The sequence below is a fragment of the Camellia sinensis genome, chromosome 11 (assembly GCF_055761805.1).
Source record: "Camellia sinensis isolate YWXY chromosome 11, ASM5576180v1, whole genome shotgun sequence".
In the NCBI taxonomy this organism is placed as follows: domain Eukaryota; kingdom Viridiplantae; phylum Streptophyta; class Magnoliopsida; order Ericales; family Theaceae; genus Camellia; species Camellia sinensis.
The window spans coordinates 95,686,729-95,758,817 of record NC_138971.1 but is presented as its reverse complement, the minus strand read 5'-3'; the positions used below and the strand labels follow the sequence as shown (position 1 = coordinate 95,758,817).

At 38.5% G+C, this 72,089-nt stretch overlaps 2 protein-coding genes and 1 long non-coding RNA gene across 3 annotated transcripts; 1 reads left to right on the top strand and 2 right to left on the bottom strand.

Moving 5' to 3' along the window:
- The first annotated feature begins 531 nt into the window (after positions 1-531).
- Positions 532-1,339, top strand: LOC145802487 (uncharacterized). The gene is made up of 2 exons (XM_082895212.1): positions 532-588; positions 695-1,339. Exons 1-2 carry the CDS (start codon positions 532-534, stop codon positions 1,337-1,339), a joined length of 702 nt encoding a protein of 233 aa, XP_082751338.1.
- An 8,757-nt stretch (positions 1,340-10,096) lies between these two features.
- Positions 10,097-11,772, bottom strand: LOC145803180 (uncharacterized). Its single transcript, XR_014345300.1, has 3 exons — positions 11,426-11,772; positions 10,298-10,538; positions 10,097-10,184 (listed from the first exon to the last, which is right to left on the bottom strand). It is a non-coding gene; the product is annotated as an uncharacterized LOC145803180 (long non-coding RNA).
- A 21,157-nt stretch (positions 11,773-32,929) lies between these two features.
- Positions 32,930-35,088, bottom strand: LOC145802486 (uncharacterized). Its single transcript, XM_082895211.1, has 4 exons — positions 34,094-35,088; positions 33,671-33,976; positions 33,484-33,571; positions 32,930-33,379 (listed from the first exon to the last, which is right to left on the bottom strand). The coding sequence occupies exons 1-4, from the start codon at positions 35,086-35,088 to the stop codon at positions 32,930-32,932; spliced, it is 1,839 nt and encodes a 612-aa protein (XP_082751337.1).
- Between the last annotated feature and the right edge of the window lie 37,001 nt (positions 35,089-72,089).

The following is a 72,089-nucleotide window of genomic DNA, read 5'->3' as shown; positions in this document are numbered from 1 at the left end:
AAAAAGCTATATGGTGGTATAGCTAGGTTGAAGCAACATTTGGCCCATATGAAAGGTCAAGTCGCCCCTTGTGCTAATGTCAGTGGTGAAGTTCGTACACTAATGATGGATCATTTGAATAATTATAAGGGCAAAAAGCTTGACAAAAGGAAGATGAATGAGGAATTGACAGAACAAATTAGAGCCAGTCAGTGTGATGATGATGAAAATGATGAGGAGGACTTAGAAATGGTTATGGCCTGACAAAATAGGGCTAGTGATATTGAGGTTGCACCTCCTCCTGGTTTTGCTCGGCGAAGTCATAGTGTTCATGAGGCTAGTACAGGTAGGAAATGGATTGATACATCCTCTCCAAAAGTTCAATTATTAGACATAGATGTGGATCTTCATAGGACCAAAGGCAACAAACAATCCAAACTCTCCTCTAGATTCCTGAAAGAAGCAAAGAAAAAATTAAGAAGAGCAGTTAGCCAGTTTGTATTGTTCAATCCAGTGCCTACTAATGTTGTTAATTATAAATGGCTAGAACCAATGTTGGATACTGCAAGAGAGGTTGGAAAAGGAACAAAGCTACCTACTTCTTATGAAGTAAGCCTCTAACTTAAAGTTTGAAAAAACTCTATCTATGTTTAAAAATAAATAAATTATTAAGATGCTTGTTAATAGTTTTTGTTTGTTATTTATTATTAAACAGGTAACTGAAGTGTATTTACCAATGGAGTATGAAGTTTTACAAAATTGGATAAAATCTCATAAATCTAGTTGGGCTGAGAGAGGTGTTACAATTATGTGTGATGGATGGTCTGGGCCCACAAGAAAGCACATTATTAATTTTCTTGTGTATAGCGATCGTGGAACAATTTTTCAGAAGTCTATGGATGTAACTGATGTACCTAGTAGGATAGCTGATTATTACTTGGTCCTCATGGACAAGGTAGTGGATGAAATTGGAGAAGAATATGTTGTGCAAATCTTAACTGATAACGAAGCTGTGATAAAGGCTGCTGGTTACAAACTCATGCAAAAAATGGAGAATCTGTATTGGACAGGATGTGGAGCTCATTGTGTTGATCTTATGTTAAAGGATATTGGGAAGAAAAAAAGTGTAACAAAAGTGTTGGATTGTGCAAAAGTAATCACACACTTTATTTACAACTCCAATTGGGTCGTTGATTTCATGAAGAGATTCACAGGAGATAGAGAGTTGTTACGTCCTGTCATCACACGCTTTGCCACCAATTTCATTACTTTGGAAAGAATTGTTAAACATAAGACTGCTTTTACAGGATATGTTTCATTCTCAAGAGTGGAAACACAACAAATGGTTCAAAAAGGATGATGCAAAAGAAGCGAAAAAAAAATATACAAAGTAAAGATTTTTGGACCAAGGCGGCAGATGTATTAAAAGTTCAAGAACCACTTCTAAAGGTGCTTAGACTTGCAGATGGGGATAAAAATCCCACAATGGGCTTTATATATGAAGCCATGGATAGAGCAAAGTTGGCCATCAAACAAAATTGTCACTATTATGTAGATTATTGGAAGATTATTGATAAGCGATGGGCTTTCCAACTACACACGAACTTACATGCTGCTGGTAAATAATTTTTAATTTATTTAAATTATCAATTATGTGTTCCTTGTCTCACTTTTATTATTATTTTATATTTCAATGTACGTTATTTTTTAAATCCCATATTCCAATATTGGGAGCACATTTCTAATCATCGAGAAGTGATGAGTGGAGTTAGAAATGTGATTTCAAGACTTCTACCATATTTAAACGAGCAAATACAAGCGATAAACCAAGTTAGTCATTATTTAATATTAGTTAAATTGATAACTTATTATTTGACTTGTGAATTGTGTTTGTAAAACTACTTATTGCCTTTTGTTCATTGCAGATCTCTTTATTTTGTAATAAAGAAGATTCTTTTGGTGCTGTGTTAGCACAAAGAGCAGTGAAAGCAACAAATCCTGGTAATTATTATATACTCAATCAACTATTAACTATTTTAATTACATATTATTGTTACATTGTCCACACTTCTATATCAAATTATAACATAATCACTAATAGTTGATTGATTTGTATTTAGCTGAATGGTGGATCCATTATGGTACATCGGCTCCGGCACTCCAAAAAGTGGCTGTGAGAGTATTGAGCCAAACCACGTCTTCTTCTAATTGTGAGCGCAATTGGAGTAGATTTAGCCTGATACATACAAAGACAAGGAAACGGTTGAAGTATAAAAAATTAAATAAACTTGTTTATGTGTATTACAATATGAGGCTAAAGATCAGACACGCAACACAAAAAAGCCAAGATGACAGAGAGGAATCTTTTAACCCCATCAATCTTGACTATATATTTGAAGAAGATGATCTATTAACTCCATGGCTGCAAGAGCGAGTGTAGACACCCCATTTTTGACCGAGCTTAAGACTCAGACGTCACCGATTGAGCGCTTGGTGATGTTGCATAATGTGCTCGTTCAGAAGTTTCAGAGTTGCGGCCGTGAGCCCTGCCTCCGGACTTCCGAACCCTCTTTTGTGCCTTGCCTCGGTTTGTGAACCAGGCTCGGTTTTCTCTGTTTCTTTTCCTGAGGGGAGGGAGAGGTCTTGTAGACCGTCTCTCAGTGGCCGTGGGCTACATTTGGTGGCCGTAGGCCATTTTGCCCATTTCGGAGCCCGGTTTCCGGTTTTTCGGGACCGTTGGCCGTATGCCTCGGTTCGGGACCGCCTAACCATCTCCGTTTGTTCTGATTTTTGGCATACTTCCTTTTTTCTCCCTTTTGAGGGACATTGTTGTCTGAGAAACCCACTTCGTGGCCGAACGCCACTTTCGGTGCTTGAAGACTCATTTTCGGGATCCCGAACTGAGTGTTTTGGTCCCCGAACATTCGTTTTGGATCGGTTTTTGTTCATTTTTGGCAGGTACCTCTGTTTTATCACCGGGAAGGTCACTGAAGGGTTGGAGGCCAGTAATTGTTGCAGCAACCAGTTATATATCCTCCGACGCCCTCCGACGCCCGTTTTTCACACTTCCGGGCTAATGTTGAACACCTTGGGGCCACTTTCTTGAACTTTGAACCACATATCTGTGATGTACACACTTGGAAGGATCCTAAAAGTTGGTGGCCGGCCAGTAATGTTGCCTGACCCTTTTGAACCCCTCCTTACGGGCTAATGTTGAACAACCTGGGCCCTTTTTCTTGAACTTTGAACCACATATCTGTGATGTACACACATGGGAGGACCTTAAAAAGTGGTGGCTGGCCACTATTTCAACTTGACCGTTTTGACCCCTAGCCGGCCGGCTAGGTGGGGTGGCCGGCTGGCCACCTGGAGCTCCAAAAAGGGGCCGGCCATGTTCCTCTCAATATCCACTTTACAGCTGTATAGCTGTTTCCCCCAGAAAATATCTCAATCCGGGGGATATTTTGTGGGGGAAAACTTGCCTAATTTTCCCCCACCTTTGCCCCTCCTTTACTCCCTCTTTTTTTTCCTTATAACCAGTAGGTGATATCACATTTAGGGGTTAGAAAAAATTGCTTCAAGCCTTGATACACTTATCTCACTCCATCTCTCTCATTTTCCTTGAAAACTCCTAAGCTACACCTCATTTTCTTCATCACCACCAAGCTCTACCACCACCACTCCATTCCAGCAGCAAGGGGAGGAATTCCAGCAGCTAAGAGGCAACAAATTTGGTCCAAGAAGCAACAAAAGTATTGATCTTCAAGGGTGAGTCCATTTTCCCTCTTTTCTAGTTCATTTTTGCACCATTCCTCTAGCCATCATGCTTACTGTTTTGAGCTCTGACCAAAACTGAAAAGGTCATTTTTTTGAGCTCATTTTCATGTCTCATTAAGGGCTCAACCCTGTTTGAGCCCTCCATCTTGCACTTGCTTCAATACCCTCTTTGTATGTCAATATTTTGCATGCTTTTTCTAACCTACGTGTGATCTATTTTGGAGTTTGTCATGAACTGTAAGTAGGCTTATTTTGAGCCCCTCTTCAACATTGAAGAAGGGCTCATCTTTGTTTGGGACCTCCATGTACCACTTGTCTTTGCATCCATCTTTGGTCCCCTATTCTTGTATGACTTGGCAGCCTATCTTGGTTCCATTTTTGGTCATTTTACAGAGCTAGAAAAGTTATTATTTTCTCCCATTCTTCATGTTTCATTAAGGGCCTTTCATGGTTTGAGGCATATTTTATACACTTCATGTTATATCTCTCTTTTAATCCCCATTTTTGCATGATTTGTTAGCCTATCTTGCTTCTGTTTTTGGACATTTTACAGAACTGGAAATAGTCTTATTCTGGCCCATTCTTCATGTTTCATTAAGGGTCTTTGGCTGTTTGATGAATTTTTTGTATACTTTGTGTTTTAATCTCTTTTGGCCCCTATCTTGCATGGCATTTTGAGCATGTTTATATACTGTTTTGGGTCCGGCCATAAACTGTAAATGTGCATATTTTTAGTCCCTCATCAGTGTTGTAGAAGAGTCTTTTTCTGTTTGGGCTTTGCATCTACTACTTCCTTCTTTGGCCACCTTTTGGCCCTTTTCTTGCATGGGAGTGCAGCCATACCTGTGTTTGTTTTTGGGGTTTTTATAGTTCTGGAAAACATCATATTTTGGGCCCCTCTTCAACTTTGTTGAAGGGCCCTAACCTGTTTGAGGACAGCAGCTGTGAGTTGCTTCTTAATCCCATGTTTAGGGCCATTTCTTGCATGCCAGTTTTGCACTGTTTTTGCTTGCTATTTGGCCATGTTTTGAACTGGAAAAATGCTTATCTTTGGATTTCCTTTCTTCTGTATTTTCATTGCATGTCCATATTGTGCATGTTTGGTATAGCTATAGGCCATTTCGGGTGCCAAAATTCATATTTCGGGACTATTCCGTGCATCGGGTGTACTTTCGCCTCGTTTCGGGGCTGTTTTCCCCCACATTTCAATGCTTAAATTCCATTAGCATGTTTGCATATCATTTTCCATGCCATTGCATTGCGTATGCCATCGCCTCGGTTTGCGTGCCCGTGTGCACGCATTTCGAGGCACTTCATTTTCATCCATCGGCCTCTTATGTGAGTGCGGCTAAGGCTCTCTCATGTTAGTATAAGTCCATGTTGCATTCTATATGCCATTTCCATGCCATTGCATTGCGTATGTTATCGCCTCGGTTTGCGTGCCCGTGTGCACGCATTTTGAGGCACTTCATTTTCATCCATCGGCCTCTTATGTGGGTGCGGCTGAGGCTCTCTCATGTTAGTATAAGTCCATGTTGCATTTTATATGCCATTTCCATGCCATTGCATTGCGTATGTCATCGCCTCGATTTGCGTGCCCGTGTGCACGCATTTCGAGGCACTTCATTTTCATCCATCGGCCTCTTATGTGAGTGTGGCTGAGGCTCTCTCATGTTAGTGTAAGCCCATATCGCATTTCATATCATTTGCATTGTGTATGTCATTTTCTCGGTTTGCATGCCCGTGTGCACGCATTTCGAGGCATCTCATTTTCGCAACATAGTGCATACTAGGTTGTATCTTAGATCGCATTCATGCATTTTCTCAGTTTGCGTGCCCGCATGCACGCATTTCGAGGCATCTCATTTCATAACATTGTGTATGTTAGAATTGTATCTTAGTTGCATTTCATGCATGTCATGCATATTGCATCATGTTCGGAATAGGAGTTAGCCCGGGCACGGGAAACGAGGTGCATTCCGTACTCCGAGTGACGGAATGTATCTCAATTCCCTAGTCACTGACACTCCGGATTATCCATGATGGAGTTAGGTTTTAGCTGTGTTTTCATGTGCATTCATCCTATATTGAATTGTGCATTTCGACTCCTCAGCCATCATGCCTCGGTATGCGTGATTGGTGGCACGAGGATCGAGGCATGCATATATCTATGAAAATACATTGCTATGCCCCTTTCCTGCTCTCTGTTCTAGCAAATGAAGAATCAGCAAACTTCCGGAGTTTGGCGCGCTTTCCAAGAACAATCACAAAACAGAGGCTAATTGGGGCATCCCGGTGGATTTCCGCGCAAGGCAGCCCAAGCATACATCATTCATCAGAAGCAAGGCAGTCCCTGGCTCGCATGCCAGTTTTACAGTTTTTCTTAGTTAATTCGTTAATTAATTAGGAATTTGTATATTATCTGGATTGTAATATTTGGACTGTAATATTCTTTTATTTGGGACTGTATATTTATTCGGACCCTCTGCGCGAGGGCATAACTGTAATAAGTGTGCGTGTGTGTGTTGTATGTCTTCCAACCCCACGTCTTTCTCCCTTTTATTTATCCGCTTATGATGGTTAGATTAGGGCATATTTCAATTAGCATACAGTATGACAGCATGTTTGCATTCATTCATCTGTATTGCATGCACCGGGCTCGGCGCATCATACTAACTGCATCGTATTTTCAATTCCAAATTGAATACATGATAGTTGTAGCATTTCATATGCCATCTTAGAATAGCCGAGTCTGCCATAGTTGCATTTTTTGCATGTGTTGCATTAGGCATTTCTGTATACATAGGATCATGCATGATTTCTAATGTAGTTTCTGTTTTTGGCTTGGAGTACTTGGTGAGTTTTATGCTTTAGCATCCTTGCATGCGTGTGAGTGACTGCCATGAATAGCATGCTTACCATGAGGCTATATGCTTATGTGATATAACTGCCTGAATGCCTGTGGGTGAAGGTTGGGTTATTTGAATTGGAATAATTCATCAAATGTTTGTTTTAAGCCCACTAGATAGTGGCAAAACCATCTTTTCTAAGCCCACCTGAGGGTGGCAAAATCTGCATTTTAAGCCTACTTGCGAGTAGCAAATCATCTTTTAAAAAAAGCAAACATGAGATGTTTTGTTCCAATTCAGGCGATCCAGTCTATACTTGTATGCTGTGCGCATCACATAGTAACCTAGGCTAATAACCAGAATAAGAACTCACAATGTTTTCAAAAAAGATATCATGGTTAGTAGAGGCCGATCTTTGATCGGGCGAGCGGGGGTGCTCACGAAGTGACCTTCCCCAATCGTACCCAAGTTCCCGAGCCGAGGCAACTTTGGTGATGACGGACGCGTGGCCTTTGGCACCGAGTCAGGGTTTCCTAAATTTTCCATTAAAAAACATTTAGGTGGCGACTCTGTATCTGGCAAAGCAGTCCATGTTTGGCACTTCTTTCAAAATCTGTTTTCTCAAAACGATTTGCCGGATTTGGACTCTTTGGTTCAGACTTAGAACCGTGAAAAATTTGAGAGTCCTGAGCTGTAGTGACCCCAAATGAACAGAACGGGAGCTCGTTCCTCCCGGGGCGTTCGGGGACGTCTACAGCGAGAACATGCAGTCTTGGATGATGAAGATAACTCAGGTTGGTTCTGGTTATTTAGGAACTTAATATTTTTTCCTATTTGGTTGTGGTTAACCACTTCAAGGAACCATTTTGATATGGATAAACATCATGTAAACAGCTCTAAAATAATTCATAGAATATTTATCTGGTTTAAAAGCTGAAAATTCCAAATCATAAAATTGTGATTAGTAACTAACTAGTTATAAAACATTGTGTTTCTACCAAAGTTTTATAGGCGAATGTGTAATGTGAGGCGTTGGGGCATATGCATTTCGAATTTTTATGTTAAAGTAAATAATTCAATTAAAGGTGTAAATACTTTTTTCTTCAAGGCGTCGAACATTTCATTGCAAAGAAGGAAACTACCCTCATTAAAAGTAAAATTGATGTGATTGATTTTCTCATTTGATCATTAATTGTGTTGTTTTTATCTTTTCTTGATTGGTCATTTGCTTAATTTTTCCTATAGAATATAATTGCAAAAGGGATTTCTTTTAATTTTCTACTCTTTTATGCTTAAACCATCTATTAGAGTAAGTTTAAAAAGAGCCTAAGATAAGCTCTTCATATGCATACTCTTCATATGTTTATGTGCAAAAGGCATACCAGGCGTCTCTAACGTTCATGCCTCAAATTGTTATGCGCAAGCCTTGGGGGAGTATAACCTAAAAATCCAAGCCTTGATGAGTTTTGCTTTAACTTCGCTTTGAGGTGAGCATCAAGGCAAGCCTCAGTAAAGTGTTTTAAAACTTTGGTTTCCACATTACTTCCAGATGAGCTTACTAGGCATATTCTGGAATATGGGTGATCTCAAATGATGCATATTATTTACTAATGACAATTTTAGTTAGTGACAATAGTAGAGAAGCTATTAATTCTAGGTTGGAATCATAGATAAACACTCTTAACAATTAAACGTATAAGATTAGGTTTGACTTGCACATTGTACTGCAACTATGGTAAACCCAGGACAAAAATCAAATGACTGAAAATTGATGGCCAAGAGATAGCCAAGAAGTGAACTGTTTGCTATCGTAGCTTCTATAAAGTAGAGATCCATTTGGACGTCCCTACAAAACCAAAGCATGATAAATAAATTTTAAGAAAATGTCCAGTGTGAGCATCTTGGTATTATAGAATACTGCCCAAGTAACAGGAAAAGTTATTCATTCTTTATATCGAGAATTTCACCATTGAAGATAATGATTTAATAATAACAATAATAAAGTGGCCATCTAAAAAAAAAAATGAGCATGGGCAAAATGAAGATGTTTAGATAAATTGGTGGTAGAGAGAATAAGAAAAATAATGCATGAGAGAATAATTAGCGACGATACCAATCTGTAACAAGATGAAATCAAAGTAGATGGTTTATTACATGCAAAAAAGACCAAATGAATGCTTCACTGCAGAGCAGTGATTTGATTAAGAAGGGTGGGCACACCTAAAGGACATGAAGAAGAGTAAGATCATGAGTTAAGGTCGTGAGAAGCGATATGGTCCCTTAGGACTTATTAGTGTAGGATACATCTCTAGTTTTATATGACATAGAAAATGTTCATATAACTGATTCTTCTTATTGGGATTAAGGCATTTTGTGATGAGGTGGATTAAGGTAATTATAAGGGAAAAAACTGTTGTACCCTTGTCTTTTAAAAATAGTTACATACTTCCATATGGTTTTGGACTAAAGTGTTACTTATATATTTTTTTCCTAAAATAAATGGAAAATGTGCCACATGCGCCTGTTTAGAAAGTGGGGGTAAAATAGTCAAAGTCAAAATTTAATGTCTAAAGACCAATTACCTCTTATTCTTATACCTTCAAACTCTAATCCTAACCCACCCACACCACCTCCACTCACTTCCTCTACCTGCCCCCACCCCTCTGTAACCTCTCTTGCCACCACCTCCCTCCTTCCTGACCTCCATTGCCACTCATGACCTCTAGCAAACAACTTTCCTATCACCCATGTCACTAGCAACTACTTTCTCCACCTCCCCAGCAGCCTCCAGCGACATCCCCCACAACTTTCTTCACTCCCAGCTGCCTCCTTACCCCATGCCACCTTTCATGTTACCCTTTTTGCTTGTACCATATACGTACATGGAACACACACGTACAGACAAAAGTGTTGTGCATTTAAAATTCTATTTAAGAAATCATTGGTTGAAGAAAATTTTGCTGAAGGGGCATGTATTGGGTTCTCCTATGTATAGATATGTTTGTAATCATATAGATGATGGTTTTTGTTGGTGGGCCTAAATCTTGTTGCATATGTATGTATGATATGAATATGGGTATATATATATATAGGGCCTTCTACATTACACACTGTTGAGGATACTAACTTCGCAGATACTAACTCTGCAGAGTTACTTACTCAACTCAACTCCAGTTCAGAACTTGCACCTGCACCTACTCAGTTTAGTCCTCAGCTCAATTAGTTCAAGAAGAAAAGTTCTATCAGTTCAAGATTACCATGCAGCTCAACTGCTTCACTAACTACACCTATGGTGGTTAGAGAATCTGTTAGACAATCTGTTACTAGTTATTAAGTTGTTAACACACATGTAAAACAATTAGATTAGTTAGTTAGGATATTAGATACACATCTATTGTATATGAGAAGTTGTATAAATAAGTGATCAAGGATCACTGATATTTTCAAGAAATGAGAAAGTGATATTTTCCAAATGGTATCAAAGCTAGCTATGTCACACCCCAAACCCGCCCCTAAAAGTTTGGGCATGACCACTTCAGAAACGGACACTTAACCTGTTATATATATAATATATGGGGCCTGAACGAAAGCATTAAATATCAAAATTTGACAATAGAAACAAACTCCATTGAGCTACTACTATCATGCCAGGATCACAAACTTTAAACAGACAAATAAAATCTAAAACATACATCTGAATATCGGATATATACGCACATATACACAAGCCCAGCTCTATAATTGGGCATACACCAAAACATTTCGGAAGAAAGTGTTATACACATTTCAACCTTAGGCCAACAACTAGAGTGCAAAACCAAAGTTCGTCAAAACTTCATGAAAATAAGAGCAGCTTCTCTTAGGCTTGGACATGGAAAGGTTGACCAAAGAGGACAAGCGTCATGGTTTAGGACTGACCACTTGGTTGGTTACCTATAGAAACAGACATAACATAGGGTGAGCCAAGCTCAGTGAATAGTATGATACATAAATGCACAATTTAAACATAATACATAACAATGCATAAATAAATGCGAAGATCATGTAGTTAATCTATTCCTGTTTTCATGTTATATGGCCTTAGGCCCCAGTCGTGAGTCATAATGGTTTTAAGCCCATGAACACATTAACATTAAGCTTTTAAACATAATGGCATATAGCCCTTGAACATATGGCATGGAGCCCTTAAACATGGTGGCATATAGCCCTTGTACATATGGCATGAAGCCCTTGTCAGAATGGCATAAAGCCCTTATCAGAATGGCATTACAGCCCTTGAACATATAAATATATGAACTCAAGAGGTGTCTCACACGGATTCCAGAGGTGACTCACATTGTAGCACTTAGTTCCGTGTAGCACTTTGTTTCATATTAGAATGGCATAAGCCCTTATCAGATTGGCATTACAGCCTTTATCAGAATGGCATTAAGCCCTTAAAACATATTGGCATTAAAGCCCTTGAACATGCATATATGAACCCAAGAGGTGTCTCACACGGACTCTAGAGGTAACTCACATCATAGCACTTAGTTCCATGTAGCACTTTGTTTCATTTCATAACAACTTATACAGATGGCCATGAGCCTCAGAACTTTCACAAAATGGCTTTCAGCCTCATAATTTTCACATATGTATGGACTCAAGAGGTGTCTCACATGGACTCTAGCGGTGGCTCACAATGTAGCACTTTGTTCCATACCAATAATTAGCAGGTCTTACAGACCAAACCATACATAAATGTCATACTATAAACGGAAATAAATTCATACATATGCATTATACTTGAATCATTAACAGAAATCAGAATTCATACTTACTTATACTTAGCCTTTTAATAGCGCTGGCAAATCAATAAAAAGCATTCTTGTTAGTTCTATAAAGAAATTCCTCAACATTGTGAACTTATAATACACTTGAACTTGTACATATGTAAGCATGTAACGTAGCTTGTAACATACTTACGCTTGTATCGTACTTAAACTTGTAACATACTTAAGCTTGTAACGCACTTAAACTTGTAACATACTTGAACTTATAACATGCGTATACTTGTAACATACTTGAATTTATAACATACATGGACTTATAACATACTTGGACTTGTAACATACATGAACTTATAACATACTTAAACTTGAAAACTTGTAACACATTTAAACTTGTACATACTTGTCCTTGTAACCTTACTTAAACTTGTACATATTTGAACTTGTCACACATATATAAACTTGTAACATTCTTGACTTAGAGCATACGTAAACTTATAATAGACTTAAACTTAGAACATACGTAAACTTATGACAGACTTAAACTTAGAACATACGTAAACTTGTAACTTAATTATTTGAACCACGGTATTATTATCCCTGGGTAAGGGCCTTGTGCTAAAGATGATGTGAATACTTCTACATATATGAATAATCATTAAGTTAATAGAAAACAGAGCTTTTCTTGTTATATCATGTCATTCTCATGCACTTAACAAAATAGAATGATTCATATTCTTATGTGGGTTGCATACTAATGGTAAACCTTTACATTCCTATCATAGATTCTAAACGTTCTTGGGTCCCTTCATAACATAATCTTAATTCACACAACATCATTCTTCAAGGATGAACATAAGTTCCACTTATTCTTTAAGAAATAACATACTATGCTGATAAATAACAAAGGCTAATATTCGTCATTAACGGAATATAAGGATTCCAAAATCATACCGACGTACGCAAATCTTTCAGCGTTCATATAAGCTCACATTGCTTTCCAATTGTCATAATGTTTGAATAATACTTACAAAGAACAGAGCATTAGTGACAATAATTGTCAATAGTATATAAAGTGTACATTCTTGTACTACTACTCACAGTGCTACAACGGAGTGCTTGCCCCTCCTGGAGTGTGCCCTGTACATACACATAACTTAGTCATTAGTTCTTTTGCTTTCTTAATTCCTTTCCTGCTTTAGTTTACTTCGAATGAATTTACGGGCATCTTAGGGACATCAAACACAATTTCTAAAAATACCAGAGGGTTAAGCACGTAAAATCGAGCAAACAAATTTTTGCAGCATGGGCCGCACGTGCGGCTGTGAGCCCCGCACGTGCGGCAGGCCTTCCGCACGTGCGGCAGTGATCCCCGCACGTGCGGCGATTCCAGCAGAAAGCAGTCCGAAAATGCAGAAAAACCCAATTTTTGATACATTTTTCATGGCTCAAAATAGGTTCTTTTAATTGATGAAACATGGTTCAAAATCATGTAAATAGGAGCTATAACATAGATCAATCTTCATACAATTTGGACTTTTGATCTTAACTCACAAACACAACTTAACTTCATAACATTCCTATCTTCTCACACATAGCTATATATACACACATGATCATTTAGCTACATAATCAAACTTCAAAAACATGATTCTAATTAATCATTCACCACATATTTGTTCCATAACATAAACCCTAACTTGTATAACATAAAGAACTTTCTACTTAGTTATCAAAGAGAGGAACCATTAAGAATGAATTACACATACCCTCCATTAAAATCTTTATAACCCCTTTAATTTCTCAATCTTCTTCCTTGGAAGCTTCTTCTTCTTTCTCCCCAACTCTCCTCTCCTAACCCTCTTTGGAGATATTTTTGTGTTTTTGGGTCCAAGTCAATGGCTAGAGCATGCATATATATATATATATATTATGTTATAATAATTGAATAGGACAAAAATCAATCGTTTAAGCATCCCAAATTGAAATTTCACAGAAACATTTAATATTACTTAAAAATTATGTTGATCACATATATAACATCAATTTCAGATAATTAAGTCCCTAAGGCTTCCAATTTCTGCTTTAAACATTCTACATGGAACAGATACTTTTCTTGCTCAGCAGATAGACATCCTTAAATAGGGGATTTACTTACTTAACCGTAATTCCACATGGAATTTCACAATAAGCATATAAATATACAGAATAAGGGAACTGAGAGTATACCAGAATCATAGATAAGGGTCGGGTTATTACAAGCTAAGCTCTAACGAGCAAGATAACAATGGCTAGTCCTTCATCTCTTTCATCTTCCATTCCATCAAATCTAACTCTTCTTATTTCGAATCTGTCTTTTTTTGTTACTGTAAAGTTAGATTCAACAAACTTCATCATCTGGATGAGTCAAATCTCCAACATGCTTCATGCTACCAATCTTTTGGGATATGTTGATGGTACAATCCCTTGTCCTTCGTCTAAAGTTATTGATACCTCTGGTGTTGAATTTGCAAATCCAGAGTTTCTTCAATGGAGTTTAATCGATGCACATCTCTTAAGTTGTCTTACTGCAACATTATCTCCTTTCATTTATTCCATTGTTCTTCAGTTCCATCACTGTGCTGAGGTATGGTCTGCACTCAATAAGAAGTTCACTTCACTTTCCCGATCTCATGTACATCAACTCAAGAATAAATTGAACTCTGTTGTTAAGAGATCTAACTCCATAGCGGTCTATCTCTCAAAGATTCAAGAGATTGTTAATCAATTGGCTCTTGCATCAGTAGTTATTGATGATAAGGATCTTGTTTTGCTAACTTTGAATGGTCTGCCAGATGAGTTTGATGCATTTAAAACTACAATTAGAGCTAGATCTGGTACTATTTCTATGGAAGAATTGTCTTCTCTCCTGTGTTCTGAAGCGATTCATATGAATGCAAAGACTAGAAAGTTGTCAGAACCAACAGTTGCTTTTTCCTCAGTCATGCAAAATTTTTCACCCCAATCTTCTACTCCATTTCAAACCAGAGGTCATAATTTTGGCTATTTTAGAGGTCGTAATTCTTTTTAGAATAACAGAGAAAGCCGATTTTATAAAGGCAATGGCAGATCTAGTAATAGTACTGGTCCTGGCAAATCCACCACTTCTCCTAGAGGCAAAAGAAGATTTTCTTCTCATTCTCAGTCTAATCTGATTTGTCAGATTTGTGGACGTTTTGGTCACTTGGCTCTTGATTGTTGGCATAAAATGGATTCTTACTATCAGTCCCAGTCTTCTCCTCAGAATCAGGATTCACATCCTATGTCTAATTCCACATCTAGAGCTTTTGTTGCCTCATCTAATGATACATCTTCATCTGTTGTTCCAGGTCCATGGTATTTGGACTCTGCTGCCACTAACCATATCACTAATGACTTGTCTAATCTCACATGCTATCAACCATATCAAGGACCAAATCAGGTTACTATTGGAGATGGAAGTTCAGTGCCTATTACTCATACTGGTAATGGCATTTTACCTACTCTCAACTATTCTTTCTCCCTCAACAATATTGTACGTTCACCTTCAATCTCCTCTAATTTGGTTTCATTCCAAAAACTAGCTCAGGATAATCATTGTGTTATCATTTTTGATGATTCTAACTTTGTGATTCAGGACAAAGTTACCAAGAAGGTTCTTCACAAGGGAACTAACATTCATGGTCTTTACCAACTTCATCTATCTACTTCATTTCCATCTGAGTTTCATGCTTACCTAACTAAGGCTAATCCGGAATTTTCTTCTTTGTGGCATAATCGGTTAGGCCATCATTCATCCTTAAAGTTTCATCATCTCAAGCCACATTTGAAGCTAAAATCTCTTCATTATGATAGTTTAGATTGTATAGATTGTTGTGTTGCTAAAAGCCATAGGTTTCCCTTTCATTTGTCAAATAGCACTGTCGATAAGCCCCTTTCACTCATTCATAGTGATGTATGGGGCCCTTTCCATTCTTCCTCTACTTTCAAATGTTATGTTCTTTTTGTTGATGAATTCAATAAGTTTACTTGGTTATATCCATTGACTTCCAAAAGTGAAGTGTATGATAAATTCTTAGAGTTTAAAGCCTATGCTGAGAAACAATTTGAGACTGTTTTGAAAATTCTTTGAACTGATGGTCGTACTGAGTATTGTAATGCTAATAAATAAGTCCGGATATTTCTCTCGGACTTCCAATTCACGCTCCCACGTTGCTTCCTCAACCCCATGATGTTTCCACAGTACTTTGACCAAGGGAATTGTCTTGCCCCGCAAGACTTGGTCCCGTCTGTCCAAGACTCTTACCGATCTCTCTTCATACGAGGCATCCTCATCTACCTCTAAGTAGGTCCAATCCAACACATGTGATGGATTCAGCTCATATTTCCGAAGTATACTAATATGAAACAGGTCACGTACTCCAAAAAGTTGCGAGGCAACGCTAAACGATATGTAACCTCCCCAATCCGCTCAAGGATCTCAAAAGGACCAATATAGCAAGGGGATAACTTCTCACTCTTTCCAAATCTCATCAAATCCGTCTAGGTGATATTTTTAAAAAGACATGATCACCCACCTCGAATGACAATGGTCTCCTCCTAAGGTCGGCATAACTCTTTTAGCGACTCTGGGCTGTAACCAACCTCTTACGGATAAGTGTTACCTTTTCCGTCGTTTCCCAAACCAACTCTAGACCTAACAAAGGTGCATTACCCACCTCGGCCCAACACATTGGAGATCTACACGGTTAGCCATACATGGCCTCAAACGGTGCCATGCCAATACTCGACTGGAAACTATTATTGTAGGAAAACTCCATTAAGGGTAGGTGTCTTTCCCACGACCCTTTAAAGTCAAGGACACAGCCTCGAAGCATATCCTTAAGGATCTGAATGGTACACTCGGACTGCTCGTCAATTTGAGGATGGTAAGCCGTGCTAAAAGTCAATCTAGTGCCCAAGGCACTCTGGAAACTCTGCCACAACCTAGCTGTGAAACGCGGGTCTCTATCTGAGACAATCGTCACTAGGACCTCGTGCAACCTCACTATGCCCCGAATGTACAAGTCAACTAGATAATCTACTGAATCTCTTACGTGCATAGGAATAAAATGCGTTGACTTGGTCAATCAATCAACTACCACCCAAATGGCATCGCTACCCCGTTGGGTCCTCGGACGACGCACAACAAAAGCCATCTGGACATGCTCCCATTTCCATTCGGCTATAGACAAGGGTTGCAACAAACCAGCTGGCCTTTGATGTTTGGCCTTCACTTGCTGACAAGTAAGGCACTTCGATACAAACGCTGCCATATCCTTCTTCAGACCCCTCCACCAAAACTGGCGACTCAGATCATGATAAAACTTTGTGCCTCCTGGATGCACTGTAAGGCGTGAATGGTGAAACTCTTGGAGTAATTCCTCTCGGCAAGACTCCGGAACAAACAAGCAGTCACAGTATCTCAGGTCGGGATACACAATCAAACCCTTCTCTACCTGCCCACTGGAAATTTTTCCCCAGATGGATTCTATCTCAAGGTCACATTTCTGTGCTTCTAACACTTGATTCATAAGTGTAGGTTGTGCAGCTACAGAAAATAAGGTCGCAGACTCAACAGACTCGCTCAAATGCAAGTCAAACTCGCCAAGACCACCCAACATCTCCCATTCCCGGATAGCTATACAAGCTACACTGCTGATGGACTTCCTCCTTAAGGCATCGGCCACAACATTGGCCTTACTCGGATGATAGGGCAACTCGAAATCGTAATCCTCTATAAACTCCATCCACCTTCTCTACCTCAAATTCAAGTCCTTCTGTGTAAACAGATACTTCAGACTCTTATGATCAGAAAACACCTCAAACCTCTCACCATACAGATAGTGCCTCCAAATCTTCAAGGAAAAGATCACAGCTGCTAACTCTAAATCATGAGTAGGGTAGTTTCTCTCATGTGTTTTCAACTGCCATGAGCCATAGGTTACTACTTTCATCTCTTGCATCAACACACAACCCAAACCTTCTCGTGAGGCATCACAATACACAGAATAGCCCAAACCCCTCTCCGGAATAATCAAGACTGGAGTAGTTTCTTGGAACGAATTTTCACAAGTCTCACGCCATACAAATGTTTTGTGTCAATCTAGTCAAAGGCAAAGCTAGTCTGGAGAAATCTTTCACAAATCGATGGTAATACCCGACCAATCCTAGAAAACTACGAATCTCAAAGGCATTCTTAGGCTGTGCCCAATCTTGCACTGCCTCAATTTTGGATGAATCTACAGTCACCTCTTCCCCGAAAACCACATGGCCTAAAAACTTAACTTCTCTTAGCCAGAACTCGCACTTCCTGAATTTGGCATACAACTTATGGGCTCTAAGCAACTCAAGCACCACTCGCAAGTGTTCCTCATGCTCCTCCTCAGAGGGTGAGTAAATCAAAATGCCATCCACAAAGACGACTACAAAACAGTCCAAGAACTCTCGAAAGATTCGGTTCATCAAGTCCATAAACACAGCTGGGGCATTGGTTAACCCAAAAGGCATCATCAGAAACTCATAATGGCCATACCACATACGGAATGCCGTCTTCGGGATATCCTCCTCCCTAACTCTCAACTGATGGTAGCCCGATCTCAAATCTATCTTAGAGAAACAACGGGATCCCTTCAACTGATCAAACAGATCATCTATATAAGGCATAGGGTACTTGTTCTTAACCGTAACCCGGTTCAATTTTCGATAATCAATACAAAGTCTTAAGGCCCTATCTTTTTTTTTAACAAAGAGGGCCGGTGCTCCCCAAGGCGAAGTACTAGGGCAAATAAAACCCTTATCTAGTAATTCCTGGAGCTGAACCTTTAACTCACTCAACTCAGCTGGGGCAAAAAGATACGGTGCCATAGAAATCGAGGTCGTGCCAGGCACTAAATCAATAGAGAACTCAATCTCTCGGTGAGGTGGCAAACTAACAAGGTCCTCGGGAAAGACATATGAGTACTCATAAACCACTCTTGGCAACTCAATGTGGACCTCATCACACTCACTAGTCATAAAGCTAGCAAGAAGAGAACTAAGTTCATTCCGCCCACGTGAATCAAATACCGGCGATAAGACTCTATCCACCCGGTCCCCCAAGAAATAAAAGCAATCACTACTCAAGCTACATACAGTAACCCTCTGACGGTAGCAATCTATAACAGCCTGGTATGACAATAACCAGTCCATACCCAAAATAACATCAATACCAGACATATCCATCAATACAAAAGAAAAAGGGAAGCCGGCGATCGATGACCTCTATATCATAACCCCGACACCCCTGTTTCAAAATCATCTCACCCCCAACAGGTGATACAACACATATAGGAGATGCTAACTATACCAACTCCAACCCCAAAAAAGATACAAATGCAAACAAAATAAATGAATGGGATGCACCCGTATCAATCAACATATTAGCAACCGAGTTGCAAAACAAAAAGGTACCTCTCACAACAGATAGAGCCGGTACAAGATTTGGGGCGATAACAACATACACATGCCCCATTGGCCTCTGATCAACTTGCTCACCTCTCGGAGCATAAGAATGCTGCAATGACTGATTTGAAGAAGCTTCCTGATTGGCCCTCGATGCCTGTATTGACTAAGCTGGTTGGTGACTCTATGTCTGTCTCGAACCAGACGCACTAGATATGCCACCTAACCGTGGGCAAAACCTGTTCAAGTGCCCCACCTGCCCACACTGATAACAAGTGAGCGGCTGGCCTCTACATTGACTCTAGCCTTGAGAACAGGCCGAAGATGATGCTGCTCGCTGCCTTTCCTCCCTTCTATGGGAAAACTGGAGTCTTGTGGCCCAACTGACCACATTTGTAACAAGTGATGTCTCCTTGACCATCTCTCCCAGAACCCGAACTTGGCACTGGAAAGGTAGATCTCGAATGCGCTCCTTGGGATTGCTGAGGGTTAGAACCCCTCTCCCTCTTACTGTCCCCCTGACCATCCTGACTCCTCCTAGAGCCCCTCATCCTCTCCTCCTCTACATACATAATAGTCTCAAGATGGGCTGCAGCCTCCACAAGGTGCCCATAATCCCTAATCATGGACCCAACAACTTTGAACATGAGTTCGGTCCTCAATTTCTTCTCGAACTCCAGACAATGGCGTTCCTCAGTCGACACTAACTCTGGTGCAAACCTAGACAAGCTAGTAAAAGTGGCCTCAAACTCAGCCACTAGTGTGTTTAACTGTTTGAGCTGAAAAAACTGATCCCTCAGCTTCTCTCTCATTGTAGCAGGCAAGAACTTGTCCTGGAAAGCTTCAACAAAGGCCTCCTAAGTCCCTCCAATGCGCCCCCGCGCATATTTCCACCACTGACCCGTGTCTCCCTTAAGTTGGAAGGACGCCAAGGTCACCCTCAAACCCCTGTCTTCGATGTTGAGCATCTCAAACGTCTTCGTTATCTGTTCCAAGCACTCATCAACCTTCAGTGGCTCCTTAGGGTCACCCAAAAACTCATCCGAATTCGACTGGAAAAACTCCCTCTTTAGAAAAGAAGGCCTTGCTTCAGCTACATGGGCTTGGACTTGATTCTCAGCCCTGAGAATGTCCATAGATTCTCTTAATGCTCCGGCCATTTCACGAGCTAAGGCACCCATGGCTTGTTAACCTACTGGCTCGACCACATTGGCCTGACCCACTCCTTCCTCCTACACCGGAATCTCATCCGGTATAGGCATCCCATGCCTCCTAGGCCTACCACGCCTACCATCACAACCTCGTCCTGACATCCTAATAAAAGTAACAAAGGGATTAGCACATTTACAAATGTGCCGAAACTATCTCACTCACATCCTAATACGATGGACAGCAATAATTTACTCCACATAAGCACATAATCACATAAACCTATATGAATTTGATATTCGGATAATGACCGTCTCGTGGCGTTGCTAGAGTTCTAGTTAGAAACGGCAGTGATCAAGTGCCTTTCCAACAGGACTCCTAGAGACCAATGGACCCGATCAACATCCCAGAAATTAAACTACATACCCAAATAGTCACATAAACATGTTATCATATAAGCACATAACATCATACTTAAGTCTCTAACAAGCGAGACAAACCCATTGTAGTACTAACCACTTCCCACGTATCCAAAGTATTCAAACCCGGTATACTCTGATACCAAGTTGTAACGCCCTGAAAAAAAGATATAAATCAATCATTCATAAAATCCATAAGCATAAAAGAAATATTATATTTTCATTCATCAGAGTCTTCTTTACAAAATGTATTACATGCATTACACTTTCATAAATGTTTATCTTGAAATTTTAGCATGTAGCTCTAACTGATAACAAGTAAAATAAATGCCCTACGGGCTTACAGCTTTCCAAGTTATCACTTGGTTACAACAAAAGAAGAGTCCTAACTCTTTTATATATATAGCCCTCGGCGTGAATTTACATTAAACACAAAACAAAATATGCAAAATGAAGCATTTAGCCCCTAAACCCCCCAAGCTATGTCCTTGGAGGCGGCATGTCACCTGTACCTGAAAATGGTTTCCCAAGTAGGGTAAGCCAAAACCCAGTAGAGATATGCGAAACAATATATGAGAATTAACTAAAATATGAGCATCAGATAAATGTGCAATATCCTTAACCAACGCATATCCTTTTCAAGGTCATTCAATATAGATAGCCAATATCTAAATTCATTTCCGTTCTTTCATTTCGGGTAAACCAATTAACCAAATTCATTATTATCAAGCAACCAATATGAGACTACAACTTAATGGTTCACAATTCAATACATTCATCAATCCAACACTTCTATTTCTTGCCATTTTACGGAACCATGTCCGAGGGAACCGACACCCATAAATATATAAGATTTCGAGACTTTCACCATGAACACTCCGACCAACTTAATTATCAACGGAGTTCATCCCCTATCTCCTTTCAAACAATGGAGCACATCCCTTATCTTCTCTCAAACAATGATACATATGCAATATATTTAAACACGTTGTCATATACAATGACTAATCAAAACACATATTCAATGATTTAATCAAACCGTTATATTCAATGACATAGTTCAATTGATTGGTTTCAATCCTCCTAATTTTCATGTAGTTTCTACAACAATCATAGCTCTCCTCCACCGATAGCCCAAAACAGATATTTCTAAACAGATAAATAAATCTATTAAGAGATAATTTATCAAATTCCCATGGGTGAATCATTTATCAAATCCAACTACACCCTTTATTTACACATCCTCCCAATTTCATGTTTCCCATACCAATTTCATTATTCAAACAAAATAATTATTTAATTCAAATTAGGGAAATCTTTCCCCTTTCACAAATGTTACAACCAAGACCAAATTTCACCAATTATACCCAACCAATATCATGTTCAAGACCTCTTATACACATATGGTATAAAATATGGAAAACCCCTCTTTCAAATAACAAAATCCTAACCTTAACTTCACCCAAATCTTCCCAAATCCCACCATTTATACAAAATGATAAATATCTAGGTTAAAACTCATATTAAAGAGTAGAATATCCCCACCTCAAATGTAGAGCTCGAAGAGGAAGAAGTAAAATCTCGAAAATGCCCAAAATCAAGCTTTACTTGGATGGAATGGAAGCCCACAAGATGCTACACCTTTTTCTCAAAGGAAGTAGAGTACAAACCCATAGATTCAAAGGAGTTTGTAGAGAGAAGTTGGGTTTGTAGAGAGAGAGACAGCCGATCTAGGGTTTTGAGTGAAAAGAAGTGCAAAAAGTGATGAAAGGCATCGCTGTTGCGAACTGATATATGCGACCTTTGCTCGAGCTCAGGAGTCGTCGCTCGAGCGACCAGACACACAAAATACCTCGCTCGAGCGCAAGAAGTGTCGCTCGAGCGTAGAATGCGAAGCTTCAGGTCTGGCATGGATGCAGACGCACGCTCGAGCGGAAGAAGTCTCGCTCGAGCGAAGAAACAATTTCACAAGGAGCGCTCGAGCGCAAGAAGCCTCGCTCGAGCGACGCACTTTCACCTTCCTAGAAAAGTTGCGTCTGGGAGAAAAATCTAAAGACCCTCATTTCTCACTCGTGCGCAAGAAATCTCGCTCGAGCGAAGAAGCAAACTATACAAGGCTCGGTCGAGCACAAGAAGCCTCGCTCGAGCGAAGAGGCTAAAATCTGGGCAACAACCAAACTCGCTCAACAAGTCCCAAAACTGAAATTCAAAGAATTAAAGGGAGAAAACATAACATAGACAACAACATACAATCACGGAACCTGAGTCCGTAACATAATAAAGGTCGGTGTAAAACCGGTATCGCTATAGACACTTTTTGCAACAAAAATATTTGGTCTCTAAAAAATAATTTTGTCCTTAAATTTTGATCTCTAAAACCTTAATTTTTTGTAGTCTGTTTCCTAAATATTTTGTCATTCCCTCCTCTCTCTTCTATTACCTCTGACAATTCCCTCTAATCATCGTGGACGAGAACCACCTTGCGCTTCAACCATCACCTCTCCATTTTCGACTATCCCTATTTATTTTTAAAATAAAATTTAAAAATAAGTTATTAAAGAATGTTGTACTTTGTACCTTTAAACTATCAATTCATATCAATATGAATATTTTCTTAAGAATTCACTATATAAATGGATCAAAATTTGACACGAGTCTTACACATGACATCTAAAATATTGTGAAATATTTAAAATAATATTATTCTTCTCTTCTCTTTCTCCTTCTCTTTCTCCTTCAAACAAAAGGGGGAAAAGAAAATAAAGTTTAGTATTGAATAATATGTGAGATGTTATATGCAAGTTACATTAAATTTTCATCCATTTATGTAGTGAATCCTTTTTGAAGGTTCATATTAATATAAATTAATATTGGGAGGAGGAAAAATACAATATTTTTTAGTCAAGGGAGTAAATTGAAACTGAATAATTCAGGGAGGCAATATAATTACCCTTAATTTTATTCTAAACTTTTAAAAATATAAATTTGAAATGATATGTTGTAAATTTTTGTCATGGTAAACATTTTTGTTTTTGTTTATGTCAATTGGTGAAAGAAAATCAAATAAGAGACACATATAAAAAAGACTTTAAACAAATATAAGGTACATGTAAATGGACAAAATCGAATCTCTAACTTCATGTGCATGAATTTCTTGGCTAACAAATTTTATAATCATTCAACACATAGTAAAACAAAATCAAGTTTGGAAGTTAGTAAGGAAGCAAAATTTATTTTTTGAAAATTGAATGAATTAGAAATAAAATTCTTGTTCATTTTTGGATGAATTGGGTGGATCTAAACTAACAACTCGTAGTGTTTAATTTAATTTAATTTTTTTATTTTTCTAAAGTGTCAAAGCGGCACCAAGGTGGGAAAAAAAATGAAAAAAAATGAAAAAAGAACGAGAGAGATGACAGTGTTAGGTGTTCAAAACATTTTACAAGTGTGACAAATACAATCCAAAACAGATTCTATTATTAATGGGTCATGTTGCTATATACATTTTAAGGACAACTCTATGGTGTGTCCCTTTTTGGGCGGAAAAAATATCATAAGCACCCTATTATAAATTAACCTAATTTGATTATAAAATTTTATAATATCAATTATAAAATATTTAACATTATCAAAAATTATCGTGACAAAAAATAGCCACTAAAAGAAATAACACCTTTGCCGACCAAAAAATTGGTCGCTAAAAGCCTATTTTTAGTCGGGAAAAGTTATACGCAACCAATTTCTTTGGTCGCTACTTTGGTCGCCAATTGAGGGTCGGCAAAAGTAATTCGCGACCAAAATTTTGGTTGGTCGGGAAAAGTTGAATTTGCCGACTAAACTTTTGGTCACTAAATATTTTATTATTGCGACTATTCCACTTTGTCGCTAAAACACTTTGGTCGCAAAAAGTGATATTTTCCCGACCAAATATCTTAGTCTGCAATTGTCACATTTCACGACAAAAAGTTTGGTCGCCAATTCTCACATTCAACGACCAAAATGTTTGGTCGCCAATTGTGACATTCCATGACCAAAAAATTTTGGTCGCCAATTGTGACATTCTACGACCTCTTAGCTTGGTCGCCAATTGTCACATTCCACGACCAAAATAATTAGTCGCCAATTGTCACATTCCACGACCAAACATGTTTGTTGCCAAAAAAAATGTTTGCGCAACTAAAACTTTAGTCGGCAATAGACCTATTCGGGACCAAATCCTTTGGTTGTCAAAATTAATCATGTTAACGACTAATTATTTAGTCGCCAAATGTGCTTGGTGATACACCGACTACTTTATTTAGTCGGCAAAAGTATAACTTATCTTTCCCGACTAATTAATTGGTCGCCAAAACTAGAAAAACAAAACCAAAACCAAAATTTGGTCGCCAACATCTAACAAAATGAACCTGTAATTTATAATAATCCATCCAATTTGTTCAATATAATCAGTAATTTGAAAAAATCATTCAAACTAACCAATAAATTGAATCATGAATATTCAATAAAATACATATATCAACAATTTCTGAACCTGTTTAATTAAAGTCAGCAACTATTATAAGTTTTCATCCACAAGTAATTCCAAACTACATATTCATCTAGTATAAAAATTTAAAACATAACAAGTACTTATTATTATGTTTAAATTTTTATCCATGTGCATCAACCCAAAAATATAACTAGTAGTCTACCAAATATTGTCCATACACACCCATCCAAAAATATAACTACTAGTGTATCCAAAAATATAACTACTAGTCTACTAGTGTATCCAAAAATATAACTACTAGTCTACCCTAATATTTTCCATATACATCTATACAAAAATATATAATCCTTCCAAAAATACAAAAAGTGCCAATTTGTCCTTTACAATTTAGCTTTGAGCATGAGTCCATCCATATGTACCAAATAAAAAGAGAAATAATGTCAGGTAAAATTGGGCAAATAATGAAAAATGTCCATGAAAAGTTAAGGTCACATTAGCAAATTACATGACTATCATTATCAAATTGTAAATAAAACAATAGCATTTTTTTGTCTATAGCATTACCACTTTGGTATTTCATTGTTTAGTTTTTTGAACGGACTTAAATGTAATTCAAAGAAGAACAAGTCAAAAATAATTAAATAAAACAACAGTTCACAACAATATGCAATGGACTTCTCAACTAGCAAATATAAACTATACATATTGGCATACGAGAGTGTCTAACCATACTGAAGGGGAAAATTGAAGCGGAATTCAAACCGCCGGGGTTTGCATTTTTTATCACATTGTTTAGAGGCAGTTACATATAGCTAATTAATACTTAATAGAAACTAGAGATCAGGTTCCCCTCCTAATTCTAAAAATTTGGGGCCAACACTAAACAGTGTCTTTTCATTAATAATTTTTTAATTTTGTTTGGGTAAGTAATTCATTTTCGTTAACTTAAACAATATGATAAAATGTTTGTTGTGGATCAGCGAGTGGAACCTCAATTAAAAAGTCATTGCATCAGTTTATGTTCTTTTGGAATTTTGTCTTACAAAGTATTACAGAATTTGATAGCCCACTGTTTGGGTATGTTGCTGCACTTGCCTAAGCTACCACATTGTCCTTATTCATTTACTGGGTTACCTAAAAGCATATTGTATTTGAGATTTATGTATCTCCTTTAACTAGCCCACCAAAATTGTACAAAGATCATTGTAAACCCTACACTACCCCACGTGTTATATTTTAGTTTTGTAATGGTATGGAACAAAGACTGAAAATTATTCCAACGAGTAAAAAAAAAATTTCACCTTTGCTTTGAAATTATATAAAAAGGTATGGAAAGATAAGTGGTGTTCAATTTTTGACCCCAAATGGACTGTTTTTGCCTTTTTTCATCACATTTTTTGGTCTAAATATCTAACCGTGTGTCCAATCGACGCGCCTCTGGCTCTCAGAAGTATGTTTAATCTAGGCCAAAGTGACCGTTATGAGATCGGGGTTTTTTCGAGACTGTTTCAATTTTTTGACCTGAAACGGCCCGTTTTTTCCTATTTTGTCACATTTATAGGTGTAAATATCTAACCAGGCATCCTATCGATGCGCCACTTACTCTCACAAGTTTGTTTAATCTACGCCGAGCTGACCATTATAATCTCAGGGTTATTTCGAGGCTATTTTAAATTTTGGATCCCAAACGCCCCGGTTTTGCCTATTTTGTCACACTTTTATGTCCTACATAACTAATTGTGCGTCCTATCGAAGCGCCACTTGCTTTCACAAGTTTGTTTGATCTAGGCCATGGTAACCGCTACAATCTCGGGTTGTTTCCAAGCTGTTCCAATTTTTTGCCCCAACCGGCTCGTTTTTTCCTTTTGTTATCACATTTTGGTTTCTATGGAACAGTAAAAAATTCTGGTTTAACTATTCATCATTGGAACAATGGAACAATACAATGTTTGAAGTTTCTTTTCTAGTCAACATAAACTAAACTATAAATGCCATATTTTAAATTTTGGTCACAATTAGTTTAAAGACAGCCTTTTCTCTATGATATTCTCATCAAATGTTTATTTGCCTTTACTTTGAACATAAATATAATCAAATATGGTTTAACACACTTACCCATTACCATGACCATCTATTGTGGGGAATTTGGTGGATTGCGGTTTTCCAAAACTTGCGCCAACATGCTCTAAAGTCCAAAAAGCTACCGCTGCATCTCCTCACGTTGTCTTATATTTTCTGCCTCTTTCAATTGTTGCTCCTCTTCTTTTTTTTTGCTGCTCTTCACGGTTGCTCTACTGCTCCGCACGCAGTATCTCCAACTCGGATGTAAGCCTTTTCAATTGCTGGTCACGTGCTTGTAATGCAGCAGAGAACCCAAAATCACAAGAAGAAGGCTTTGGTCCAACCCCAAATCCTCTCAAGTATCCTTTCTTCTTACCAAGAACCACTCTTGATATATCCTCTTGCCTTATCGACATTCTAGACTCGATAGACTCATCCCACACCATTGTCATTTGCTCCTATAATTGTAAAATATAAATATTGTTAGTATAAGACAAACACAATAGTTGCATGTATAAGTGTCTAAATGATTGGAATACTTGCATGTAATTCACCGCATATAGGATCAATCCACTGTTTTGTCTTCTTGTTTTGATGTGTGTCCTTGTAGAAATTACAGATATCTGGCAACAATCCACCATTTTCCTTCACCTGTGATATGCCAAACACCAAAAAGAACACTCCTACATTAATATGGTAACATATTAAATAAGTGTGGATAAAGTTAATAAAATCAACGAAATACATCTCACCGCAATACTCATCGCTGCCGAAAAAGATCGCGACCCACTAGTGTGATTGTAGGGTAGCTTGCTCCTATTATATTTGCAGGTGTCATAGCGACGCTACAAAAATCCACATTGTAAGGGTTTGTTACATATATAGTTAAACAATGATAATAGTACTAAGTCATTTTTTTGCTGGTGGTTAGATACAAATATCCACATTGTAAGGGTTTGTCGGATATATAGTTAGACAATGATAATAGTACTAAGTCATTTTTTTGCTGCTTGTTAGATACAAAAATCCACATTGTAAAGGTTTGTTACATATATAGTTAAACAAAGATAATAGTACTAAGAAGCCTTGTAAAGGTGGTCAAATACTTTGCATTTATAGGTAGATAATTTGATCCTTCATTCTATATGATTTCACAGAGCTTGTTAATAATACATTATTATTATTATATAACTAAATCATAACATACCTTGTTTGTAGGATCTAACCATACTTGGTCAATCAAATACTTCCAATCATTTAATTTGACTCCTTTGTATGGAGGAGCATAGGGATTAGTTCCCGCATCCACAAGCTTCTCCCATTTCTTCTTCATTCTGCACTTCAAATCTTTATGTAACATGCTACACTTCTTTTCCACAACTTGCTGGGATAGTGCATTGTCCTCATAATTATCCCCTATTTCAAATTTATCCTATAATCAATGCAAACCAAATAAGAAACTTGCAATTATGTAATGTGAAAGCTGAAAATATGTAGTTACAGTGATATTTAATTACAACGAGGTTTACAAGTAGAGGACTACCATTAATATAGTACGGGCATTAATGAAAAAGAAAGAACATCACTTCATAAACCTTATTTGCAAAATTTATCAACTTCTGGGCAATAAAATTACTCAAATAGTTTCCATGTTTTAAAAAATTCATTATGCAGCTTCCCAGGGATTGCAAACAAAAAAACCAGCAAAACAAGTCCTCTCAAGGACTGTAAACACCCACATCCACTACACAACACATTCCTAAGGATCAACCAATAGCAAAAATCACCCCTTGCACTATTAAAATATCCACAACAGCAAAACAAGACCGAACCAACACAATTCAGCAAGAAACCCCTCTGTTGCAGTCCACCAAAACAATACAGCAGCAAGCATTTCAAAAATCCCCTGTGACACACAGCAGCAGGCAACAGAACAGCAATATGCAACATTGCTAACTGTATACAACAATAGGCCACAACAACACCAAATCATATAACAGTAGGCCATAAGATCAGAACTGGGATCCTCATGAAGAACCAAAACAGAGTGAGCTAATTCAGAGCAGCAGCCCTGAGTTTGATAACCTCACACAACTCCACCAGATCTGGTTGTATGCCATTAAAGATGCAGCCATACCTCTGTTTCCAAATAAACCATAACACAGCCACAGGAATAGTTTTTCGGCTTACCCTTATCTGTTTTTTCAATTATAGCACCAACCCACCAATCGATTAGACTACCAACAGAACTAGGTAATACCCATTTCAAACCCCACAAATGAATGATTGTTGATCAGCAAAAAAGAAAGGAGAACCACACCAAATCACAGCAGCAGGCAGAGCACAGCAGAAGGGAACCCAGCAAACAGACAATATCAAATCCTAGCCCATCAGTTCATAAAGCATAACTTCGCTTTTCACCATTAGCAGACCAACAGCAGGAGCAGCATCAACAACAAAATCTCCCATTCATGCAGCAGCAACACCCTTTACCAACTAAATCAACTCTGCAGCAGCCCCAAATTTGATTAGAAACATCATTCCAAAATTACCCCTGCGCAGTATCGCAAGATGCAGGCCTGAAATTGTCCACATGATTGGATTGGATTTCAACTGAGTATTTCAAATCGTGAACTAAATCATGAACTGAGTATTTCAAAATTATCCCTAAGCAGCATCATTCCAAAATTAAAGACTAAATCATCAACTGACTATTTCAACTCTTTCAAATTGGATTTTGCTGACATGGTCTTTCTAATTGCCCACGTGATTTTGCCCACATGGTCATGAACTGATTTTGCCCACTTTGGGTGGGGCTATATCACTCCAAATGGTCTTTGTAATTGTAATTTCAGGCCCTTTGGATGATTTCACCCAATTCCAAACTGATGCCACAGTAAAAGAGCCAGAGGAGTGTGCCAGCCAGGAACAAGAATCACCAACCTCTACATTCAGATTAGGTTATATCTGCTGCAAATCCTTCAGCACTTCCTCCTCTTCCCAAGCAAACAGATCCTTTCTAAAAGCTAACTTCCAATCCCTACCCATTACCCACTATTGTTTTGATGTTATTCCAAAAGAATTCACTCAAAGCAGGATTAGATGAATGGATTGACAATACATCCTGCCACAAAGAAGACAACAAACCTGTATCCACTCATGTGGTAATCCATCTGCCTCATTTCATAACCATTGAAAACCCACTAAACCCTTGGTCATAATTTTTAAATTCCTGGAAAGTGGCTTGCTATAGTTTTTTTAGGACATGCTCTTACACACTGTTTCTGGTTCATCTAGGAACATGTATCTTTGTTCCTTTGACTGTCCAGACGGGGAAACATGGATTGGGATTAGCTAGCAGCATGGTTCTTTTCTTCATTATATTGGTGAAGTACTCAAGAATGTGCAGATGGTTACTAATGTAATGGAAACTCTTGTCAAGAGGGTCATTAATGGTAGAATATGAAACTACTTTATTTGAAAGATTGGATTACATTGGGATAGGAAGAGATAAAAAAAGAAGGCACTCCATAAAGAGAGCATGCCTTCAAAGTTGAAGGAAATGGAACAGTTTTCAATAGTTCACAGTGCATTCAATATTGTAAACACTTTGCATGCGCTATATGTAATTACACTTGTTGAAGCTTTCATAACCAACAAAGATAACATGTCACCATTCTATATGCACATGAAAAGGGCACTTTTTCCATTGTCCTGTAAAAGGCAAATATTTGAGTCTTGTAAAATATATATTTTTAATATGATTTATATAATGAAATAATAAGAAATGTGTCAATTTTAAGTTGCCATAAAATCAACTGTACAAGACCGAACCCCCTTGCTACATTATTGTTGATGAATTTAAAATTGTAAATTATAAATTTCTACCATTTATGAACATAAAAATAGGTATACTATGTGAACCACATATAAGGGTTGACCCCTTCAAACCCTAATAGCTCTCAAAAGCAAGCACTACCCTTTCTTCCTCTCTTTACCCATGCCTAAAAGGCTAGAGAAGTGCATATATTTATATTCTGCAAGTCAAGTCCTGCCAATTGGGCCCTATGGACTCTATGGTTAGGAGTGGTCCAATCAAATATTGCTTCACTTCCAAAACCTTCATACAAACTGTCCATCGGACACATAGAAACAGGTTCACAAGATGGCTAGAAAGAAGTTCACAAGATGGCAACGGAAAAAGGCCAAAAATAATAATCTTTGGTCAGAAATTATTGCCTTTTTTGAATGAAATGGACACAGTAAGGATCAATATTCACCACTACCAATCCAACTAAGTTGTACCTGTGTCTATGTAAAGACATAATCTTGGATAGGATGCAGGCCCATGCTCCATATTTGTACTATGGAAACATGACCGAATTCACTAAATAATGCCTCATAGTCATACGCAATTACACCCGGTTAGCTTATGACATTTTTGTATTTAGGTTAATGAGTCCACATTTTTTACTTAACAAACCCCTAATCATGTGGTAATCCATTTGCTAATTTCCCAAGAAAGGCAAAGAACATACATATTTTTTTTTGTCCTCTCTTTTATTTACTTTCCATTATCCTAAAGTTGTAAAACACTTGTTGAAACTTTCATAACCAACAAAGAAAACAAATTCCCATCCTACCTGCACATGAAAAGTGCACTTCTTCCATAATCCACAAAAAGTATGAAAGAAATTAAATCATAACCGGACAGCTTGTACAACAGCCCCTTTTGTCACAGGATCAACAACAGTCCAACTTTTAACGCCTTGAATGGGGCATATCCTCCTAAGCTGAATGTCAATCTCATTAGCTCCTAGGGTCGCTAGCACACCTTCAAATGCATTGAATGTCTCAGTGATTGGAATGTGGAGCTTGTTTCCATTATTGTTGGCAACTCTTTTTGTTGTTGCTTTTCCAACTGTTGCTCCCCGTACTTGCCTTGATGAAGATAAACCTACATATTTGATAATATTATTTGTGTATTTACAAATGTAAAAATATAAACAATAGATAAATTGAAGGTAGATGAAACATATTTAATTACCTACGCCACTTGTTTGACTTTGAGGAGATGCTGCATGCGTTTTAGACGGAGATGCTTCACAAGTCTTAGATCCATGTGGTGCATTAGTTTGAGACGGAGATGGGGCAATAGTCTCAACTAACAACACATTAATTTGAGACGGAGATGGTCCAATAGTCTCAAATCCATCTGCTGCAAAACCTTAAGGAGAAGGTGTACATGTATCGATTGAGGGTGAGTAGGGTTCAATTAATGCCCTCTTCGGTGGTGGTAAATGGCGCATCTTCTTTACAGGAGCCATTTTGTTACATTTTAACATAATCAAAGGCAAAGTGCACAATGAGCACATGGATAAACACAATTTTTTAATGTGAAAATGTATATATACGTCAACAGTAATAATTAACAAGTATAATAACTAAGAAATGAACATCCATGAAAATATTAATTTCATACATTTAAATTAATCCATCTATGTAAATTTGCAAGTGATATTGACGACATATAGAACAAAAAGTGTTGTAATATCTCCTCAAACAGTATGTATTAAATAAATACATCAAGGTTCTATGTCATGATTTATATAGTTAAACAATGTCAAATTCGTCTTCTTCTTGCCCATCATCGTCCTCAATGAAGTCATCTTCGTCGGTATCACAAATGAAAGCATCAGCAACACCCTCGACTTGTGTTTGACTATGAGATTGTAAAACCGTTGTATTTGGAATAATTTCACCTTCAATATCATCTCTACACAAAACCCCTTGATCGCCACCGCCTTCAACTTGCATACCGTTTCCGTCCACAATTGGAACAACCTCAGTGGTTTCATTTTGTTGGAACTCACTATTTAGAGCATCATCAGGTAAACCATCCATCTTTGGCACATTCCATATTCCTTGATGGTGGAATCATTCTACAACTTTCCAATTCCCACCTAATTTGGTATCATTAATGTAGAATACTTGTTCTACTTGAGCTGGGAATACAAAGGGGTCATGTTCATACCATCGACTTTTTACATCGACACTTGTGACATGTGTATTGGTGAGACAAGTATTCTTGCTACCGGTGTTATACCATTCACATTGGTACAAAACAACTCGATGTCTAAACAAATATGTCATTTCCCACACTTTCCTCAAGTAACCGTAGAAATGCATTGAATGACCCTCATGCTCCCCTTCTACAACTAACCCACTATTTTGAGTTTTACGACGGTTATCATGGTCGATGGTATGAAATCGAACACCATTAGAAATGCATCCCGAATATGTGTTGACTATTGCACTAGGACTGTTGGCCAACGACCACAATTCATCCGTTGCTTCTAGCGACCCTTGATTCCGCAACTGATTTATCTACATAAGCAATGATTTATCTGTTGCTCAGTGATTTATGTTACTTTATTCAAGTTGGTTATAGCATAATGTGCTCAAATGTTGGATAGATAAGTAAGTCTTACACGTTCTTTGAACCACTTAGGAAATTCATCCCATTGCCTCTCTGTGGTGTCACATGTACTTCCATTTTGCAAAATGTTATTGTGTTCCCTAATTAATAAGAAGAGTAGATAAGTAAGACATATGATCACGAATAATCGGACAAAACATAAATAGCGAATTTAACTTTTTTGAGGCCTAAAAACATACTCTAGATATTGTTCCACGTCAATGCTATTGTATAAGACAAACAACTGAGCTATCTCTCGTTCGTGGAGAGGCACATCCGGTGCCCTACTAATTAGACCAAATGGGCGAACTTTTTGAGAGAAGATGGCTAACCCCAAGCCGTGATCACCATCGTCATCATTCCTTTCTTCTCGATTAAACACTATTTCAAATCCATTAAGATACATCGAGCAGAAAGTTGTACACTCTTTGGAAATGTATGCCTTCACAATTGATCCTTCAGGATGAGCTTTATTGGTAACAAATCTGTTTAGCATTCCAAGTAGCCTACAAGAGAAATTTTTTTTACTATGTCCATAATACATTGACAATATATAGACTACCATTAAAGGTTGATTACAGTGATATGGTAAGAGCATAGATAATTAGCGTTCAATTGGGTACATCCATCGATATTGCACTGGCCCTCCAAGTATAGCCTCGCATGGAAAATGAACAACCAAGTGACCCATGACATCAAAGAAAGTTGGAGGAAAAATCTTCTCAAGCTTGCAAAGTACAAGTATGATTTGATCCTCTAGCTTCTGTAAATCTGTCACCTTCAACGTCTTTGAACACAGTTGTCGGAAGAAATTTCCTAACTCAAACAGAGTCGTTCCAATTTCATTGTTAAGATACCCGCGCATCCCAATCGGAAGTAGTCGGTGTACAAGCACATGACAATCATGACTTTTGAGGCTTGAGATTTTGTCACTGTCAGTATTCACGCAATTGGAGATGTTTGCTGCATAACCATCGGGATACTTGATTGATTTCAAAAAAGCACCAAAGCCTTGTCTTTCTTTCGTTGTGTACACAGCTGGAGGCTTCACAAATGACCCATCACCACGCCTCTGTAGGTGTAACTCCTTCCGAATTTTTAAATTTGCTAAATCAATCTGAGTTTTTTTTGTGTCCTTCTTCTTCCCACCCACATTTAATAATGTCCCCATCAAATTGTCACAAATGTTCTTCTCTATGTGCATGACATCAAGGTTGTGTCGAAGCTTAAGCGTCTTCCAGTAAGGCAATTCAAACATAATGCTTCTCTTTGCCCAATTCAACACTGGATTTTCGTCCCTTTGTCTTTTTCTGTTATTTGGATGTTTTCCAAACGGCTTGTATGTCCCAGTCTCAATTTTCTCTAATATTTGCTCCCCTGATAACTCCAACGGTCTGCACCTAACCTCACTTTGTTCGTTAAACAACTTGCTCCTTCGCCATCTGTGGTTCTCGAGCAAGTAACGACGAGCACCCATATACCCTATCTTACTTGTTAAGCTTTGTGATGATGCATCCTCATTACAAGTGGGACAAGCCAAATAACCTTTAGTAGTCCACCCGGACATGTTACCATATGCAGGGAAGTCGTTGATGGTCCACATCAGTGCAACAAGCATTCTAAATGACTGTTCATTTTTCGCATCATAAGTTCACACCGCATCCCCCCATAACTCCTTCAAGTCCTTAATTAATGGCCGTAAGTAAACATCGATATCTCTTCCAGGTGTCGATCGGCCAGGAATAAGCAATGACATCATGGAGTAAGGCTCTTTCATACACTTCCATGGTGGGAGGTTGTAAGGCATTCGGATAATGGGCCACATACTGTATGATGTGCTCATATTTCAAAATGGATTGAAACCATCGGTGGCAAGCCCTAGCCTTACATTTCATGGATCCATGGCGAACATAGGATGTTGCCGATCAAAGTCTTTCCATGCCTCAGCATCAGTCGGATGCCTCAAGATTCCATCATCCACACGTTTCTCCTTGTGCCATCTCATATCTGTAGCAGTTTTCTACGGAAAGTACCTCAATATCATGTGAGGGATCTTCTTATCTTTTCCATTGTCCAACTTGTATCTAGGCTCTTCACACTTGGGGCAATTATCAAGATTTGCATGCTTCTTCCAAAATAGTGCACAATCATACCTACAAGCATGAATGGGAACGTAACCCAAACCCAAGTCACGTAAGAATCTTTTCGTAACATATATGGTTCATGGAACAGTCTCATCACACTCGGGTAGAGTGTCTTTGAAAACTTTCATAACCATATCAAATGAGTTATTGCTCCACTTGTTGTACACCTTAATGTGAAGCATCTTAATAACAAATGACAACATAGTGAACCTTGTGTATTCCGGGTATAGTTTACGTTGAGCATCTTCAAATAACTTACCAAAGTTTCACCCATCCACACTCTCAAAAGTAGCAGGTAATTTGTCCCCTTCATCATCCATTGCAAAACCCCTACAAACCTCTTCCAACATAGTAGGCAAATCATCCCCGTCATCCTGATCTTCCCCTACAATTTCACTATATATGTCATGGTGACCTTCATTCGGTATGAGAGGTTCAGCCATGGGAACAAGTTCCCCATGGTGCACCAAAGTCTTATAAGAAAGAGATATCCCTCTTCGAATCAAATGAATCCTAACAATGTGGATCGTATGTTTTTTGTCATTCAAGCAATCGATACATGGACACCGAAGCTTATCCCCCAAGCCTACATTTCTCATCGCAAATTCAATAAATGAATTCACCCCTTCTTGATACTCCCTACTACTTAATCTATTTTTTATTGTCATCCAACCCTTGTCTATTTGGGCCATCTGAAAGGTTAAAGACAACAATTACAGTAATTAATCTACAAAATATTACAGAAAGTGTTAGAAACTACAAAATGAAATTTTCTAACAGTAACGGGAAGGAGAGACTCAAGAAAATGAAAATAAAATAAACTAAATTAAGCAACCTACAAGCATGCAATGCTTGCTACATTAATAATTGTTCAAATAGGGTTCTACAATTCCACACCAAAGAAACAATTTATGTTACACTTATGAAACAAAGCAATCAAAAGAACAATGCTAACATGGATACCGTAACATATATTTTTTCTTGGGTGATCGGCAAAAGAAAAATTTATTGATGAATACATACAAAGTATGATAAGATACATCAATAAAGAGGAGCTTGGAGCTAGCACATGCTCTAAGCTTCAGTTGGTGAGAAACCAACAGACAAAGCGAAGCAACAAAACCAACTAACAAAACAGGCAATAGCTTAAAAGCAGCCCAACAAAAGCAGCCCAACAAAAGCAGCCAACTACACTAAATGGAAGACTAATTCCAAGACTATTAGCAGACAAACAGATCAGCAAGACTCTTAGCAGACTAGCAGACTATTAGCAGGACTAACAGCTTCAACCCTCAAACCCTCTTTTTAGTAGACTAGCAGTCGCAGCAATCAATACCTTTTTTTTTTCTTTTCTTTTTTGGATCAACATAGCAGAGCAACACTATAGCAGGGGAAACAAATCAGCAGAACAAAATAGTGGAAGATTGGACTGCCACTATAGTGGAAGAGTCTGGCAAGAAAAATGGAGGTGAAGTAGAAGAAGGGAAAGAGGAGGAGGAAGGAGCTGGGGACATTTTAGAACAAACTAGTAAGTGTTTCTTTGGAACATTGCATTTTCTTTGTTATGCCTCTGGAAAATGAGTCTATGACGATACCAATCTCTTTTTACACAAGTGTTTGTGCTTTATTTGCTTGCACAACCTCTTCTTTTCCTGGTGTGCCCAAATGGACCATTTGCCTTGCTTTCCTCAAAATAACTAATATGCCCTTGTGATTTTTAACATATTTAAGTCACTATGATAGTTAATCTAGTGGACTAGCTTAGTTGACTATTTTTATATACTTCTAATTACAAGATTAGGGAGGCAATTTATGCCAAAGACAAAGATTGATTATTTTTTCTCTATTATTTATAAATTATGATTGTTCAATTTAATATAATTATCTTCATAAATATAAATAATCACTTGCCAATTGAAAAAAAAAATCACCATCAAAGTTGCTACCCTATATGGAAAAATGCACAAACTAGTGTAAAAGGAGAGATTGTGAAATGATCAACTTCTCATGATAGAAAATTTTGTAAAATAATCAACTGCTACATGACAACTGAATGAATAAAAAGTGTTGAAAAGAATTCAGATCTCTGATTTCCATAAGACACTAAGTAAAAATTTGGAATTTTAGAACTTGCTAACATCCTTACAGATAAACACTATATATTTGAACTAAAAGAAAAATAAACAAACTAGATGATCCAAAAGATAAAGGAGCTACTCTACAATATTTGATTTATTGCTCAATAATTTATTCCACAAGTCCATCCTTTCACACATGTATTTGACCCAACTTCACATTAAAAGTACATAAACATTTTCGTTAAAACAAAACTCCTAATAAAAACAATAATAAAAAGAAGAGACCAATACCTGGCCACAAGCATCCATAAACATGTGTGACACATATACTTTGTAAAAGAAAATATTAAAATATGGCGAACAAAAAGTTCTATTATTTAAAATTAGTTCAATTAAAAAACTATTAACATAGGTTAATTGCTTGTGGTTTTAGACAAGTTCATTTGGGGAGGGCTTATGGTATTCCTTGCCTCTTAATGGAGAAAAGGCCTTTATAACAAGAGAGGGGTGTTTAGTCATTTTAGGGCTTTTCATTGGATTCTTCTCATTTTCTTCTTCTTCTTGTCTTTAACTTGGCCACTAAGGTTTCTTTCCTTTGAATCAAAAAATAAAAAACTAAGGTTTCTTTCCACATACCTCTGCTATTGTGCACTTTACAGACAAGCAACCAAATCTCTGTTTGGTTTGGTGCCCTAAACTCTAAAGTAATTAATCAACTCTACAGAAGTCAACACCTTTGAGTCTTGAAAACTTATTGAACAAATTTATGTCGTGGTTCAATTAAATATTTATTTGTTTAAATAGTAAGATTTATTAATTTTTTTTGTTGGTGTTTCATAAGATAACATAAAAGCATCCATTGATAAATGAATAAAATAACACCTAATAAATTTTTCCATCTAATTTGTTGAATAAACAAATGGGAATCCTATGTACAAATCATCTCTTTCTCTTTATACTAGATCAACTTTCCACTACGCAATCATGTTAAAAATATTTATCATGCGGTACGATATAGACTTTGAGACAAGAGAATAGGACAAGATTGTGTAAAACTCTTATGTTGGCAATAGTGTGGTAAGTGTGGAGGATTTAAAGTTAGAGTGGTCTTGTGGGTTATAAGCAATTGTAAAACTAGTCTTTGGGTAGCATCAAGTGTTGGCTTAAGCTAGAGTTGGTTTCTCACCAACATTATGCTTTGTCCCCCCCCCCCCCCCCTTTTTTTTTCCTTTCCATCCTTATTGATGTAAACTCATATGTAATGTATGATTTCTTCATCAATACAGATTTTCTTTGCTGATCAAAAAAAAAAAAAAAAAATTAGGAGAGATGCTCCCCTAGCATATAAACTCAGATTAAAATTTCTAATACTTTATTTTTTTTTCTTAACCCCACATAAATCCCACTTAGGCAAGGTCTATAACATAATTAGGGCTTTTAGTCTAGTGCTTGTATAGTACTACTTGGTAATGTTAAGTTTGCAGGTTCAATTCTTATAGAAAAGAATTTGATATATCTTTTGTTTACCTTACGTAAATAGCATAGAGATGAACAATAATTGCATACCTAAGAGGATATTGTCACGGTGTTAACTTTTTTTTTAAATTTTTTTTTATTATATTTTAATTGGTTTAGGATATTGTAATTGGTTTAGTGATTGATAGATATCTTCATATTTATTATGGTATTTGAGAGGCAACATAAATGGCTATTTGTGATTAATGGAAGACGTGCTACCTTGTATATAACCCGTAATTTTTCTGTGTATATAGATTCACTCTCTTTTTTCATTTATTTTTATTTTTATTTTGAAGTCTCTTCTTAAAAATTCAACTCCAACTTGTAAAGGATGGTATACAGGGTAAGTCCTTGTAGAGCTTGTGGCTCATTTAAGGGTACTTAAAAAATGGAATAAATCCAATTAACCAACTAACTAGTTTGGAAATCAAATTACAAATAACTTACAAAAGCACCCAAAACATTTTTATTCTCATTAAGTATATTTCCCAATATAAAAAGGGATACTTAAAGAAAGAGGAGAAATAAAACACTACAAGAACATCACAGATTGGGGGACTTCACAAACAATAGAACGAAATCTTATTATCGACATATCCCAGCAGCAAACATCAACACAAACATTGACAGTGAGAGGGAGACACAGGCAGAGACTGAGTGAGTGAGAGTGATAAAGAGGATTTATACCTGAAATTGTTTTTAGGGAGAGTTGAAGATGCTCTGAAAAATCGTGATGGTGAGGGCCCTGGTGGGTGAGACATTGTAGAACAAGACGAGTATGAGAAATCAAAAAGAAAAAGTGAGACATACACTACAAGAAAATACATTTTTGCCGACCATTTTTGGCTACCAAAAACAATTTAGTTGCCAAAAGTTACGGAATTGGCTACCAAAAATAATATTAGTTGGCAAAAGTCAACTTTTTAGCTACTAATTTTTTTTAGTAGGGGAATATTGATTATTGGCGACTAAAAAAAATTTAGTACCTAAAAATATTACAATTGGCGACTACAAAAATTTTTAGTAGCTAAACATATCACAATTGGCGACTAAAAGAAATTTTAGTAGCCGTAGAGGTACCTTTAGCTACTAAATTGTTTGGTAGCCGAATGAAAATAAAAAATTTAATTTTTAATCTTTGGCGACCAAAATTTTGGTAGCCAAAAATATATTTTCAGCGACAAAATTTATTTTCGTCGTTGTAGACCTACTTTTGGCTAGTAAATTGTTTGGTAGCTGAATGAAAATAAAAAAATTAATTTTTAATCTTTGGCGACTAAAATTTTGGTCGCCAAAAATATATTTTCAGCGACAAAATTCCTTTTAGTCGCTGTAGATCAACTTTTGGCTACTAAATCGTTTGGTAGCCGAATGAAAACAAATAATTAAATTTTTAATCTTTGGAGACTAAAATTTTGGTCGCCAAAAATATATTTTCAGCGACAAAATTACTTTTAGTCGCTGTAGACCTACTTTTGGCTACTAAATTGTTTGGTAGCCGAATGAAAATAAAAAATTTAATTTTTAATCTTTGGCGACCAAAATTTTGGTCGCCAAAAATATATTTTCAGTGACAAAATTCCTTTTAGTCGCTGTAGACCTACTTTTGGCTACTAAATCGTTTGGTAGCCGAATGAAAACAAATAATTAAATTTTGTACCAAACCAAACCCTAAAATAATCAGCACCTCTCCCCCCCTCTCTCTCTATTTTCAGCATTGCTCCTCTCCCCTTCCTCTCTCACTGCCGCTCTTCCTCGCCTTCGCCAGAAATTGGAGCACCTCCTCCTCCTCCACCATCGCCATCATCATCGTGAGTACCGCCGCTATTTTCACGCCGCCTCCTCCTCCGCCGATCTTCATAGATCCACCGCCACTGCCACGAGATCCAGAGGCTTCATCACTGAGATGAACTTTGCTCCATTGATGCTCCGTCTCGTGTATGCTTCTCTCTCTCTCTATATATATATATCTATATATATAGGAATTGGGTTAAAATTTTATATTAAACTTGTTTGGCTGTAAAATTGAAACAACTTGAAATCTACAATTTTTATTTTCTTGATGAAATTGGTCTTTCTCTTTAAAACATAGAAGGAACCTAATCTAAAATTGGGATATTTAAAATCCGTTCTCATAAAAACCTAGTTGATTCTAAGCTCGTTTATCAAATTTCTAGTTCAATATTCAGAAACTCACAGATACAATTATGTGGACAGAAAAACTAGTTGAGGAGCACAGGGAGTTCGATGCTGTGATTGCTTTAGAGGTACGATCATGTTAATTGTAACTTCTGTTAGGTAATGCTAGCTACATTTCTACAATTTGTGTTCCTCAAGTCATGAATTTTGTATGCATACTTGCATATAAAGGATTTTGTGCTTTTTGTGAGTTAAATGATCGGTTCCTCAAGATTGTAACCAGTAACTTTTTTGTGTTCCTGAAGTCATGATTTTTTTATTTTTATTTTTTATTTTTGCATTTTTACTCATTTGGATATCTTTACTATGGTTTGCATTTAGTCAGGTAATTGAGCATGTTGCGGATCCTTCTGAATTCTGCAAATCCTTGGCTGCGTTAACTGTTTCTGATGGAGCCACTCTGATCTCAACAATTAATCGTTCAATGAGATCCTATGCAACTGCCATCATTGTAGCAGAGTACATCCTTCACTGAGTATAATTATCTAATTGATTTATCACTTGTTTACCTATTTTTTTATGTCCACTTAATAATGCTTGGTATTAGCTATTGGAATACTCTCCTTGGTGTTAAACATGGTATTCATTCTTTTTATTGTCTTCTTTAGAGAGGATGCAGGGTCTCAGTGTCTTTGTCTAAATTATCTTAAATTTATGATTCTTCAAATGCATTTCCATGAAGTTCATAAATAAATAATAATATTAAAAGTCTCACTATTTATATATATAGAAATAAGAAAAATTATATTTAGTGTGCTAATGATTTAAATGGTTATCAATTTTTTTAACTATTTGAAATGTGGTCGGATATTTGCAGATATCGGGTATCTGCGATGGCAGGGATGACGTTGAAAAATTCCAACCATAACGGGGCTGAGACGGGAATGGGGGTGGAGCTTGTCGGCAAGGGCGGAGAATGACAAATCCGTCCCAAATCTGTCCCATAATCATCCCTAGCTCCAAGTATTTTATACATTTTATTTTTAATATATATTTTTGTAATAACTTGTGTCTTGGTCAGATTTTTTTAACAATTTATCAATTACTTGAAACATCCTCAAAACTCTCTCTCAAAACCTTCTGCATCAAATTCAGATAGGAAACGAAGCCCTCTTGGTTATGAGGATTGTCTAGAAGAGATCACGGTGACCCCTCAAGTATATAATGAGTTTGATATTAGCATGTTGTAAGATGGTGTATTTATTTATTTATTTATTTATTGTGCTCCTAATTAATAAGAAACTTTGTAAGAAATTAGCTCTTGGCAAGAAAGAAAGTTCGTTCCCAATTGAGATACAACTTCTCAAAATACAAATCTCAATCTCAAAGGGACTAAAGAATACAATTCAAATTTATTATACTTCTTTCTAATTACACAATATTTATTATACTTTAACACATATAAGTTGTATTTGACATCAATCTCTAATATTTATATCTATATAATATGGCACAAATTTTTTTAAAATTATATATGGAGTGGGCTTGTAACCACAAATAGTTTGAAGTGGCTAGTTAATTTACTTTTCATTTGTGAAAGAATGCGGACAGAATGGTTGAACTAGCTGAAAATGGATCATTTTGGGTTGCCTCACAAACGATGGAGAGAGAAAGAAGAGGGTGGGAAGGAGGAGTGCAATATTATTTTATTTTCAATATAGGTAATAAAAGGACACCTTTTCATGGGATACAATTTGGAAAACTCCTTTAGTGTGTCAATTGGCACACTGACGTTCTAATGGGGTCTATAAAATCGCTACTCTTGTATGGTTTGGGGTTTATGCTTGAACCTGTTTACTAAAGTTCAATTGGCACCCTAACGTTCTAATGGAAAGGTAGACTAAAGTTCAAAGGATGTTGAACCTGTTTACTATTTTTATGCATAGACATAGGCTTTGTTAATTTCATTATCCTCTGCTGCAATCTAGGATTTCAGAACAAAGGAGAAAGAACTCCAACCAAAGGAGGCTGAATTGATCTGTTTTACTTTGTTACTATTTTTTGTGAAAAGGTTTGGTCATTGCCTTGTCTTTCAAATGCAAGTTCAGATTGAGAGCCGGCCACAGAAAAAGCATCCGCTAAGGGTTGTTGATGATTCCAACAAAGGCAGTGCAAGGTGAGTATTATTCTCTTTTAAAACAGATTTTGCAACATTGGAGTTTCATGGACACTTGTACAAACATTCATGTATTTGATTGGTTGCAAAAATGATGAATGCAATGTGATAGATTGTTGGTTTACTTTAAAATTTTTGGAATGTTAAACAATGAAGAACCGAAGAAGAAACAATTGATTAGTGATTACTTGCTATAAGGAAAAATGTAAAACCAGTCATGGCATCATTGGTTAATATTATGGGATTAGAATCTGACAAATTTTCCAAAACGTCCAACTTGCAGTTTGAAACTTGACCAAAAATCTGATCGAAAGTCCCAAGAAGGACAAAGAAGGCCACATCTTTTTAGGGTAAATGCTATAAGAAGCAAAACAGATCAATTGCAGAATGTTTCATAGTGGCGTAAAATTGTTTGTGTCATTCTCTTGAACTTCCTTCATTTGTTGCTAAAAGAATGTTGGGAAAATGAAGGATGAATCTTGAATTTAAATCTTTTCATTGTTTGGGGACCTGAGAAAGTATAAACCCTGCAAACCCTAGTGAAACTTTACTTGTATTTAACTTGGTTAGTTATTTCTTGGAAGCCAAATATGTTGTCATGTGAGTTTCATAAAATATTTGATGTTTTGATAAGAGAATCATATAGACGATGCTTTGGAGGCCTGCCAACCCTCTCAGAAAAATATTTGTATAAATAGAAGGTAAGCTAGATGCTTGGTGTTGATAGTTTCATTTCCTGTTATGAATAGAATCTAATGTGGCTGATTTCAATCCAATCACTTTAAACTAAAAAAAATCATCAGGTTGGTTTGTAAAGTCCGAATTGCCAATGGCATATTATTTTAGATTGGAGTTCTATATATAAAAGTTCCGTCTGTTCAGAGTTTTTCATTAACTTAGAATTTGTGTTTACAAAGTCTATGCTATGAAATTTGTACAAATAACTTGTTTCTAATGACAGGTATTTTGATTATCTCTTTTACATCGACTTTGAAGCTTCTATGGCAGAACCCCATGCTCAATATGCTCTGGGACATCTACAGGTCAGAAATAAGCTTAAAAAATTTAATTATTGGGAAGCAGGGTGAATGAATGCTTTCAAGAATTATGACTTCAATTTCTCTCCTCTCCTCTCACTTTTCCTTTCTTCTGTACTTTCTCTTGAGCTTTGTTGTCCCTTGTCCCAATATTGCAGGATGTTTACATGTACTTCTGTGGCAGTGGCAAAGCAGCAGAGATGAAGCGTGAGGCTGCAAGACGGACAATGATGGCTACGCTGCCATGATTCACAAAGATTCTTTGGTTTGATAATGCTGTGAAAAAATGAAACCATTCACTATTTTTTTGTACTTGTGCCTAGTCTAGTATTTATTTTGTTCATATAGTTTTCTTAAAATATGTATGTAAAAGACAGATTCTGACAAACAAGTTTAAGTTAGAACATGTCAGTTTTGACGTTGGATTAGACTTGGTTCGTATGGAATTTGTATTATATATAGAATTGGACGTTTATTTTTAATGTTTTGGATGGTTGGAACTAGAATGTGTGCACGTTGTTGAATGCTTGAATGGTTGATAATATATTTAGTGTTGATGGGTAATATTGGGTTATATGGGTTATATTGAATCCTGTATTATGTACGTACAGGTTGTATTAAACATGGATGTAGGTTGTTTAGATTTTTTTTGGAAAAAAAAAAACAGAAAATATTTGGCCACCAAATATTTTGGTAGCCAAATATGTAGTTGGTATTTTTTGGCAACCAATAATTTAGTAGCAAAAACAATTGGCGACTAAAACATTTGGTAGCAAAAAGTAATTAATAGCTAGTTAAAATTTCCATTTACAACTTTTAGTGACTAAAACATTAGTGGCCGAAATGTCACGATTGTTGACTAACTACGGATTTGTAGCCAAATGTTAAGTTTCGGTGACTAATTCTTTCGTAGCAAAAAGTCACACCTTCCCCGACCACACGAATGCTAGTAGCCAAAAGTCACATTCGGCGACTAATGGTTTTAGTGGCCGAAAGCTAACATTTGCCGACTAAAATAAATTTAGTAGGCAAATGTCACACTTTCGGCGACCAAACAAATTTTAGTCGCCAATACTATCGCCGACAGGGTATAGGCGACGAACTTGGCGACAAAACTTCTTAGTCGCAAAATTGTTTCACCGACCAAATTTTGGACTTTTGGCGACCAATATTTTGGTCGCCAAAAGTGACATTTCTTGTAGTGATGGAGATATAATCAGAGAGAAACTATTATAAGTTGAAAAAAAATACCTAGATGAATCACAAATGGCGAAGATGAATCAAAAATGGTAAAGACGGACGGCGGCTGTAGACACCCCATTTTTGACCAATCTTAAGACCCAGACGTCACCGATTGAGCGCTTGGTGATGTTGCATATCGTGCTCGTTCAGAGGCTTCAGAGTCTCGGCTGCGAGCCTTGCCTCCGGACTTCTGGACTCTTTCATGCTTTGCCTCGGTTTGTGAACCAGGCTCTGTTTTCTCTGTTTTCTCTTCCCGAAGGGAGGGAGAGGTCTCGTAGATCATCTCTCAGTGGCCGTAGGCTACGTTTCGTGGTCGTAGGCCATTGTGCTCGTTTGGAGTCCCGTTTCCGGTTTTTCAGAGCCGTTGGTCGTGGGCCTCGGTTCGGGACTGCTTAACCACCTCCGTTTGCTCCGGTTTTTGGCATGCATCTTATTTGCTCCCTTTTGAGGGACACTGTGATTCGAGAGACCAACTTCGTGGTTGAACACCACTTCCGATGCCTAACAGTCAGTTTTTGGGGCCTCGGGCTGCGCGTTTCGGCCCCCGAACCTCCATTTTGCATCGGTTTGAGTTCATTTTTGGCAGGGACCTCTGTTTCATCGTTAGGAAGGTCGTAGAAGGGTGGGAGGCCAGAAATTTTTTTGACGACCATGTTTTATTCCTCCATCGCCCTCTGTCGCCCGTTTTTTCCACCTGAAAACCAATGTTGACCACCCTAAGGCCACTTTTTCTTGCCCCAGACAACATATTTGTGTTGTACACACCTGGAAAGCCACCAATATCATATGGCTGGCCAGTAATTGTGTGTGACCCTTTTGAACCCCTCCTAAAAGTGGCCTTTTCTCTCTCCTGGTTCATTCTCTCCAGTTTTTTACCACATAGTTGTGTTGTGCACACATGAGAAGCCCTCTTTTGGCATGGCCGGCCATTAATCTTCATTGACCCTTTTGACACTTGGCCGACCGACCATGGGGAAGGCCGACCGGCCACCTAAACCCTAGGAAACCGTCCGTCCATGATCCTCTCTCCAGGTACTTTACAAAAACGCCCTCTATTTCCCCCCAGATTTTATATTCGGGGGGGCCAACTTTTGGGAGGAAATTTGAATTCCATTCCCCCCCCCCTTTTTTTCCCCGTCTTTTGCCTATATATCCAGGTCCTCCAGCTCCCATTTGAGAGGTTAGAAAGTTTGGTTTAAGCCTCCTACATTGTATCTCTCTCTCTCTACACTCCAACCCTCAAAACCTCTCAAATCCTACATCCATTCTACTCCATCTCCAAGCCAACCAATCCACACTTCATTCCAGCAGCTTCAAGGCCATTTCCAGAGGTCAAGGGCTCCCAAACTTGGTCCAGGAGTTGTTGAAGCATTGGTCTTCAAGGGTAAGTCTTCTATCCCTCTCTTTGGCCCTATTTTTGCTCAATATATTAGCTCCTCTTGCTTGTATATTTGGGCTCCGACCCTAACTGAAAATAGCATTATTTTGAGCTCCTTTTCATGTTTGTTTAAGGGTCTCTCCCTGTTTGAGGCTTCCTTTTTACACTTGCTTCTTTACCTCTCTTGTATGCCTCTTTCTTGCATAGTATTTTAGGCCTATTTGTAAACTGTTTTGAGCTTGGTTATAAACTGTAAAGTGGCTTATTTTGAGCCCTTATTCAACATTGTTGAAGGTCTCTTCACTGTTTGAGGCTTCCTTTTGTCACTTGCCTCTTTATCCCTCTTTTGGACTTATTTTTGCATGTTTTGTTATCCCCTTGTGCTTGTATTTTTGGGCTCTGGTCCGAACTGTAAATAGCCTTATTTTGACCCCCTATTCATGTTTTATCAAGGGACTTTTGATTTTTGAAGCTCCTTTTTTGCTCTTTGTGTTTAAACCTCTTTTTAGGCCTTATTTTGCATAGTATTTTAAGCTTGCATGTGCACTGTTTTGGGTTTGGTCACTAACTGCAAAACACCATGTTTTGGGCCCCTCTTAAACTTTGTTGAAGGGACCTCCTCTTTTTGAGGCCAGCAACCATCACTTGCTGCTTTGTCTCCCTTTTGGTCCATTTCTTGCACAATAGTTTAGCCATACTTGTGTTTGTTTTTGTGGCTAGTTTTAAACTGTAAAGTGCTTGATTTTGAGCCCCTCTTCAACTTTGTTGAAGGTCTCTTGGCCATTTAGGGCTAGAAGATGCCACTTGCTTCATTATCTCTCTTTTGGGGCCATTTTTGCATGTTAACTTAGCCCTATTTGTGTTCACTTTTTGGCCTTTCTTAAAACTGTAAATATGCTTGTTTTGGGACTTTCTTGATTCTTTCTTCACACTTCATGTTCAAATAATGCATTCTTTGCATAGCCATAGGTCATTCCATGTACCTAATTTCATGTTTCGGGTGCCATGTTTCCATGTTCTGGGGCTGTTTTCCATCATATTTTGCTACTGAAATTTGCATGCTAGTATGCCATATTCCATGCCTTTCCATGTCTTGTTAGAGTGGCATTTGGTGCCTTGGGTTCGGTGCTCGGTTTGCGTGCATGTGTGCACGCATTTCGAGTGTCTCATTTTTCATCTCATGACTACTGATGTAAGTGTGGCTGAGGTCCACTCATGTTGGTGTAAGTCCATTATGTATTGCGTATGCCATTTCATTTCATAGCATTGTGTATGCTAGGTTGTATGTTAGAGCATTGCGTATGCCTTGTTACATCGTGCATTGTGTATGCCATCTCATAGCATTGTGCATGCTAGGTTGTATATTAGTTGCATTCATGCATGTCATGCATATTGCATTGTGCTTGGGATAGGAGTTAGCCCGAGCACAGGAAATGAGGGACGTTTCGTACTTCGAGTGACGGAACGTGTCTCAATTCCCAGTCACCGACACTCCGGATTATCCATGATGGAGTTTAGGTTTTGTTATGTTTATATGTGCATTCATTTCATATTGAGTCGTGCAATTCGACTCCTCGGCCATCATGCATCGATATGCGTGATTGGTGGCATGAGGATCGAGGACTACACTCCTTGAAGGGTAGTCATGCATACATATGTGAAAATACTTTGCCATGCCCCTTTCGTGCTCTCTGTTACAGCAAATCAAGAGTCAGCAGCCTTCCGGAGCTTGGCACACATCCCAAGAACAATTGCAAACATAGGCTAATTGGGACATCGCAATGGATTTCCGCGCAAGGCAACCCGAACATGCATCATTCATCATTCGGATCAGAGTTGAGGCAGTCCTTGGCTTGTATGCCAATTTATTATTTTCCTAGTTAAATTTGTAAATTAATTAGGGTTTTGTACTTATTCAGATTGTATTATTCATTTGGGACTATATATTATTTATTTGGACCCTCTGCGCGAGGGCAATGTTGTAATAAGTGTGCGTGTGTGTGGTGTATGTCTTCCAACCCCACGTCTTTCTCCCTTTTATTTACCTGCTTATGATGGTTAGATTAGGGCATGTTTCAATTAGTATACAGTATGATAGCATGTTTGCATTCATTCATCTGTTTTGCATGCACCGGGCTCGGCGCATCATACTAACTGCATTGTATTTTCAATTCCAAGTTGAATACATGCTAGCTGTAGCATTTCATATGCCATGTTTAGAATAGCCGAGCCTGCTATAGTTGCATTTTCGCATGTGTTGCATTAGGCACTTCTGTGTAGTTAGGATCATGCATGGATTTCTAATTAGCTTCTGTTTTTGCTTGGAGTACTCAGTAAGTTTTATGCTTTAGCATCCTTGCATGCGTGTGAGTGACTGCCATGAATAGCATGCTTACCATGAGGCTATATGCTTATGTGATATAACTGCCTGAATGCCTGTGGGTGAAGGTTGGGTTATTCGAATTGGAACAATTCATCAAATGTGTGTTTTAAGCCCACTAGATAGTGGCAAAATCATGTTTTTCTAAGCCCACCCGAGGGTGGCAAATCCACGTCTTAGCCTACTTGCGGGTAGCACCATCAAACCACTTTAAAAAATAAACATGAAATGTTTTGTTCCAATTCAGACGATCCAGTCTATACTTGTATGTTGTGCGCATCACATAGTAAACTTAGGCTAAAAAAAATCGGAATAAGAACACACAATGTTTTCAAAACTTGATATCATGGTTAGTAGAGGCCGATCTTTGATCGGGCGAGCGTGGGTGTTCACGAAGTGACCTTCCCCAATCGTACCCAAGTTCCCGAGCCGAGGCAACTTTGGTGATGACGGACACGTGGCCTTAGGCAACAAGTCAGGGTTTCCTAAATTTCCCAAAATAAAATATTTAGGTGGCGACTCTGTATATGGCAAAGCAGTCCATGTTTGGCACTTCTTTCAAAATCTGTTTTCTCAAAACGATTTGTCGGATTTGGACTCTTTGGCTCAGATTACGAACCGTGACAATTTGAGAGTCCAAACTGTAGTGAACCCCAATATCGAACGGAACGGGGGACTCACCCTCCCGGGGCGTTCGAGGACGTCTACAGTTTCTGGCGACTCTGCTGGGGAGTTAGAGAACTTGACTCAAACTCATGATATCTGTTTTTGACTACACTTGTGTGTTTCTTTGCATTGCATTTGAATTGGTGCGCCTAGGACACCGTGTTTGCCATCTGCTATTCCTGAACGGTTTGCCAGAGGCTTGTCTTGTCAAGGCATGACCATAAGGTTGACCGGTTATGGACTCTGCCAGTATGGGAACACAAACCCCGGTTTTACCGGGGCACCCTTTTTGACCATTCGACGTAGTGCATATTCGGATCCATAGTGACCATTCCAAACTAGGACAGGTTATTTACCCATTTATAGGTTGTTTGAAACCGCTGCGTGCGTAGTGAAACCCTAGCTCCTGACAAAATAGGATAGGGAAACCCTACCCCAACATAGGGGTGTTTTGGCTCTCACTTGTCTGCTATGTGCTTTTAGAGTGCGTCTCTATAGGAATGCATGTATCAGTCTACAAGTTTGGACATCAGGCCTGCGGGCACCAGTTTAGTAGTTTGGGCATCAGGCCTGCGGGCACTAGTTCAGTACTTTGGGATTCAGTTCACTTGAGGGTATCAGTTTACGGGCAGAATTTTGGGCAGAATTCTGTAGGAGGCACAGTCATTCAGCTGTGCTCATATGGGTTATCGTGAAATCGAGCTGAGATGCTACATGTTTTCTCTTTTACTAGGTAGTCTGGGAACCATAGCTTCAGAGGGCTCCAATATCCCCCAGGTACACCGAACTTGTGTTAATAGACTTTGTCGGGTCAGAGATTCAATTCAAAGGCAATCAGTGTTCCTTTACCAGAGGCAGGGTGAAAAGGTCGGTCCGGCACAGACCACCAGTACAGCAGCTACCAACTCAGTGTTCTTTGAATAGCCAGGTTGAGATTTCTGAGCCTACTGCAGACACAGGTATACCAGTTGCTCAGTTAGATTAGGACAATATGTCGGGTCTGGAAGAGATGGTGCGCCAACTCCAGGATAGTATGAAAGCCATGCAGCAAGATGCTGTCCGTCAAGCGGAATTCACCAAGCAACAGGCCGTGGTCATAGCCCAACAGGCAGAGACAATTGCCAGGTTAGAGCAGCAAACTCGAGTATCTACTTCACACCAGGCTCCTCCCCCACCAAGAGTTCCCATACTCGGGGAGGCAACCCACGTCCAGGATGATGCGGACATTCCAGGCGGGCCAGCTCCGCCCCCGGTGCTACCCCAGCTGTCTAAAACACCCACCAACCTACCAGACTCCCCCTTTGAGTTCAAGACAGACCCCACAGCATTGAAAGTGAGCAAGCTTGAGAAATTGTTCAAAAAGTCTCAGGGGGCCCGCTCTATTCCTGATATAGAGGATGGTTATACCGACTCAGTGGTGACTTTGCCAGAGCGGTTTAAAATGTCGCATATCGATCGATTTGATGGCTCTGAAGACCCAATGGTGCACCTCCAACTGTTTTCTGATATCTTGAGGCCAATGGGTTTGACCACAGCCCAGAAATTGTCACTATTCGGCCGAACCCTGTCTGGGATAGCCGCAATCTGGTATGCAAAATTGGAGAACTCTGTGAAACAGAACTGGGAAGGGATGGCTGAGGCCTTTATTGCTCAATACTCCTACAACACACAAATCGAGGTCACGACTCATGATCTTAAAGTCACCCGCCAAGAGCCAAAGGAGGGTTTCTTAGAGTTCGTGACAAGATGGAGGGCAAAGGCCTCAATGATGACTACAACGCCTTCCGACAAAGATCAGATCAGGATGATTGTTCGGAATCTGCATGGCAAGTTACTGCAAAAGATGGTTGTTCTACCTCTGTTTACCTTTCCAGCCCTTCATGAAATGGGGGTTCAAATCGAGGATGCCATCAGACAAGGGATCTTTGCAGAAGATAATGAGCCTTCGAAGAGGAATGTTGCTCGCAGTTCCAATGCTACTACTAATGGTAGCACAGCTGCGAAATGCTTAGAAGTAGACACTATCACCACTTCCCTCAATGACCAAAAACCAACCACTTCAACTCGGCCCCAAGCCCGAAAATTCCATCCTCTTTACATGAGTCTCTCCCAAGCTTTGAAAAAGCTGCAAGAAGAAGGGCACCTAGAACTCCTAGAACCCCAACCCCTTCCAAATCCTCTTCCACCAAGATATGACCCAGCTAAATACTATGCCTATCATCAACAACACGGTCATGATACGAACCGTTGCATCCGCCTCCGTCATAAGATTCAGGATCTTATTGACGAAGAGACCCTAGCTCCACCAAAAGAACCCCAGGTTAGTACTGATTCGTCATCTCCCCATCTCAACCTCATTCATACACTACCATCCACCTTCGACCCCAGCATATACATCACCCCAGCCCATCTCCCCATGCCTGAGGTGTTCATTCCAGAAAGCATGGACTTATGCATGATGGATGCACCTGGACCCCAATCATCTAAAACCCGTGAGCCCACTACTTCTGAGCTGAAGAGAATGATCGAAGATCTTCAGAGAACTGTGACAGATTTGGCCTCCGGGACATTGGCTCCATCATCAACCACATCACATACCAGGGAGTTCATGTCAAAAGGCTCCCCAATCTTGGAACGGGCTGTATTTGAGGAATGCCAATCCCTTGGCAAAGTGGAGGCGAGTGGAAAGAACATGATAGGGGCGGACATGGATCCCCATGAACATCTTCTGTTGGCTGTTGAGGCTTTGAAAGCCGAGGGACTGAACAAAGAGCAAGTGCTCGCAGTTGTTGCAAAAACTGTGGATGACATTTTCGCCACTCAAGTTGGGGGCAGTTTGAATCAAGGGGCAAGCCGGGAGAAGGGTTGTTGTATCAGAAACGTTCCTTTCAGCTATAATCCGGCACTCGGAAGAGATCAGCAAACCAGGCCAGCACCTACTAATCCCTCTGCTGGTGCGCCCAGCAAAAATCCACAAACCTTGAAGTACCAACCCCGAGGTCGGAGGGTCTTCCATGCCCTCTATATGCCTTTGTCCAAAGCTCTCCAAATCCTTATTGGACAAGGCCATCTCAAACCCCTTGAGCCTCGGCCACTCCCGAACCCTCTTCCGGCTACACATGATGCTACTCAGTACTGCGCGTTCCATCAGCAAACCGGCCATACTACCGACAACTGCGTTCATCTTCGCTACGAAGTACAGGATCTGTTTGACAACGGGGTCATCCTCCCGCCGAGCTCAGCAAGGTCTATCGGCATTGGATCGGTGAACTTGGGGGATAATGTGATGTGATCAGGGGATGAACCAACTACGGGTGGTGCTCGATTAACTCCAGACATGGGAATGGCACATACTGTTCTGAGCAATATGCAAACACCAGTTTTTGCGCTTTCTAACTTGGGTATTGAGTCAATCTTGTTGTTTTGTATAGAGTCTGTCTTTTTATTTTGGGTCTGTCTTGGTGTATCGAGTCAGTCCTGTTTTGTTGGAGTCAAGTGATTTCGGGGGTGTTACCTCGGACATCACTTGCTTGTTTTGTGTTTGTCTTTTCGTTTTCTTTTGAGTCTGTTTCTGCCTTGGAGCCAGTTGTGCCAACAGATTCTGATTGAAATAGCAGTGATTTTTGCACTCTTGTGTTTGCTTCTGCCGTGTGCTAGTTGTGCCGGGATTTGAATGAAACGGCAGTGCATTCCACCTGCTCTCTTGTGCCTTGAAATTATTGCATTGACCTAAGTTTTTCAAAACTTTTTTTTTTTGAACATTGTGATGAAAACAAAGGGGAAGGAATTCCTTGGGATTTGCAAAACTTTGATCAAATTGAGAGAAAGAGAGGCATGCTAAGCCCTTAATGAATGAAATCATGCTTGTTAGTGTGAGTACTGGGAAGGATCTTGGCTTGATCCAGATTGGTTCTACATTGTCTTCAGTGCAAGCGACTAGTCGCTTTCTTAAAAGATTTCAAAAAATGTTTTGCGCGGTCCTGCGAAGACCTGTGTGGAATCGCTCTTGAGATTGTGCAGCCTAGGATCCTCTCAGCCTCGAGACTCGACCCCGTGCTTTCAAACCTCGAACTCGGACTCAGAAAGTTCAAAGGTCAACCATAATGTGAGGCCTGCGTGGCCAGATTCGAAGCAACCCTCGAACTAAGGGCAAGAAAAGTCAGATCAAGAAGACCAAGTGTTTTCAAAGGAAGCTTGCGAAGCTAGATCAAAAGCCCTCAAACTAGGGGCAAAACTGTCAGATGTGCTCGAAGAATCAAAAAATTGGGATGTTTCTCAAGCTAACAAAGATCGACAAGAATGGCAAATCCCAGAGGGGAAGAGAGAAGAAAGTATTGCTAAAGAAAAACTGAGTTCCGATCTACAACACTAGGGGCAAATTCAGCCTCCACAGGATGGACTCTTGCATCGTCAGCGAACAGCAGCCACTCTCTTGGATTCAGACGGATTCGAGATCTCAGAACCATTTGACATGGACCAAGCTACACTTTTACCCTTGAGAGGCTCGCTGGGCCGAAAACCCGAAAGGGCGACCCAGGCAAAAGTTAGAGCGAGAAAAAAGAGAAGAAAAGAACAAAAGAGAAAAATACAAAAAAAAATAATAATAATAAAGAAAATGCAAAAAATGAAAACAAAAAAAAAAAGAAAAGAAGAAAAAGATGGAAAAAAAGAAGAAAAGAAATGAAAAAGAATTAAAGAATATAGCTCGCAAGGTTGAAAACCCGCAAAGGGCGGCCTTGGCAAAAGTTAGAGCATAAAAATGAGAGGTTAAATACCCGATCGTACCTTAACCCCGAACTACGTGAGGCTTGATTCCCATCTTTGGGATACGTAGGCAACTTCATTCTAAAGTCCATCCATAAAACACTTTGTCCATGTAATGGTTTTGATCATCTTTGCTTTCTCTGAATTCGAAAATTTGGTTGTGTTCGTCACTCTGAGGACTGACTACAATGCGCCGCGGTGCTATCCAAACAAGGGGCAGCTTTCTGTTGCCATTCAATACGCTGCGGTGCCGTTCAAACAAGGGGCAACTTTCCGTTGCCAGGAAGCTCTCTTCAAGCACGGGGCAATTTTCCTTCGGATCTGAAGTTGTGCATCTCAAGAGCGGGTTCCGTGCTCGTTGAGCAGTGGCCGTTTGTAAAAATAGTTTTTGAGAATTTTTAATGAGGTTGACTAATTTTCTCTAAAAAATTATTCCATTTTTGCAAAACTGGACCATTTCTTGGACCCAAAAAAGGAAAATTTTCAGTGCTCATAACCTGACTTGCATGATTTTAAATCAGGAAATTGAACAAGCATGTTAATCGAACTCTCATTTTGGTCAAAATTGTCTTAGTAGAAAGCCAAAAACAAAAAAATGGTCAAAATGATGAACTAGGGGCACAGTTGAGTCAAGTGTTCTGTCTTTTCCCCATTGCCACAATACTTGACAAGAATGGCACTCTACCTGCCAGAAAAGGGCACAACTGAAGTTAACAGCAAAAGGGCTGAAAGCTCTCTCATCCTCCGAGCAACGAGGTATCAAGCCAAGTGCAAAGCATGAACTGGAATGGATCAGGATATTCCACTCCCTCATCTGGACAGATCTGATCATGTCCAAATTCCCCAGCAGAGCATCGTCAACCAATGTCAGTTGCAGATTTGCTACACACCCAGTTGTAGCACAGCTCCTTCTGTGGGAGAAACTCACTAGCCACGTGCAGAAGAAGAAGAATCTAGCAGAATACTAGGGGCAAGAGCCCACAACTTTCTGTTTATCCATCAACTACCCAGGGGAGGGATAAAAAATGAGAGATTGAAGAATAGAGAGATGTGCGCTGAGAGAAAAAGTGAGGAAAGGGCTTTTTCAGAAAAACAGAGCCTGAGGGCCGAGTGATATGAGAATCACAAATAAGAAAAGGGTGGGAAATAATACCCAGAGAAACTGGCTCCTCTGGCTTCTCGTGCACCAAGAGGTCTCTTGTCTTTATAACACAGTTGAGTGTTGTGTTTGTGTGTTTTGTTTGTCTCGATTCTCGTTTTGAGTCGTTTAAGTGTCAATAGATGTGTTTAGGTTGTTCTACCTTTGTTTTCCATTGTTGAGTCGTTTTGGCTGTGGTCAGTTGTAGGCTCAATACCCGGTTAAGAACCCTTTTCTCATTTCAATTTCAAAAATCATTTTGTGCTCAGAGTGCCGTGTCGTTCTCCACATTTGTGCAAATCAGGATTGGTTCTTTCATAAATCCACGGCATTCAACCCAGGTCATGTGAAAACAGTAAAACCAGGACCCATCTAAAGCTATGAAAGTTCCAGGCTACAAAGGAAAAGAAAAGAGGGAAAATGTCGGGCATCCGAGATTTTTTCAACTTCTGCAAGTTTTGTCATTGCATCATGTATGTTCAGAATGAGCAGTGTCTTGTATGAGCTGTGTGCCGAATAAACAAAATACTGTGCTATGGGCTGTGAGTTCAGAATGAGTTGTGTTCAGAACGGACCGTGTGTTTAGAATCAGCGATGTCCTGCGTGAGCCGTATGTTCCAAAATAAGTAGAATATTGTGTTATGAGCTGTGTGTTCAGAACAAGCAGTATACCGATACGAGCTGTGTGTTCAAAGTGAACAGAATACTGTGTTGACTGTTTCACTATTTCAAGCCAGAATGGCGATCAGAAGTGCTCTCTCTTAGTACCATTCCCCGTCAGAGTAAAACGGTTTACCGCCACTCACTCCATGAGGTGCTTTCTAAAGTGCCGCTTTGCTTGTTTATTGCATTCCTTAAACATCACGCTCTGCATTGCTTGCAACATGTATCGTATCATCACACTTATTGCATTTATTTGCATATTGTGTTATCTCTTTTTGTTTATCCTTTTATGCTGAGTAGCGTTTAGGACCGTTGTCCCCCGGGACTCAACTTAGGTTGCGTGGAACACGCTCCCGAGTTGTTTACCTTTTCTCACGGTTTCAGCGTGGTTAGAGTGTTCTTTTCCTCACACGATTTCAGCGTGTTTGGAATTTATCTCAGGTTGCGTTGTGTGCGCACCTGGGCGGTTGTTGTTTTCGGACCTCTTCTCACGATTTCAGCGTGGTTTGAGTGTCCCGTTCCTCACACGATTTCAGCGTGTTTGGATTTTATCTCAGGTTGCGTTGTGCGCGCACCTGGGCGGTTGTTGTTTGGACCTCCTCTCACGATTTCAGCGTGGTTTGAGTGTCCCGTTCCTTACGCGATTTCAGCGTGTTTGGATTTTATCTCAGGTTGCGTTGTGCGTGCACCTGGGCGGTTGTTGTTTTCAGACCTCTTCTCACGATTTCAGCGTGGTTTGAGTGTCCCGTTCCTCACACGATTTCAACGTGTTTGGATTTTATCTCAGGTCGCGTTGTGCGCACACCTGGGTAGTTGTTGTTTGGACCTCCTCTTACGATTTCAGCGTGGTTTGAGTGTCCCGTTCCTTACGCGATTTCAGCGTGTTTGGATTTTATCTCAGGTTGTGTTGTGCGCGCACCTGGGCGGTTGTTGTTTGGACCTCCTCTCACGATTTCAGCGTGGTTTGAGTGTTCCGTTCCTTACGCGATTTCAGCGTGTTTGGATTTTATCTTAGGTCGCGTTGTGCGAGCACCTGGGCGGTTGTTGTTTGGACCTCCTTTCACGATTTCAGCGTGATTTGAGTGTCTCGTTCCTTACGCGATTTCAGCGTGTTTGGATTTTATCTCAGGTTGCGTTGTGCGCGCACCTGGGCGGTTGTTGTTTTCGAACCTCTTCTCACGATTTCAGCGTGGTTTGAGTGTCCCGTTCCTTACGCAATTTCAGCGTGTTTGGATTTTATCTCAGGTTGCGTTGTGTGCGCACTTGAGCAATTGTTTTTGGACCTCTTCTCACGATTTCAGCGTGGTTAGAGTGTTCTTTTCCCTCACACGATTTCAGCGTGTTAGGAATTTATCTTAGGGTGCGTGGAACGTGCTCCTGATTTGATTTTCTTTGTTCTTCCTCCACTCACGAGTCCAGCGTGGTTGGCGTGTGTTCACCCTTTGCATCTATTGCACCACATCTATTACATCGTATCTATTTTACTGTCTGGTCTAGGAGACCTTAAATCCTCCGGTCTAAGGAGACCTTAAATCCTGCATCTTTATTCGCACTATCTTGTGCACTCCTCGGTCTAGGAGACCTTAAATCCTCTAAAGGTGCAATTCCTTTGGTGTTTATCGTGCCCGAACGACTTCCCGTGGTCTGGTATAGCCACCTGCCTATGTTTGCGGTGAGTTCCTAGGAGACCAACTGAGACGGTGGAAACTAGAGTTCGAATGGCTCATGCCTAGAACACAAAGGTTCGGGATTTCCGAGACTAAAGTCTGGTTTAAATACCCAGAGGTATATCCTCGGCTTGAAATCTGTATGGCAGCCCCATAGATTGAGATAGCATGTGTATGCGCCTCAATTCTGGATACTGAACCAACCTAGTCTGTCACCCTGTTGGAGAATAGGGAAAGCTGCGACCATAGTCAGGGAGAAAAGTAGTACCTGCAGTTCAACCAAGAAGAAGCGAAAGATCCCCAGCAGCATGAGGTAAGTCATTGCCAATTGCCCCTGTAAGGTACCTTTACCTCTTAGCTATTACATTGCATTTTAGCCACTACATTACAGTGCATTGCATGAATCCTCAATTATCAAACCAGGCTTCGCGTAGCGTATAAGTCCAACTTTCAAAAACGGCTTCGCGTAGCGTATAAGTCCAATTATCAAACCGGCTTCGCGTAGCGTATAAGTCCAACTATCAAACTGGCTTCGCGTAGCGTATAAGTCCAACTTTCAAAACCGGCTTCGCGTAGCGTATAAGTCCAATTTTCAAACCGGCTTCGCGTAGCGTATAAGTCCAATTATCAAAATCTTCCTGCATATCATTTTGCATCTTGCCCCTTGCCTGCGGGCACATCTTTGTTGTTTTGTATGTTTGTCTAAATCTTCGGCCTTGTCAAAAATGGGTCGTCTCTGGGCTTTGACATTCACTCCCGTCACTTATGACTTTCGAGTTCTGACAAAGAGGGGCAACTGTAGACACCCCATTTTTGACCGACCTTAAGACCCAGACATCACCGATTGAGCGCTTAGTGATGTTGCATATCGTGCTCGTTCAGAGGTTACAGAGTCTCGGCTGCGAGCCCTGCCTCCGGACTTCCGGACTCTTTCATGCTTTGCCTCGGTTTGCGAACCAGGCTCTGTTTTCTCTGTTTTCTCTTCCCTAAGGGAGGGAGAGGTCTCGTAGATCATCTCTCAGTGGCCATAGGCTACGTTTCATGGTCGTAGGCCATTTTGCCCGTTTAGAGTCCGGTTTCCGATTTTTCGGAGCCGTTGGCTGTGTGCCTCGGTTCAGGACCGCTTAACCACCTCTGTTTGCTCTGGTTTTTGGCATGCATCTTGTTTGCTCCCTTTTGAGGGACACTGTGGCTCGAGAGACCAACTTCGTGGTCGAACACCACTTCCGGTGCCTAACAGTCAGTTTTCGGGGCCTCGGGCTGCGCGTTTCGGCCCCCGAACCTCCATTTTGCATCGGTTTGAGTTCATTTTTGGCAAGGACCTCTATTTCATTGTTAGGAAGGTCGTAGAAGGGTGAGAGGCTAGCAATTGTTCTGACGACCATGTTTTATTCCTCCATCGCCCTCCGTCGCCCGTTTTTCCCACTTGAAAGCCAATGTTGACCACCCTAAGGCCACTTTTTCTTGCCCCAAACCACATATTTGTGTTGTACACACCTGGGAGGCCACCAATATCATATGGCCGGCCAGTAATTGTGTGTGACCCTTTTGAACCCCTCCTAAAAGTGGCATTTTCTCTCTCCTGGTTCATTCTCTCCAATTTTTGACCACATGGTTGTGTTGTGCACACATGAGAGACCCTCTTTTGGCATGGCCGACCATTAATCTTCATTGACCCTTTTGACCCTTGGCCGACTGGCCTTGGGGAAGGCCGACCGGCCACCTAAACCCTAGGAAACCGGCCGGCCATGATCCTCTCTCCAGGTACTTTACAAAAATGCCCTCTGTTTCCCCCCAGATTTTGTATCCGGGGGGGGCCAACTTTTGGGGGGAAATTTGAATTCCATTCCCCCCATTTTTTTCCCCCTCTTTTGCCTATATATCCAGGCCCTCCAGCTCCCATTTGAGAGGTTAGAAAGTTTGGTTTAAGCCTCCTACATTGTATTTCTCTCTCTCTACACTCCAACCCTCAAAACCTCTCAAATCCTACATCCATTCTACTCCATCTCCAAGCCAACCAATCCACACTCCATTCCAGCAGCTTCAAGGCCATTTCTAGAGGTCAAGGGCTCCCAAACTTGGTCCAGGAGTTGTTGAAGCATTGGTCTTTAAGGGTAAGTTTTCTATCCCTCTCTTTGGCCCTATTTTTGCTCAATATATTAGCTCCTTTTTCTTTCATATTTGGGCTCCCGACCCTAACTGAAAATAGCATTATTTTGAGTTCCTTTTCATGTTTTTTTAAGGGCCTCTCCCTTTTTGAGGCTTCCTTTTTACACTTGCTTCTTTACCTCTCTTGCATGCCTCTTTCTTGCATAGTATTTTAGGCCTATTTGTAAACTGTTTTGAGCTTGGTTATAAACTATAAAGTGGCTTATTTTGAGCCCGTATTCAACATTTTTGAAGGTCTCTTCACTGTTTGAGGCTTCCTTTTGTCACTTGCCTCTTTATCCCTCTTTTGGCCTTATTTTTGCATGTTTTGTTAGCCCCTTGTGCTTGTATTTTTGGGCTCTGGTCCGAACTGTAAATAGCCTTATTTTGACCCTCTCTTCATGTTTTATCAAGGGACTTTTTCTTTTTGAAGCTCCCTTTTTGCTCTTTGTGTTTAAACCTCTTTTTAGGCCTTATTTTGCATAGTATTTTAAGCTTGCATGTGCACTGTTTTGGGTTTGGTCACTAACTGTAAAACACCATGTTTTGGGTCCCTCTTCAACTTTGTTGAAGGGCCCTCCTCTGTTTGAGGCCAGCAACCATCACTTGCTTCTTTGTCTCCTTTTTGGCCCATTTCTTGCACAATAGTTTAGCCATACTTGTGTTTGTTTTTGTGGCTTATTGTAAACTGTAAAGTGCTTCATTTTGAGCCCCTCTTCAACTTTGTTGAAGGGATCTTGGCCATTTAGGGCCAGAAGATGCTACTTTCTTCATTATCTCTCTTTTGGGGCCATATTTGCATGTTAACTTAGCCCTATTCGTGTTCACTTTTTGGCCTTGCTTAAATCTGTAAATATGCTTGTTTTGAGACTGTCTTGATTCTATCTTCACACTTCGTGTTCAAATAATGCATGCTTTGCATAGCCATAGGTCATTCCATGTACCTAATTTCACGTTTCGGGTCTCATTCCATGTATCGGGTGCCATGTTTCCATGTTCTGGGGCTGTTTTGCATCATATTTTGCTACTGAATTTTTGCATGCTAGTATGCCATATTCCATGCTTTGCCATGTCTTGTTAGAGTGGCATTTGGTGCCTTGGGTTTGGTCCTCGGTTTGCGTGCATGTGTGCACGCATTTCGAGTGTCTCATTTTTCATCCCATGGCTACTGATGTGAGTGTGGCTGAGGTCCACTCATGTTGGTGTAAGTCCATTATGCATTGCGTATGCCATTTCATTTCATAGCATTGTGTATACTAGGTTGTATGTTAGAGCATTGCGTATGCCTTGTTACATCGTGCGTTGTGTATGCCATCTCATAGCATTGTGCATGTTAGGTTGTATATTAGTTGCATTCATGCATGTCATGCATATTGCATTGTGCTTGGGATAGGAGTTAGCCCGAGCACGGGAAACAAGGGACGTTTCGTACTTCGAGTGACGGAACGTGTCTCAATTCCCAGTTACCGACACTCCGGATTATCCATGATAGAGTTTAGGTTTTGTTGTGTTTATATGTGCATTCATTTCATATTGAGTCGTGCAATTCGACTCCTCGGCCATCATGCATCGATATGCGTGATTGGTGGCATGAGGATCGAGGACTACACTCCTTGAAGGGTAGTCATGCATACATATGTGAAAATACTTTGCCATGCCCCTTTCGTGCTCTCTGTTACAGCAAATCAAGAGTCAGCAGCCTTCCGGAGCTTGGCACACATCCCAAGAACAATTGCAAACATAGGCTAATTGGGACATCGCAATGGATTTCCGCGCAAGGCAACCCGAACATGCATCATTCATCATTCGGATCAGAGTTGAGGCAGTCCTTGGCTTGTATGCCAATTTATTATTTTCCTAGTTAAATTTGTAAATTAATTAGGGTTTTGTACTTATTCAGACTGTATTATTCATTTGGGACTGTATATTATTTATTCAGACCCTCTGCGCAAGGGCAATGTTGTAATAAGTGTGCGTGTGTGTGATGTATGTCTTCCAACCCCACGTCTTTCTCCCTTTTATTTACCCGCTTATGATGGTTAGATTAGGGCATGTTTCAATTAGCATAAGTATGATAGCATGTTTGCATTCATTCATCTGTTTTGCATGCACCAGGCTCGGCGCATCATACTAACTGCATTGTATTTTCAATTCCAAGTTGAATACATGCTAGCTGTGGCATTTCATATGCCATCTTTAGAATAGCCGAGCCTGCTATAGTTGCATTTTCGCATGTGTTGCATTAGGCACTTCTGTATAGTTAGGTTCATGCATGGATTTCTAATTAGCTTCTGTTTTGGCTTGGAGTACTCGGTAAGTTTTATGCTTTAGTATCCTTGCATGCGTGTGAGTGACTGCCATGAATAGCATGCTTACCATGAGGCTATATGCTTATGTGATATAACTGCCTGAATGCCTGTGGGTGAAGGTTGGGTTATTCGAATTGGAACAATTCATCAAATGTGTGTTTTAAGCCCACTAGATAGTGGCAAAATCATGTTTTTCTAAGCCCACCCGAGGGTGGCAAATCCACGTCTTAGCCTACTTGCGGGTAGCACCATCAAACCACTTTAAAAAATAAACATGAAATGTTTTGTTCCAATTCAGACGATCCAGTCTATACTTGTATGCTGTGCGCATCACATAGTAAACTTATGCTAAAAAAAATCGGAATAAGAACACACAATGTTTTCAAAACTTGATATCATGGTTAGTAGAGGCCGATCTTTGATCGGGCGAGCGGGGGTGCTCACGAAGTGACCTTCCCCAATCGTACCCAAGTTCCCGAGCCGAGGGAACTTTGGTGATGACGGACACGTGGCCTTAGGCAACGAGTCAGGGTTTCCTAAATTTTCCAAAATAAAATATTTAGGTGGCGACTCTGTATCTGGCAAAGCAGTCCATGTTTGGCACTTCTTTGAAAATCTGTTTTCTCAAAACGATTTGCCGGATTTGGACTCTTTGGTTCAGATTACGAACCGTGACAATTTGAGAGTCTGAACTGTAGTGAAACCCAATATCGAACGGAATGGGGGACTCACCCTCCCGGGGCGTTCGGGGACGTCTACAGCGGCGCAGACGGACAGCAAGGTTGATGGCAAGGTGAGGTGATTGGCGCGACTGAGCTTTGATCGAATTCGACTGAGGTGTGAAAGAGGCGCGTATTTATTTTTATGTGTTTGAATTAGTAAAGTTATCCCCTACAAACCTGTTGGTCGACTAATGTCTGTATGTGAATTTAGATACCAAAACGACGTCGTTTTGGTATCGGCGACCAAATTATATTGGTTGCTAAAAGATCATACAGCTCCCGCCCAGATTTCATTCTCCCGCCCATATTTTTGGCGACAAAAATTGTAATTTGGTCGCAAAAAATTACTTATTTGCAACAAAAAAAATTTAGTTGGTAATAGTATCAATTTTTAGCTACAAAATTTTATTTTGGCTGGAAAATGTCATTTTTTTGCGATCAAAATTTTTTTGGTCGGCAAACGTGTAAATTCTTGTAGTGATCGTAATCAAATTACAAACTTTTATTACACGAATTATAAAATTTTGGATACTTTGTTACGTTAATTTTGATGAGATTATGTATTTGGTGGCTGATGTTACGAAATTACACCAATTTGTAGAAGGATGCATATAAAGGGATGCACACCATAGAATTTCCCACATTTTAAAAAAGGTGTGTACTATATGCAAGTTATAACATTTATAATGTTAATTATCATAAATATCATAACTAAAACCTTTTCAGTCCTAACTAAATAAAAAAATAATGAGTCATAACCAAACACCAAATAAGACATAGTAAAAAACCTTTTAAATCATAATCAAAATAATAATTACAATGTGTTATAATTTACATCATAATGAGTTATAACCAATAGATCATAATCAAATAATAATTAATTCTACAATAAATCATAATAAAAAATCATAAATATTATAATTAGGGTATATGGTACACATTTAAAGCAGGTTATGTATTATAGTTTTTATCTTTATTTTAATATATATAAAGCTTAGTTTTTTATTTTATTTTTATTTTTATTTTTATTTTTTCAAAGTATTCAGTGAACACTCTTAGGCCAAGTTTATTTGACGGATTAGATTTGATGGGATTGTTAATGAGATGATGGTTAGTGAAGAGATTGTTAATGTAAAGATTGTTAATAAGGGAATTAAGTAAAAGTGTGTTTGTTTTGATGATAGATGGTTAGTAATGAGATTGTTAAATTATTTTTATATAAATAAATAAATAAATTATTTCTATTTTTTAAAAAAAAAAAACAAACAAATATTAAAACAAACAGGTTCACTTGATAAAAAAAATAAAATTAAAAAAATAATTTTTTTTATATAAAATAGACTCAATCAGTTCACTATTTTCCTAATCCCACCCAAAACCTAACCAAGCGAATCCCCCTACTAAAGAGAATTACTAAGCGCCTCACACTGTTAATCCTCCCTCTTAAATCATCACCAAACAAGTCGTGGATGAGACCCACATTCATATCAATCTAATCCGACCCTCCACGCCGGTAAACAAATATGGCCTTCGGTCTCATTGTTTTCAGAGATGAAGTGTGTGATTGGATTAGTAATAAACTAGGACATATAAAACTTATGTTTATTTTGAAAAATTGTCATGGATTAAGAGTATCGTGGGACTGCGGTACCCTTCTAAGGAGGGGACTAACAATCCTATTGGAAAGTTGGGTTGGCTAATCTAATTCCATGTGATTGAAAGTGAAAGGTCTGGCTCCTCTTTTGCTCGCCATTGAACTGAGGTCCTGTTGTGCTGTAGTGGGCCCTGATTCGGGTCTATTTTGATAATCCAAATTGGTCAATGTGTAGAGTCCATCGAATATATCATTCTTACAAAAAATCATGTTGATTGGATATCAATTGATGTTTCATCGTATAACATTTTTGTCAATGATAAGTATGATTTTCAAAATAAATTATGACAAAAATGTGATATGATCAAGTGACTATTAATATCTAATCAATGTAACTTTTGAAAAAATGATGTACTCAATGAGTTCTACATATTAAACAATTTGGATTATCGAGATGAACTTGGATCATGACCCACAATAGTCCAACAACATCCTCCAATTTAATAACGGACTAGGGAGAAACCAAATCCAAAGTGAAAAGACCTTATTGCTGCCCAATTTACAAAAATAATAAAGTCACATTTTACATAATGAGAACTTTTATATAATTTTATAGATTTAATTTCAATCAACTAATATGCAAAACTAGTGTATAAACAATACAATTTATTTTATATGTTCAATCTAATACCACAATATTTGTAATTTCCTCATTTAATTCGATTGTACTAATAATTTCATTTGATAAACAAATGAGGCCTTTGAAAGTGACCTCTGCCTTAGTTGAATTAAACTTCTATTTCATTTTCATCTCAAATATAAAATAAAAAAAATATAAAAATTCAAAACTCAAAACTCAAAGTAAGCTCAAAATCTAATTTTTATGGTGGGAATGGTATTTATTTTTGTACTAGGATATGATCCATTGGCCATTGGGTTAATAGATTCTCATAGCAAATTCCAAAACTCCGAGTACGGTCCGACACGTATGCGAATCAAGATTAGGATTAGACATGGGTGGGATGGCCCACTAAGCCTGCCAGAGTGGTCCATGATCATAGGCTTGAAACTTTGATTTAGGCCAATAAGGTTAGGTTGGGCAACCCAAACATTTTGATTTAGATATTGATGTCAATTTTTGGGTGTAGGATGGGTTTGAACACTTATGCCAAGCTTAACTCATGATTGGAGGTCCAATTATAATATGGGTAGGCATATCAATATGTTTTCATATTAATGCATATTTATATGCATAAATTATAAATACATCCCATGAGATTGGTTTAAAATGCAGATTGTTTCTTATAGTTTGAAAAATTATAAATACTCCCTCATTCAAATTTTTTATTTAACAGAATTAACTTAAAAAATGAAATTGATAATTACTCTCTCGTACAATAATAAAATTACCTAAATTATTAATTGAAACATATTTTTAACATTATTAAAAACTATTAATTGACTTGATAATTTATTAATAAAAGAGACGATTTGTTATAAAATTAAAAACCTCAAGGGATGGAATGTAATTTTCAAAACCACAGAGGCGATTCGTATTTTAATCAAATCTCAAGGGTGTATTTGTAATTTATCATATTTATATTTATATTATTTATATTTTACATTGTTGAACTTTATTTTTTGTAAATGTAAATTATATATTACGAATTAGTTATAAAATTTGAACTAATATCATTAAATAGATTAAAGAAGTACCCAAATTATTAAACTAAATTTGCTAATAAACTTTATATCCGTGATTTATAAACCATTTAATTTCATAAATATTCTTATCAATATATAAGTCCTATCTTACATTAAAATATTTCAAATAGTATATCTACATTTGAAAATGTAATAAGATAATAGTACACACATTTAATAATAATATATTTGGCAAAAAGTTTAATAAAATAAAAGTACACAAACGTCTTATTTTTACATTTTAAGAAGAATGACGCATTTAACAAAAATTTATGTGGGGAAATATTTTTTGAATGACAACATGTGACCGAGGTGCCACGTGTCCTGGTCATGACGCCGAGATCATCTCGGCTAGGCCAAGGTTATCTACGAAGAAACCAGAATCCGGGATAAGCAGATAAGGGACAAGAATCCTAGAATGACGGAGGACTTCAGTTTGGGTAAAGATAAGACTATTAGGATGTTTATCCCAATCCTACTAGGAGTCCAAGATTAGTAATAATCCTAAGTCCATTGAAGCTAGGCTTCTATTGGGACTAGGTTTGTATTGACTATAAAAGAGACGCACCCTCATGGGTCTAAGGTATGGTTTTTATGCTCTGAATAATGAGTTAAACACTTTTGCTATCTTTGAGAGATAACTGACTTGATCGTCGGAGTGCCCCTGGGTGGACGAACCACCGCCAGAATCTCTTCTTTTTGTGACAGGTCGTTCGGGCTTAATCTATTTTGTCAGTGTTCTCCAGCTGAGTGCTTGATTGGCAGTGTGGTCGGAAATTGACACACATAATTTGGCGTCGTCTGTGGGAAAGAAAGGAGAATAGATGGCCAACGACGGACAAAAAGAGAAGGTTGGGGACGACACCCCTACTGAGAGTGGGAAACATATTGACCTTGACGTCGAAGAAGACAACTGCAACAAACAGACTCATGATAAGAATCACGGAGGAAAGGACGTCTACCAGGAGGGCGACGTACCGAAGAAATCGGACCGGAGCGGGTATTATAACGAGGACGACCTTCAGGTATGGAAAGATAGATGCCTGTGTAGGGACGACGAGATGAAGGGAATGGAGGACAAATTGGCGGACCTGCAAACGGTCATCAATTTCATGATGCAGAACAACGTGATGCAGCCACCGTTCCCGCTACAAGATACGCCGATTCCAGCGGCCAAGAAAGGTGCCCAGAAATGGGGACAGAAAACGGTTCCTGCAGTCCCTCAGCATGGCGGGACCAAAGGACATTCTCACCAGCCTTTGTGGGAGGTCGGGCATGGAGAATCCCAGAAGACACGTCAAACAAAAGAAACCTACACCAAAGAATATCGAGATGTTCAGGGGAAGGAACTTTGTTTCGACACAACCAATGGTGGGGGGGTCCAAAAGGACTCACAATGACACTGGAACTAGTGCACCAAAGAGGGCTGGAAAATGATGATTGAGAGTTGGAATTTACAAGCTAAGGTTGGTTTAACACTTGATGAAATTTTAAAAATTTACAGATTGAAGTTAAACCGAGGTCATGTTTAACACTTGTTGAAATTTTAAGGAAAATTTACAAGTTGAAGTTAAACCAAGCTCATGTTGAACACTTGTTGAAATTTTAAAAATTTACAAGTTGAAGTTAAACCTAGGACATGTTTAACACTTGTTGAAATTTTAAAAATTTACAAGTTGAAGTTAAACCGAGATCATGTTTGACACTTGTTGAAATTTTAAAAATTTACAAGTTGAAGTTAAACCGAGGTCATGTTTAACACTTGTTGAAATTTTAAAAATTTACAAGTTGAAGTTAAACCAAGGTCATGTTTAACAGTTGTTGAAATTTTAAGAAAAATTTACAAGCTGAAGTTAAACCGGGGTCATGATTAAAGGAAGAAATGATATAGGTTTCGTCATCTCAAGATGCCGAGGTAAAAGAACCTAGGCGACAGTTATGGGGACATAATTTTTTAATGACAACGCGTGGCCGAGGTGTCACCGAAGTGCCAGCCGAGGTGTCACGTGTCTTGGTCATGACGCCGAGATTATCTCGGCTAGGCCGAGGTTATTTGCGAAGATACCGGAATCTAGGATAAGCGGATAGGGACAAGAGTCCTAGAATGGGAGAAGACTTCAATTTGGGTAAAGATAAGACTCTTAGAGAGTTTATCCCAATCCTACTAGGAGTTCAAGATTAGTAGTAATCCTAAATCCATTGAAGTTAGGCTTCTATTGGGACTAGGTAAGTGTTGGCTATAAAAGAGAGGTATCTCCATGGGCCTAAGGTATGCTTTTTATGCTCTGAATAGTGAGTTAAGCACTTTTGCTATCATTGAGAGATAGCTGACTTGATCGTCGAAGTGCCCCTGGATGGACGAACTACTGCCGGAATCTCTTCTTTCTCTTGCAGGTCGTTCAGGCTTAATCTATTCTGCCGGTGTTCTCTAACTGAGTGCTTAATTGACAGTGTAGTCGGAAGTTGACACACACAATTTAATTAGAGAATAGTATATATATTAAAATGATATTTTATTATCACATTTTAACAATAACACATTTGATAAAAATTTAACAAGACAATAATACATAAATGTCAACCTATCACATTTTAATAATTGTGCCCATTGAAATGATGTCCTATTATCTTTATGGTTTGAATTTTGGTGATTCACTTGCTGTCGCCACTTTGGGGATTGTGTTTCAAGTTTTATTTTTTATAGGACAAACAAAAATGCTTTAGAACTCTAATATAGAAGCTTTAATAGCTCTAATATGAAGGTGGGACCCACTCTGATGTGATGTTTGTGTCTTTTTTTTTTTTTTTTTGCTTTGACACATCACTAGAGCTCAAATTAGAACTCTAGATTTAGAGCTCTCTAGCATTTCCCATAGGATAAATTATAAACGCATTGCTTGAGATTTATTTAAATTATAAATTAATTTTTTTATTTTAGAAATTATATTATGTCCGTTAAGGTTTTTAATTTCATAAAAAATAGATTGTTTTATTAATAAATTATCAAGTTAATTAACAGTTTTTAATAATGTTAAAATTTTATTTCAATTAATAATTCAGATAATTTTATTATTGTATAGGTGAACAGTTAAAAATTTCACTTTTTCAACTAATTCTGTTAAATAAAAAATTCGTTCGAGGTATTTGTAATTTTTCAAACCGCAAGGAGCAATTCGTATTTTAAGCAAACCTTAAGAGACGTATTTGTAATTTACCATTTTTTATATAACATATATATATATATATATATATATATATATTGTATCCCAATTGTGTATTGATTGATTATTTGTTGTTGATTGGTTTTTCGTCAACTTGGTGGTGTGCTAGTATATGATTGGCCTTACTTCGCAATGTCAATCTAGTTGGAATCGTCAAGTCTAGCTATGATACTCTTTGCACTCACCTTCTTTATTAATGTATTTCTCTTTTCTTGTAATCTGAGTTTCATCAATAAAGTTCTTTTTTACTGATAAAAAAAAATAATGACACAATGTTCAGAAGTTTAATAAGATAATAGTGCACAAATGTTCAATTGTCTCATTTTAAGAAGAATAACACATTTCGCAAAAGTTTAATAAGATAACAGAGCACACATTAGAATGAGTCTTATGGTCACATTTTAAGAATGACACATTTAATTAAAGTTTAATAAGATAATAAATAATACACAAATAAAACATATCCACATTTAAAATTTCTAAAAAATATAATAAAAGGATCTCACGTCGTACGAATTCCCTCCTTTTGAGCCATGCAAAATCTGAATGTCTTTTTATAAATTATCTTATGTGCGTGCATTAGGCCATCACCAACCCTTGCCTTTTATATATACTAGTGGGTGGCACACACGATGTGTGTGCAATTTAAATAAGTAGGAATAAAAAAAAATAAATATGAAATTAATATTATAATGTGTATTTAGCTTAAGTGGTATGAGTTCTCATTATATATATATTGTATCCCAATTGTGTATTGATTGATTATTTGTTGTTGATTGGTTTTTCGTCAACTTGGTGGTGTGCTAGTATATGATTGGCCTTACTTTGCAATGTCAATCTAGTTGGAATCGTCAAGTCTAGCTATGATACTCTTTGCACTCACCTTCTTTATTAATGTATTTCTCTTTTCTTGTAATCTGAGTTTCATCAATAAAGTTCTTTTTTACTGATAAAAAAAAATAATGACACAATGTTCAGAAGTTTAATAAGATAATAGTGCACAAATGTTCAGTTGTCTCATTTTAAGAAGAATAACACATTTCGCAAAAGTTTAATAAGATAACAGAGCACACATTAGAATGAGTCTTATGGTCACATTTTAAGAATGACACATTTAATTAAAGTTTAATAAGATAATAAATAATACACAAATAAAACATATCCACATTTAAAATTTCTAAAAAATATAATAAAAGGATCTCACGTCGTACGAATTCCCTCCTTTTGAGCCATGCAAAATCTGAATGTCTTTTTATAAATTATCTTATGTGCGTGCATTAGGCCATAACCAACCCTTGCCTTTTATATATACTAGTGGGTGGCACACACGATTTGTGTGCAATTTAAATAAGTAGGAATAAAAAAAAATAAAAATGAAATTAATATTATAATGTGTATTTAGCTTAAGTGGTATGAGTTCTCGTTATACATATATTGTATCCCAATTGTGTATTGATTGATTATTTGTTGTTGATTGGTTTTTCGTCAACTTGGTGGTGTGCTAGTATATGATTGACCTTACTTTGCAATGTCAATCTAGTTGGAATCATCAAGTCTAGCTATGATACTCTTTGCGCTCACCTTCTTTATTAATGTATTTCTCTTTTCTTGTAATCTGAGTTTCATCAATAAAGTTCTTTTTTACTGATAAAAAAAAATAATGACACAATGTTCAGAAGTTTAATAAGATAATAGTGCACAAATGTTCAATTGTCTCATTTTAAGAAGAATAACACATTTCGCAAAAGTTTAATAAGATAACAGAGCACACATTAGAATGAGTCTTATGGTCACATTTTAAGAATGACACATTTAATTAAAGTTTAATAAGATAATAAATAATACACAAATAAAACATATCCACATTTAAAATTTCTAAAAAATATAATAAAAGGATCTCACGTCGTACGAATTCCCTCTTTTTGAGCCAT

Excerpts from the sequence above, each read along its gene's own strand:
- LOC145802487 (XM_082895212.1), top strand. The coding sequence starts at position 532 with ATGTTGGATACTGCAAGAGAGGTTGGAAAAGGAACAAAGCTACCTACT. Across the intron at positions 589-694 it reads AGCTACCTACTTCTTATGAA|GTAACTGAAGTGTATTTACC; the intron begins GTAAGCCTCTAA and ends ATTATTAAACAG.
- LOC145802486 (XM_082895211.1), bottom strand. The coding sequence starts at position 35,088 with ATGCTTGTTGCACTGATGTGGACCATCAACGACTTCCCTGCATATGGT. Across the intron at positions 33,572-33,670 it reads GACGTGGAACAATATCTAGA|GGAACACAATAACATTTTGC; the intron begins GTATGTTTTTAG and ends CTTATTAATTAG. Across the intron at positions 33,380-33,483 it reads CTAAGTGGTTCAAAGAACGT|ATAAATCAGTTGCGGAATCA; the intron begins GTAAGACTTACT and ends TTGCTTATGTAG.